This window comes from Lithobates pipiens, unplaced genomic scaffold (genome assembly GCF_037356315.1).
Source record: "Lithobates pipiens isolate NorthernLeopardFrog02 unplaced genomic scaffold, aLitPip1_a1.2 Scaffold_16, whole genome shotgun sequence".
NCBI lineage: Eukaryota > Metazoa > Chordata > Amphibia > Anura > Ranidae > Lithobates > Lithobates pipiens.
The window spans coordinates 229,207,596-229,279,684 of record NW_027507748.1 but is presented as its reverse complement, the minus strand read 5'-3'; the positions used below and the strand labels follow the sequence as shown (position 1 = coordinate 229,279,684).

Genomic DNA, 72,089 nt, shown 5'->3' with positions numbered 1-72,089 from the left:
CTTCCCACCAGGCGTCCTTCCAGGCTGTGGCTGGGCTCCTGTAGTTGTGGCAGGAGGAGGAGAAGGAGGGCGTTGGTCGAGCTTCTGGCGGCCACTTGCCACAGCCTCCCCCCAGCTGAGGTCTTCCTGTGTATGAAAATGGGACATAGTTTTAGTTTTTTAATCATCAATCACACCATTTTTAGCTCATGACTGTTGCAAATTGAATGTTACCAAATAGAACAGACTATCATTCTGAGCCCAGCATTTTTCATTCTCGTCCCAATCATTTTTGGTCACTACTGTCTATTGATATGTAAACCACTTTGTTAAATCACAACTTACTGATCAATAAGAACATCTAGTTAACATAGTTATCATCATTAAATGTACGACAAGAAATATGTTCAACAATGCAATACCTGTCTCAAGCTGGGCCCCACCACATGTTGCTGCCTGGAAGGCCCAGGTTGGACGTTGGAAGCCTCAGCTGGGGGTGAAGGAAGCCTTGAAGGAAGACTGGAGAGTGGTGGCCTGGGTTCCCCCTGGTCTACCAAAAAATGCAGCCTCTGGAAGTAAACCATTCTGGGGTAATAAATGGCATCTGGATCTCCTGATCTCAGGGACTCCAGGTGCTTCTTTCTCTCCCTGAGATATGTACTCTTCATGACACCAATTTTCCTCTTCACATAGGCCATGTCTGCCGTGGGGATCTGCACCGAAGAAAGAAGTTTCTCCAGCGCTGCGTTCCTCTTTCTTCGGTCGAGATAAAACGGGTTGTTGATCTGCCACAGGTAGGACAGCTCCCTGTACACTTCCAGGAATAGACCCATAAAATTTGGGTTTTGGCAGGGATCCATCTTGTCTGCAAGACACAACACAAGACAAACCCTAAAATACTAATAATGCCATGATAAACCCTCCTAATCTTGTCCCAACATCAGCCTAGATAGAAGCAGTCTAGTCTAGTGATGTACCAAGTTCCAAATTTTACCTTCGTTTGCACGATCGTCGCGTCAGCTCCTCCCTCTGTTCACAGATCGTACGGACGACACACGCGTGTTGCGTTTTATATACAGTGTGCATGCGTGAAACTCCTCCCGCCCCTGACGTTCTTTCTAGACTGTTCCCCGCCCCTTCACTTTTGGCACTGTGGGGAGAGCACATGCTGGAGAGAACGCAGGTGCGCAATCAGAGTTCTACTAACGAGGAGGAGGGTGAGGAAAGCCCGGAGCCTGAAACGTCCCGATCCAGGAAGAGAAGATTTAAGGCCTCAAATATGTATTTTGTAGAGATGTTGGAGATGGTGGACATATTGAACAGGACCAACTATGATGGGAAGTATGGACCTTACTCAAACCCAAATATCAGAAAGGCCAAGATCATGACTAAAGTTGTGAAGAGTCTTCAGAAGAATTTTGGGGTACGCCGATCCAAGGATCAACTGAGAAAACGCTGGTCAGACCTGAAACTGAGGGAGCATGATCAGTACAGAAGGATCAAGCATGTTCTTCAAAAAAGTAAGTAGTTGTCGTGTGTTCATATGATTATTCTTGCTTGCATACTGCTCCATGTGCTTTGATTTCATGTTGTGCAGTTTAAAATGGCCACTTTCAAGTTCATGGTTTCATTCGTTCGTAAGAAACATTTTTTCTGCAGGTAAGTATTCCAGCTTAACAAAGTGTCCACAATAATGTTCTCACCATTGAACTCGGCCAAAAAACACAATTGTACAACACTTCCAAGCAATGTTTCATATTCCTATTTCTGCCCTCTGTGTGCTAATTATTCCTTTTTACCATTCTCATAAGGGAGAGAAGACTCGGGAAGTCTGAGGACACCAGGGACCACACCTCTTCCAAAAAAAAGCAAAATTCCAAAACCAGAAGCAGAGGAGCAGGAGGAGGAGGAGGAAGGAGAGATTGTTGAAGTTGGAAAAATTGTCACCACAACAGATGAGTGTCGGAGAACACAGCTTCCGGTAAGCTCATCAATGTATGTCACCATATTTATAATACATGGTGTTTTTTTTTGCTTTGTTTTGTAGGTGATGTGGAAGAAGATTCCCGTTTTACCAGTGAAAGTGCCCAGATCCTGAATGGGGAGATAATGGGGTGCAATCGGGATTTAGAAAATATACAGCAAAACATCAATAATGTTAAAAATAAAATGAAGAACATCATTGATGTTTTGGGGAGAGTCTGAAACAGCCCAAACTAGCTAGGGTTTTATTTTTTGCTTTTAAACCACAACTTTTGTATTTTATAAAAATCCAAATTTGGAAGATGCACACAGTGTGTCAACATGCGCTATCTCCCATCATGGGGGATCAATGTATGTGTTTTGTGGAAAGTGGCTGAGATGAAGGGGTTGCAGCCCCAAAACATGTACATTGATCCCCCATGATGGGAGATAGCACATGTTGACACACTGTGTGCATCTTCCAAATTTGGCTTTTCCAGGGGTGACACCCCATGGGATGAAGGCAATATCAGCCCAGTTTGTACATACTCATGTCTGATATTGTCTTCACTTTTCAAAGTTGAACTTTGTAAGTTCCTGTGTTCTGCATGTTACGCTTTGATACATGCCTGTTTACACAAAAACACCAAGTAAAAAAAAAAATTACCTGAAATAATGTTTTTGATACACCCAATTTGTTGGTTTGTTGTAAAACCCTTTTCTAAACGCACATGTGAATGTGCTTTGATTAAAAAGTTAAATTATCAACAATGTGTGGCTTCCTTTTTCATTGCACAAAAGATGTATTTGGAGTAAAATTGTTGTTTTCGGTGACAATGGGTGTTATTTACTAAAGGTAACTCCACTTTGCACTCCAAGTGCAGTTTCAGGTGTACTTTTGCAGTGCACTGGTAGTGCATAGTGGATGTGCCTTTAGTAAATAACACCCACAGTGATGTGTTAATTTTCACAATCATGCCATTTTCCTGCCATGGTGCTGAAAATGAACAAGATTTTGGTCAGTAATGCACTACATACATTAGTTAACAAAAACAAGGTTTGTGTGTGTAGCAGACCCACAACATAATAAGATTATCTGAAGAAGAGACTGTCCCCTCATCTCGCTCAGAACTTGGGTTTGCACTGTTGTTGAAAAAGGCACAACAAGAAAAAACATAAATTTACCTAGGAGACACCTAAAACCAAGCCAAGCAGTAAATGAAAACAAAGATTGCAGTTTCTATGAAAAATGTATTCCCAAAAATGCCTCTCAGACATTGTCTGGCATATCAATGGCCCCCCTACCCACAAAGTAGTCCATGTATTGGGTTATGACCTCACGGGCACTTTGGGGGGGCAAGCCAGGACAAGCAGCTTCAAGGCCCGTTAGGTTCTCATTTTCCAGCAAGTCTGCTTCTTGGACAACTGAGACGGCATAGTTTGCAGAATGTCTTTTTAGGAAATTGTGCAGAACACAGCAGGCCAGCGCAATGTGATTGATTTTGTATTCCGCCATGTGGATAGGCGTTAAAAAAAGGCAGAACCGGCTGGCCAGTATTCCAAAGGTGTTCTCCACCACTCTTTGGGCTCTGGACAGGCGGAAATTAAAAATTCTCTGGTCCGGGGTGAGGGTCCTCATCGGGAAAGGCCGCATCAGATGGTTTGCCAGGGCAAATGCCTCATCCGTGACGAAGAGGAACGGGAGTCCTTCCTGATTCTTCTCTGGGGGTGGCAAGCCTGCTACTCTGGAGATGCCAGTAGAACTCCGTCTGTGAGAACACTCCACCATCTGACATCTGGCCATTTTTCCCCACGTCCACATACAAGAAGTCATAGGTCGCAGACACCACCGTCAACATCACGATACTATTAAACCCCTTGTAGTTAAAATAGTACGACCCCGAGTTGGGTGGTGGGACGATGCGGACGTGCTTCCCATCAATTGCACCTCCACAATTGGGAAAGTCCCAACGACTGGCAAAGTGGGAGGCCACAGTCTGCCATTCCTGTGGCGTTGAAGGACACTGTGGAGTGAAACAAGACCAAAAATTTGTAATTTTGCAAATCAACATTGCAAGCAGATTAGACATCAACATTTTTGGCCAAGATCAGTATAACATTTTGGGAACTGAGTATTTAAAGCCTAAAGTATAAGGTCCCCTTATCAGAGTCATCACCCCCCCATACCTCCCCCACCCCCCACCCCCCCCCCCATCTGATGGGCCCTTGCTAAAAAATGAGGGGGGGGGGATGTTTTGGACAGGTAACCCTCTCCACTTGATTGAGAGCTGAATGCCTAAATAATGTGTGATACTTTGGGAAGCCCCTCCTTACTTACACTATTGGCAGCCCACCGGACAGGTAATAAGTGTCATAATAACAAAAAGAAAACAAAATGGAAGCACATTTTGATATTCTGCTATTACATATCAAGATAATAATAGGGGAAAAAAAATAATAGCATTTGAGTGTATTGAGGCAGGCCCTTTCACTACATGCTTTGGCAAATTCGTCCATAAATGTGACCTTCAAAAAGGTAAATATAGTGTGTATTGGGTTTGGTAAAGTCAGCAGATAGAGGATTGCTAGCAGCTGAGCTAGCAGTTGGGGGGAGAGGGGTTCCTAATGAGTTTGGCACAACATAAAAAAAAAATGTCACTCTGCATGAATTGAAGCACACACATAACATTTGTAGACATTTTAGGGGAAAGCAATACTATGGAGCTGACAAAAGACATTGGTAAGTGACTAGACTATAGTTTTATGGACCAAGAAGAGCATGGTGGGGAAGTTAGTGAGGCAAATGTGCATGAGGACAAAGGGGCAGAGTATATGAATTAGAGCATTATGCAATGATGGTAATTAGGGAAGGATGAAAGAAATGCAAGACATTAGTAATCATGAAATACATAGAATGTAATGTTAAAGGAGAAAACTTACCTTCATATAGTCCTTCTGCAGGACCTGAATGATGGCAGAACAGGTCTCTGGAATAATGATCCCCAGAGCCTCGGGGGAGATGCCTGTAGAGAACTTGAGGTCCTGAAGGCTTCTCCCTGTAGCCAAGTAGCGCAACGTGGCGATGAGCCTCTGCTCCAGAGTGATGGCTTGCTGCATGCAGGTATCCTGCCTGCTGATATAAGGGGTCAGGAAAGCCAGTAGACAGTGAAAAACAGGGTCTGTCATCCGGAGATAATTCCTGAAATCATCAGGATAATTCTCGTGGATCTCGCGGAGCAAAGGCATGTGCGAGAACTGGTCACGCTGGCGCAACCAATTCTTGGTCCACAAACGCCTCCCCTCCCTGTTCATGGACTGGGCTTGTGTCAAAGTAAGAACCCCAACATGAAGCCCCTGCACAGCACAAACTCTACGACGAGTACGTAGACGAAACATGGTTTGAAAATGGTCGACTGGTCAGAATGGACAACAGAAAGCACCGATAAACAGCAATGCCTGAAAGAATGACCTGAATAGCAGAAGCAAGCAGACAATAAGCAATGTAAATCAAAGCGTACTATACCAAGATATAGTCCACAATGAGAAACAAATACTTACTGACTACACGCACTGATTATCACATAAGCAAAGACAAGCAGAAACTGAAGAGCAGTAGCGAACTGAATCACAAATCTGAAAAGCGCGAATCGTCTCTCACCAAACTTCTACTAAGACGCGATACACATGAGATCAGCAGAAGGAGCCCAAAGGGTGCCGGACGTGGTGCTTAACTTCCCTTTTCTAGGCCCGCCGTATGCGGCTTACGTCACTGCGTTCTTGGGTCCGACCGTGTATGCAACATCACTTCCGGACCTCGTCCGGAATTAATCCGTCGGAATAACTCGGAATAACGGATTTGGTTGTCAGAATCTCCGACCGTGTGTACAAGGGCTAAGACTCTTTACCCCCGTCTAGTGATTCTAGGCACTATTGTGCCATGGACATTCACTAAGAAACACCTCCATATTGTTATTCTTTCCTATCTCCCAAGACGCAATTTCTCTGTTGGAATATTGCCTACAACTTGGGAGTACTCCGTTGTTGCAACCAATGTTTATCGGACAAAGATATCGGACAACTGATTAAGAGATACAAACTATTTTTCCACTTTTTTTTTTCTCTCCTCTCCCCCTTCCACCTCCCTCGTCTCTCCTACAGGCTACCGTGATCTGCTGCTCACCTGCCAGTAAGTGACTACTTCCACACCATCCAAAGTGTCGTTGATCTGACAACGGAGTATACCTTCTATCAAGAAGTAACAAAGAGATCAGCGTTCACCAGGCTGCAGAAGAAATTACCGCCATCTTTTTAAACGTCAAGGACAAAGGTACTAAACTCCACTCCTACTGTCACTCTTATAACCACTATGACAATCAAAATTGTAACAGTCAAAGCCAAGGGACTTAATCACCTGGCGAAAAGGGCCTCTCTCTGGGCTTTGGCCAAACAGACTAAATGTGACATCATATGCACACAGGAAACACATTTCCAAGCTAGCAACCCACCCTCCTGTATTAATAAGAACTTTAGCACTGTTTACACAGCAGGGGAGGGCTGGCAGCCTTAGGCCAGGGGGGCAAGTCCAGTCAAGTGGCCCATAGAACCGGTGGTGGCAAAGTGAAGGATCGGGAAAACAGACTAAGGTTTTCCATGATCACAAAGGTGGGGGGGAGGGTCAGGGAGGACAATGTGGCCCTCCAGGGCCCATGGAGGACCTGTACCACCATGGCCTCCAGGAACTAAAGTGGCAACAAATCCTTGTACGAATCCCTCAGAGCTGAGGACCTGACCCCTCCCCGACCAACTAGTGAGGGACTACAAGTCCAAGCATTACCGCCTGAGATTTAAGGATTTTATCCCCCCAACTAGTGAAGGACTACAAGTCCCAGCATGAACCCCTGAGATCTAAGGATCTGTCCCCTTAGGTCCTGAGCTCTGAGGGGTTCATACTGGGACCTGTAGTCCTTCACTTTTGGGATGTTACAAACCCAAAAGTAAAGTCCCAACATGAACCCTGGCTGAGATTTAAGGATGTGATCTCCTCTGCTGCTAGCTCATTCTCCCATGACACACATGCGCCACATTACACATATGTTCTAATTCATTCACTGCTCCCGACCTCACCTCAGACAGTTTGACTCTGGAGAGGTGCTTCTGTCAGTCAGTCCCCATTCCCTTCCCTCAGGCAGGCTCTGAGGCACATGCCGCCTCACAGGAGAAGATGGAGGGAGGAGGTTGGCGGATAAAACACTAATGGGCGTGGAGGAGGCGGAAGAGCCTCCTCCACTCTGAATGCTAGTGCCTCAGCCTCACTTTCCTCCTGGGGACTGTGACATCACTGGTTGCTAGATGCCAGGCAATCCTAGCAACCGCTGCACACGATAGAGGCCAGCAGTGGAACAAACACATCCACATTTCCCTGCACAACGAGGGAGAGACCCTGCTCCACATTTCCCTGCACCTGATTAGAGCCATAGGCTCTAATATGCTTCAAAATAGGGTGGACTCAGAGCGCAGAGCATTGCACTTGGAGGCCACCCAGGTGTATTAGAAAAGCAAATAAATATTTGCTTTTTTAACACTGAACCGGCTCTCCACCAATCAGGATAGCGCAGGTCTAATTCCCATCACCTGATTGGCTGGAAGGTCTGGCGCTCCTATTGGACATCTAGCGGGAGGAAGCATGGAGGACACGGGAGCCACTGCCTGACCCACTGGCCATCCCACAGCTCACCCCCATCATCTGCTGTCTGACCCGCCATCAAGATGCGGTAAGTGCCAGTCAGACAGCGAGCGGGCAGGGGGTGTGCTGGTTAAATGCTGCTGGGGGGGGTCGCTGTGGCTGCATTTGATGGGCACAGTGTGGCTGCATTTGATGGGTACAGCGAGGCTGCATTTGATGGGCACAGTGTGGTTGCATTTGATGGGCACAGATTACTTTAAATATGTCCAAATATCTCACTGCTTAATGCAAACTCCCTATCTCCGCCTCAGCAACCCGATAGAAGCATGGCAATACCTGTCAAGCAGAAAAACGTCAGCCAAAGGTATTACACTTTTTTTACGCTATGCTATTTAGAAAAACTGCCCCCTATGTTAAAGTGGGAAAAGGACATGGGTACTTCATATTCTCCGCAACAATGGCAAAACGCACTGCGAGCTACTCACACAGCAACAAAATCTGCTAACCTCTGGGAACTTACATATAAGATGAACCTTAGGTGGTACATTACCCCAACACAGCTCCACACATACAACCCCAATGCAGAGCTCACCTGCTAGAAACATTGTGGTCTACCAGGAACCTTATATCACGTTCTGTGGGCCTGCCCTAAAATAGCTCTATTCTGGAAAGATAGATTTCATCTACCCTGTTTCCCCTAAAATAAGACCTAGCGTGATTGTCGGTGTTGGCTGCAATATAAGTCCTACCACCCAAATAAGCCCTACTCTGTTTCCTCAAAAATAAGCCCTACCCTGAAAAGAAGACCTACAAGGACTTTAACTAGGGCTTATTTGGGGGTTAGGGCTTTTATTGCAGCTATCACCGACAATCACACTAGGTCTTATTTTAGGGGAAACAGGGTAATAACAGAGGTTACACACATTACCACACCACCAACCTCAGAACTAGCACTCCTCAATGTTGGAATTGAGAACTACCCGCATAACCTCCGATGCATAGTCACACATATATGCCTAGCGGCAAGACTGACCATAGCCCGTAACTGGAAATCCTCAGATCAGCTTTCACATACTGAAGCTATACGAGTGACACACCTACACGGAATGTATGAACGCATGTATGCCTCAGCGGAATTCTCTCTGTCCAAAATAGCACACCAATGGGAAGCATGGTTGGATTGGTTCAATGAGACCAAACTCATATTTATTTGAACATTCACACTAAACCAGGAGAGACATATATAACCCCAGTCCACATGTCCGCCCCATCCACGCCCGACGCCCACCCCTCCCCTTATTTTTTTTTCTTCTTTCTTCCTCTTTTCTTCTTATCTCTATCAGTCTGCCTTCATCATAGTACCAATGTGCTCCATGTACAGTTTTTGTACCTAGCTATAGAACCTTCAGTTCAGCTGATTGTTGCCTATCTGTTACCGGTTGACCTGTTTTATAACGCCACACTAGTTTTGAGCTTTGTACTTAGTATACAGTACAATAAATCAGATCATCTCCCAAGGCAGATGATGTCCATATCAGAGGTTTTATTGATCTAGTAGACGTAGAAGTTCAGTTCAGAGGGGCAGCCCTTAACTCTATGGCACAGTGAGTTCACGGCTGGGGTGCCTGGCGTGAAGGAAACTCCCCTTAGCATTTGGTTCTTAAGGTTTACAAATTTGAGTTTCCACCTCCACAGGGCTGTAACATCACCATTGTAAATGTCAGACCGATGTTATTTTATAGCATATTATACTGTCACAGGTATATTTGTTCTACATTATACTGAATGTATTTTGAGTTTGTAAAAACCTAATAAAAATATTGAAACAAAAAATAAAACAGTAAATAAACACATCACACACTTTGAAAAGAGTTATTTATTAGAAAATGTTATAACAGGTACATTTATTGTCAATCACTTTATCTAGCAATGTAGATACTCTTCAATCACTATGAATGTCGCTGGTCAATAAAAAAACACTCTGAACCACCGACATAGCTCTTCCTGATGGAGATTCATGGAGATTCATGCTGAATGACAGATTTCTGGGCTAACAACTGATTTGTAAGAAAAGATGTGGGGGATGGTGGCTAATGTCTTTGACCAAATATGGCCATAAACATTTACCAAATATGCTCCAGATGCCAAAAAGTACAGTACTATAGGTAAACAGTACAGACAGGTGTTTTTTTTTTACAAGTAACCATCTCTCCATTGATGTATAATACAAAAATTTAAAAATTAAATAAAAAAATTAAAAAAACAGTGAGGAGGAGGACGTCTGACTTTATACAATAAATTATGACATTACTGCAACATTTAGCAGGTAAAATCTGGGTTTGCAAAAACATTATGTGCACAAAAATGTTGTGACTATTGGCAATATATTTAAATGAAGGTCGTCATGCCTGGAATTCAGCTGTAAGAGACAGAAGATGATATATTAATGTAAATTTAGGCAGCAGGAAGACAATTTGTCTGAACTAAATTTCAGCCTAGCCTTGCTCATTCAAACAGCACAGGCATGGGTATTACTACAAAAATTAAAATAAAGAATAAAAAATATTGCAGGGACAGTGTAAAAGTTGCCAGCAACAGGCCAGTTTTACCCAGTCCTCTGTTATCATAGAATAAAATCCAATATACCCTAAAAATACCAACCAAGGCCAACTTTTTAATAAAACCTTGCAGGTGAACAAATGTTTTCTATGGGTGGCATGACAGCTAAACACAACATCAAATCAGATCAAATCAGCAAATCAGCCACAAAATAAAAATAAAAATGAAGAAACCCAAGTAATAAAAAAATAAGACAGCAAGACAGTTTATTACCCAAAGAACTTGTAAATAAAGTACAGTTACCTAAATCACCCCACTATATCCCTATGCATTGTGTATACTTTTCCTGCAAAAACTTAAATTTCACCTCCAAATTTCATATCTTGGAATTAACCTCACTCCTGGAACCTCTCTTTTTGTGGCTAATTATGCCTCTTTTGTGGCTCCAGATTCATGATTTGCTTAATGATTGGTTCTCATATCCAATATTCTTTCTGGGTAGTGTCAGGGCTATTAAAATTAATATTTAGCCTAAGCTGTTATATCTTTTTAGAGCTTTACCAATTGCCAGATCAAAATATTTTGTTGATCAGTGATCAGCGTGATATAAGTAAATTCAAATGACAGGATAAACACCCTTAATTTTCTGAATATATCCTTTATAGATTACAGTCTGATGGCAGTCTAGGATTACCCAAAATATGGCTATATTTTGGTATTTTTTCAGTTAGCTGAATGGAACATTATTACCTGGGGGCTATATTTGAGGCAGGTGTGATAAGTCTATATAACCATCCTGGTGTTATGTGGTATTCATCCATTTCCAGTCATAATCTAGCCTCTCTTAATACCCTAGTTGCTCAGTTTCTATGTTTATGGCCTCTTTATAAAAATAAATTTGGCCTGGCATCACCCATTCCACCAGTGTCTTCTTTCTTGAGCCACCCCATTTTCTTATAGGCCTTTACTTCCCCCCGCAGATTTCTCCTGGTGGCATGTTAATTCTTTCATCACACTTTCTGCATTTCAATTGGGGAGGTTTATTTGCTTTGACTATTTGCGCATGCAGAAGAATAATCCAAGCCATTTTATCGCTAATTTGCTATTTGCTGTATTGCTATTTGCAAATTAGAGTTTTATACCACCCACTATGGTCTCTCTCCTACTTCACCAATTACATCTTTAAAAGGCTTTGCTGTGATTCTTCCAGAGGGAAGGGCCTGATATCTGATCTCTATCACTTGGTTGCGGGTACCCTGTTTTCTTATTTTCTCCTTTAAATGTCTAAATGGGAGACCAATTACTCTTCAATTTTCTTCTGAAGACTTGCACACTATGTAGGATAATTTACGCAAATGTAAAAAATCACTATTGGTCAGGGGGACTGCCTTTAAGTTACTTTCTAAATAGTATTAGGCTACTTTCACACTGAGGCTATTATGCTAAAAATAGCACCTGCCAAGCTCCCTGAAACAGCCACTCAAATCACTCCAATGTGAAAGGCCCAAGGGCTTTCACACTGGAGCAGTGCAGTTGCAGGACAGTGGAAACAGTCTTGTAAGTCACATCTTTGCAGCGCTATAGGAGCGTTGTATTCACTGCTCCTAAAGTGCCTCTTCCCATTGAAAACAGTGGGGCAGCGCTGCAGCGGCTCTTTGCGGGTGGTTTTAAACCTTTTTCGGCCGCTAGTGGGGGTTAAAGCTGCCCTGCTAGTGGCCAAATAGCGCCGATAAAATGACGGTAAATCGGCGCTAAATATAGCGCCACTTTACCGCCGCGGTCTACCCACCACAGTGTGAAAGTAGCCTTACACTCCCTCTAAACTTCATGTTTTTTACTCAGGAGTCTCAGACCTTTGCTTTCATGGTTGCTCATTTAATGGAACATTAAAACATATTTTTGGGATTGTGAGAAACTGTCCCTAGTATGGCGTAAAATGTATGCAGTAGCTTCTGCAATTTCAGGTCAGACCCCTAACCTAACAATGCCTATGTGCCTCTGGGTTTTGCAAATCAGGGGTTTTACGAAGGGACGAGAGACTTATTCGTACCATTTGTATAGCAACTTTATGGGCTATAGTTTAGCCTTGCAATGGAAGTCTCCCGTGGTCCCTTTGTCTTTGGTAATAGATAGGATTGATGCTATTATGATAATGGGAATGATTCTTTATACACTACAAGATAAAATGCACCTGTTTTCACGCAAGTGGGATGGTTGGACCACTCATCGCCATATACTCATAACTTGAATTTAGTTTTTTTCATTTTTTTTCACTGTCTCTGTACCTTATATTTTGGATTGCTAGATGTGAGTCTCTATGGCTCCTTTTTCTGATGCTACTATGCATTGCACAGCATTTTTTTTATTCTGATTGTGTTTGATTGTTTTTTTTCCCCCTTGTATATGGTCTTTGTATACAAATTACTGTTTTAATTCTCTTTCTGTATACATGGTCATATTGCTTTGTACTGGATTTGCACACTTTTCTAATAAACAGTTGGTAAAAAAAAAAATCACTGCCAGTATAGTTGCTCTGTTCCTCCCCTTTTTAAGTGAGGGACTACTTAAACAAAAGCCTCCTTATTGGGTGGCTCTACGTTGCCGGTTGATGTAACCGACATTAATTACACAATTTTTATTTACTTATTTTTTTAAATCAAATTTTTTTCTAAGGTGCGTGGTTATTCACTATTTGATTTAGGACCCCTTATTCTAAAGGAAGCTTTCACAATATGAGTCACCCCCCCACAGACAACCATACCCATTACCAAGGGGTGTGGGGATGAGGCCCTTGTCCCTATCAACTTCAGGAAAAAGTCCTTGGTCAAGGGGACATTCCTGGTAAGTCCCCCTCCCAACATTGAGGTAATGGGACCTGGGGGTGCTTGCTGCCCTTTCCTTTTCTGTGCAGCCAAGCTGCATGCCTGGATATGCATCTGGTATGGCTTTTTAGGGGGACCTCATGCCATTTTTGATTTTTGCATGCGGTCCCCCTTAAAATCCTAACCAAACCCTCACCAAGGATTAGAATTAATTATGGAATAATAGAATATTTCATTTTTGTTTTTGCCTGCAGTCCCCCCCCCCCCCCCCAAAAAAAAAAAAAATCCATGTGGATAAGGGTCTGGTAAGGATATTTTTACAAACAAAACAAAGGCAGGATGTCACTTGTGGTAGCAAATCCTACATGTGCATTACTTCACATGCAGGTTTAAAGCAACCCTGAAGGATGCTATTTTAAGGAATTGTGTATTTTTATTGTTGCCCTTTAAACTTTAGCAAGAGACCTACTCCTCATTGAAGGCTTTTTTTCCCTTTGTATTAGTACATGTCTCCCTATGGCATATGGCCCTCATAGACTTTAATGGGGTTTGGGCACTTTGTTTAGGGTTCGCAGATATTCGGCTGGATTTGTGCATTTTCACACATATTTAAACCAGGCCGGTTCTCCCATCACTAATACTGTCCAACCACCATATAATATTCATGGCAACGGTGTCTCAAACAATACACTTTAATTCTTATTACAAGATAAAATCTGCTTTGTTACTCCATCTTACATTGTGGCCTTGCCAAGCTCATACATACTGTCCAGCCATGGTATAATATTTGTAGATACTATCTCTTAAATATTAAAGCAGAACCCCAGTCAGAATTGTTTTTCATTACTATAAATATAATTTCTTACATTTCAGAAATTCATCCACATTTTAAACCTCTCCTACTAATAAATACCCTCTGGAAGCAGTCATAAGAAGGGCTCTGCCCCTCATTGACCACTTTTGTATGGTTCTGGCTTCTTTGAAGAAAAGGGTTTTCAGTGATTATCTAAAGCAAACAGAGTAGGAAATAGTCAGACAAATTGGGGTAGGGTGTTCCATATAATAGGAGAGGCTTGAGAAAAGTCCTGGAGGAAAGCATGGGAGGAATGACAAGGGAGCTAGAGAGCAGGAGTTCTTGGGAGGAATGAAGAGAATGATTTGGTTGGTATTTTAAGACAAAGTTAGTGATGTAGCTGGGGGAAGAGTTGTGGATGGTTTTGTAAGTTGTTGTTAGTATTTTGAATTTGAATTTGTTGGGTGAGTGAAAGCCACTGGAGGGATTGACAGAGAGGAGTAGCAGACACTGAATGGTTGGTAAGGTGGATGAGTCAGGCTGCAGGGGGGGGAAGCCTATGTAAAGGTAATCCTGTGAGGAGGGAGTTGCAGTAGTCGATGTGGGAGATGACCAAGGAGTGAACTAGGAGCTTTGTGGTGTCATTGGTTAGGAAGGGGCATATTCTGAAGATGAGCAGAGGTTGAGGTGGCAAGATTTGAAAAGTGATTGGATGTGGGGCCGAAACGATAGTTGAGAGTCCAGCATTACACTTAGAACCTTGGCATGTGGGGACGGGCTGCTAGTAGTTCTTAATGATCTTGACAGAGAAATCAGGGGAAGAGGCATGTGCGAGGGGAAGGGAAAATTAGGAGCTTGGTTTTGGCTATATTGAGATTGAGGAAGTGGTGTGACATCCAGGCTATGTCCGTTGATAAATTAGCAATACGTGAGGAGACTGAAGGAGTGAGTTGAGGGGTAGAGAGATAGATTTGGGTGTCATCAGCGTAGAAATGGTATTGAAAGCCACGGGAGGCTATCAGCTTACCCAAGGAGGAGGTGTACATGGAGAATAAGAGAGGTACAAGGACAGAACCTTGGGGGACCCCGACTAGAGTTGGGCAAACTGTTCATGCCAAACTTTTGATCAAGCAAAGATTTGGCCTGAACATCGTCTGTTTGCCCATTCGGCGAACACCCTAATTTGCAGGGTCATCAGCTGTCAAGGGGATTCCCCACTGACAGCTGAATTAAAAAAACATTGCAGCAATAAAAAAAGTGAAAAATTACATGTCCCCTCGGATTTTAAGGGGAACTCCATACCAACATTAAAAAAAAGGCACAGGGTCCCCCTCAAAATCCATACCAGACTCTTTTCAAAGCATGTAGGATGGGAAAGGGGGGATAAGCGAGCACCCCCTCCTCCTGAACCATACCGGACCACATGCCCTCAACATGGGAGGGTGGGTGCTTTGGGGCAGAGGGGGCTCTGCTCCCCCATCTTGTCCCCATATTGACAATGGTCTCATCCTCACAACCCAGGCTGGTGGTTGTGGGGGTAAGCGGGCAGGGGGCTTATCAGAATCTGGAGTCCCTCTTTAACAAGGGGGGCCCCAGATTCCAGCCCCCTCCCTATTTTAATGATTATGGGATTCACCAAAAAAGTGTAAAAATAAATAAAAACAGGAGACAGTTTTTGACAAAAAAAAAGCCCCCCCCCCCCCCGTCAACTAAGGCAAACAGCCAAATGCTTGACTTGCCTTTTGACAGTTCTTATATAGGTAAGGGGTGGAACCACCTGACAATGCCACCTGGTGGCACCGCCCCCTTGTGATGTCACTGACGAGTGCATGCTGCATCGGTGATGTCAGGTGGCCCCACCCTTACCTATATAAGAACTGTCAAAGTGAAGCCAGGCATTCGGTGGCAAGCCTTAGTTGACAGGGAATCATTTTTCTTCCTATTCTTTTTTGGGTCCAGCGGGCGTCATGATTGATGATGGATTTACATCGGGGGACAGTTTTTTTTTATTTAAAATAAATGAATTATCAAAAACTGCCTTTCATTTATTTTTACACTTTTTTGTTAAATGTGTAAGGGTACTATGTACCCCATACTCATTCACGTAAGGGGGGATTGGATTGGGGAACTGCCTTGCTGGCAATTTAAATGTGATATGACTATTTTTTTTTATATATAAATGTCAGTTTTGCTGCAGTAGGTTCTATCCATGGTACAGATGTGCCACTTTGCAAGAAGACTAAGGGGACCCCCCAGGCACTCTATTTAAAGGATTTTTTTCATTTTTATTGTTGCATTTTAAGCATCATTAAAATAATTACTCCTGTAAAAATAATATTTTTGTTAATATATAACCCTTCAAAATTAGGGCTTTTGATTTTTCAAGTTCGTGTCCCATACACTTTAATAGGGTTTGCCGTTTAGGTCAGAACTTTTTCTCTGTTCGGGAGTTCTGGTGCGAACCAAACAGAGGGGTGTTTGTTCCATCTCTAAAACTAACTGAGAAAGGGAGAGGAGAGTAGGAAGTAGAATTGTAAGTAATGCTAAAAGTGCAATTAGATAATTAGGATGAGAACCAGTGCAGAGTAGTCATGGAGGCCAAAGGTGTGGACTTTTTTGAGGAGGAGGGGGTGGTCTACTGTGTGAAAGGCAGCAGAAAGGTCCAGCAGTAGGTGTACATAAAAGTGTGCATTGGATTTAGCTGTTAGCAGATTGTTTGTGAGTTTTATGAGAGCAGTTTCCATGGAGTGTTGAGGGCGGAATCCAGACTGAAGGCGATCAAGAAGGTTATTCTCAGTGAAGTGGTCGGTCAGTCGGTTGTAGACCAGATGTTCAAGGAGTTTGAATAAAATAGAACATTGGCATTTTTTATGTACAGGTGTAATGGATGTACGGCAGTAAATGTAACTGTATCCAAGATTACAGCTTTGAACTGTTTATTTCAAAATAAAGCCTACCTTGTCTTATACCCTTAAATTTTAGCCTAGCCAATCTGCTTACATACCATCTAGCCACAAAACAATAATTGTGGCTAATTGTCTCTCAGATAATACACTCTAATTTTTATTCCAAAATGAAACCTGCCTGTTCTCCCCTTCTTTCAACATATACAGTGCCTTGAAAAAGTAGTCATACCTCTTGCAATTTTCCATATTTTGTCATGTTACAATCAAAAACATTTGTATTTATTTTTATATGTATTTTATTGGGATGTAATGGACCAACGCAAAATGGCACATAATTGTGAAGTGGAAGGAAAATGATAAAGGGTTTTCAAAATGTTTTACAAATAAATATATGAAAAGTGTGGCGTGCATTTGTATTCAGCCCCCCTGAGTCAATACTTTGTAGAACCACCTTTTGCTGCAATTACAGTTGCAAGTCTTTTTGAGTATGTAGACTTAACTAAAATCTAGTGGAACCAGTTGCCTTCAGAAGTCACCTAATCAGTAAACCTGTGTGTAATTTAATCTCAGTATATTCATCTAAAAATGGAAAGAGTATGGCACAACTGCAACTGATAACTCTGGAAGAGCTGCAGAGATTCACAGCTCAGGTGGGAGAATCTGTTCACAGGGCAACTATTAGTCGTGCACTCCACAAATCTGGCCTTTATGGAAGAGTAGCAAGAAGAAAGCCATTGTTGAAAGAAAGCCATAGGAAGTCATGTTTGCAGTTTGCGAGAAGCCATGTGGAGGACACAGCTAACATGTGGAAGAAGGTGCTCTGATCAGTGGGGGGCAAACTTGAACTTTCTGGCCTAAAAACAAAACGCTATGTGTGGAAGAAAACTAACACTGCACATCACCCTGAACACACCATACTCACCACGGTGGTGGCAGTATCATGTTTCAGGGACAGTATCAAATTTCAGCAGGGACAGGTAAGCTTGTCAGAGTTGATGGGAAGATGGCTAGAGCTAAATACAGGGCAATCTTAGAAGAAAACATGGTAAAGTCTGCAAAAGACATGAGGCTGAGGTGGAGGTACACCTTCCAGCAGGGCAATGACCCTAAACATATAGCCAGAGCTGCAATGAAATGGTTTAGATCAAAGCATATTCATGTGGTAGAATGGCACAGTCAAAGTCCAGACCTAAACCCAATTGAGAATCTGTGGCAAGACTTGAAAATTGCTATTCACAGACATTTTCCATCCAATCTGACAGAGCTTGAGGTATTCTGCAAAAAAAAAATTGGCAAAAATGTCACTCTCTAGGTCTACATACCCAAAAAGACTTGCAGCTGTAATTGCAGCAAAAGGTGGCCCTACAAGTATTGACTCTACAAATGCACGCTACACTTTTCATATATTTATTTTTAAAATGATTTGAAAACCATTTACCACCTTGTTCCTTCCACTTCACAATTATGTACCAACTTGTGTTGGTCTATTACAATAAATAAAATCCCAATAAAATACATTTACATTTTTGATTGTAACATGACAAAATGTGGAAAATTGCAAGGGATATGAATACTTTTTAAAGGCATTATATTGCAGCTTAACAAACCAAATGTCACTGCCAAAATGCTGTAACAAAAATTGCTGCCACTGTTATTTTTTTAAAGCTTAACTCCATATTTTAGTACTGCACACTTGCAATAGTTTGTTTAGGCCAAATTGGTCCAAACACATTACATTACACATGTAGTGGCTGTCAACACTATATGAAGTGTATGTAGCTTCCACTGCATACAGTGTACAGTGCTGTGCTCCAACAGCTGGATGGGGATTTCCCGTCCTGCTGCCAAAACAACTCAAACTTGGGCTGTGCTCGGTCATCACCCTGTGTGGTGCAGATTTGTTTTGATCCCTGGGTCCTTCCATGCCCCTCCCCCACCCCACTTCAGCTCTGATGGCATCTCCTCCTCTTCTACCAGCTCTTGCAAGAGATGTTTCAGGATGGAGTGCATGGGAAGGGGCAGTAAGTATGTCATTTACTAGCCCCTTCATTTTCTGAATGAACACAGTTAATGTCCATTCATCACTGAAGCATAGTAAACTGTGTATTTAGTATTTGTGAAGGAATAGGAAGCTGCTCAGCACAGAGCACTTCCCATTCATTCACTCTGCAGTCTGTCCTCGGTCTCTTTCTCTGTCTCAAAAGCGAGACATCAGTGGTCTATTTAGACCCCTGATATTTCACCAACGCCCCCCCCCCCCCAGCTCCTAAAAATAATATTGTAAAAAAATAAAAAAAATACATTTATAAAAATAAACCACTGTCCTACAGACACCAACATCTGCCCTACTGATATCATTCACTGTTCTACTGACAATATTCACCACATCCATGTTTTAATGCATTTTAAAATGTTTGTTTATAATTATTTATATGTATGTATTTATATGTATTTACTGTATGTGTGTGTATATATCAATGGTATAAACATCTAAACCTACAAAGAGCATATGATTGTTTTTACCAAAAATAAAATGATTGATCAGATTCTTATGCAAAAGTGAAGAACTTATCAGACATAGTTTTGACCATGATGTGCCAAAACTTGTCCTCTGATTCCTTTCCGATGCTTTTTCCTATTAGCCAGCAAAACAAACCATCATAGTGATGAGCCAATAGCAATTTTTAGAGGACAAGAAGTAGCAAGAGAGCCCCAGGTTTAGTCATAAGATAAATGTTTTGGTGTCTGCTACAGATATGTATATTTTTATATTATTATCCTAATAATAATAACTTCTTGCAACTAGTCATGCCTGCAAATGTGTTCCCTATAGGTTTTTATGGGACAGGTTTCCACACACTTCCTGGGTGTCTATGGGGTGCAACTGTGACACTGTACCCATTGGCTAGGGTATTTCCCTTGCCAAGATCAGAAGATTTCAGAAGGTTGCAGCTGTGAGATTAAGGTAAGTATATATCCGAGGCAAGGGAGGATGGGTAAAGTTACCAAGACAGCTACGATTGCTGTATTTTTTATGACATTACAATTATGCCTTAGGGCAAAAATATAATTACCAAAACACACAATGTTAAATAACCCTTCAGTGGACTTTCTTACACGTAACATGCTTCTGAGTAAAATATTCTACACTCACTGCAACAGATGCATATGTGGCTAACAATTTTACTAGGGCTAGTGAGCACCTCAAAAATGCAGCAGACATCTCAAAACATGAACGGGATCTACTGAAAAAACATGGTCTTATGCTTGTTCTGTAAACCAATTTACACATTGATTCTCTTTGTGGCACCTCTTACAAGCTAAAAAGAACTGTTTATTTTTTTGACAGCAATTACACTCAGATCACAAAGTATTATACTGTTCTATATGTTATATATAGAAGAACTAGTCAAGTCACAGCTGTACTGTCTGTCAGGTTGATGTGTTATCACAAGCAGCAATTGCTTTTTAGCAACTTTTGAAGGTTCACTTTGAAACTAGATGTAAGCTTTCATTAGAAGACGTGTTTAAAAAATGCAGAATCTCTGGCCTTCCTAATTAAGACACAAATAAAATAGTTAATAAAATAACCTCAGAACTCTTTCTTTTTAGAGAGCAATCATGGCACAATGAAAAATCCTCAGAGACCCAGAACCCAAGAGTGTAAAAATGAAGCTTTTTTATCTATAACTAGTACATTTACACGTTGGTATGTGCAGAACAGGCCTTGTATGGTGAAGAGAGGTTGTCAAGCGCATGACAATCATATAGCTGTTAACTGACCCTCTTCTGGAAGTAAATTCCTTTGTCCCTTTTTCCTCCTTAATTGAACCTTTTTTTTGGTCCAACGTACAGACCAATTATTCAAATTAATGTTTTAAAGTGGTTGTAAACCTCAGGCATGGAATATGAACAAAGCTTATGCCTCTATATAGTGTGTAGTTGTCTCAAAGTGTCATTTCTGTCTGTTGCTTTGTTCCTCTGCTATGGATCACTTCTACCAATGGTGACAGTGGAGGGACCCCCAGCATTAGGACAGCCTCAGCTCTGTTCCTGTGAGCTGTGTGAAGAGGGAAGTGTCTCATTCCTCTAATCAGCTCTCAATTCTCAGACCTCTCCTCACTGAGCTCTGCATAGTGGAACTTCAGCTCTCCACCCCCCTTTTCTGAGACTCTTAGTAAATCTTATAAATTCAGCACTTTGAACGGATGTAGAGAAGAGACGATTGCTGATAGGCAGATACAACTTATGTATGAGGATTGTCTGTGTATCACCTGATTAATGCTCTTTCACTGGGTATATGTAAGGTTTTACAACTACTTTAAGTAAGCAAAAGTGACATAACAAACACTCTTTTCCAACCTCTAATCTATTACTGTTGTAATTTTGAAAACAATTTTGTGTCCAGTTTTTACAACCGTAATTGACAACTGAGAAAATGAATGCATAGATGATTCTGATCTTAACCTCCTTGGCGGTATGATTCATTCTGGTTTTAGGTGCTGAAAGCGGTACAATTATTTTGCATGGAAATTTGGCGTTTTATATTGTAGTCTTGTAATTCTTAGGAATAACTATCTTAAATCTGTTCAAACCAGAGTCTATTAGACATCCCGGGTATGATAACGTTTATAATATAATAAAGAATAATAAAAATTATTCAATAATGTAATCAAATCCTAAAACACTGAAAAAGGGACACTTTTTGGTTGCTATGGACAATCTCCAAATTTCAAGCAGAAAAAACAGTATTTATAATATAAAAGTGCATGCAGGGCACTGCACAGACCACTAGGGACAAAGGGGGTGTGTAATTTTTTAATACAGTACTGTAATCTGTAAGATTACAGTACTGTGTGTGTTTTGTGTCTTTTCACTTTTTTAAATTTGGCGCCGATCTCCGCTCCTGTGCACCGTAACGTTGCAGGGAACGGAGCTCAGCGGCATTCGGCACTGTGAATCGAGCGGAGGACAGCTCGATCACACAGCGCGGAGGACATCGCTGGATCCAGGGGACAAGGTAAGTAACTCTCCCTGTGTCCTCCCTGCATCCAGCGATGCGATCCCAAGTCTGGCTCGGGGTTACCGCTCGTGTTAGTAAAATCCCAACCCGAGCCAGACTTGGGATTACCACTAGGAAGGTTAATTTTTTTTCTCAAATTTTATTGTTTACATAGAGAAAGTTACAATGAACATTGAACATACACATTGTACAGAGACATTATAGCCTATAACAGAGAACAGGTAGTCTTAAATTCCGTGTTACATTGTGTCCCCATAAACCAGGACGAGTTGTATGTAATTACTCAGACCTTTCATTTGTACCAGTTTCAAACCTGTTAGGACTGTCGGTTTGCAAGGGTACCTATGTCCTGTTGGTCTTGTCTAGTAAATAAGCTGTGATTAAGGGTTTAGTTGGCTTGAGGTAAGGTAAGGTGTGCAATTATGTGTAGCCCCTTGGGTATATTCAGGGGGTCTTTTCCACTGAGAAGGTTATCGTGTGGTTTACTCCTGATCTTAATTTTGAGTGTAATTTCTAACTTCCACACATATGTTTTTTCTTTGACGCAGGGTATACCACGGTCAAACCAGGACTAGAAAAGAATGAACACTGTCTGAGGTTGATTCTAGTATAAGGCAACCCTAGAAGCAGGTTTAATAGTTAAAAGTAAGTTCATACCGGCAATATGTGTATAACAATTTTTTATACCATAAAGGTAACTGGGGCTGTCTGCATGCATGTTTTAGGTCTGGTTGTAAAAATTCTAACAAAAATATAAAATAACCAAAATATGATCATTTGCATCAGTAGGTTAAGTTTCTAAATGCTATTTAAATGTTTATGTGGACAGAAATTGTCAAAATGAAGGTGTTCCTTTACATCTTTCCTTCAACAGCGGGGGTTACACATGATAAAAGGCTCAATTCACTATAGCTATAAGAAGCTATAACTTGCCATAATGATTATTATCTTTAGCAATGAGAGGCAAAGGTAGCTGAAGATGGGTGGAAAAAAGCAGTCATTATGGCAAATGACACATGCATTATAACTTAGTGAATTGAGACTAACGCGGCAAGTTTTATAATGTGTGCTCTGTATAAATGGTTCTAGATTTTTAGTAAGGCTCCCTTGTTAAGCATGAGTAGTATTAAAAATATGGGACATCATGCTTCCTTTTGTTATTAATCCTATATATTTAAAATAAAGGGCTGCTGAAATAATACTTTCAGGTAATACATTATCCCTCTTTTGTGTGATGGGAAAGAAGTTGATACCGTGTACAGGGCAAAACACCCTGAAAATCTCTGGGCTTAGTCTTTGCGTTCACTTCTGAACATCCCTGGCAAGATTACTAATAAAATTCCTTTTTTTTTTCAATATAAGTTAGATTAAACCTGTAATAAAAGAAATATGGGGACTACCATTGCTAACTCCTAAAAATATTTAGCCTCTGGCTAGTGTTCTGAGCCACTAGCTTTAAAGTAACACTAATCTCTGTTTTTTTATCCACTTAAGGACCGAGCCTCTTTATCAGACTCAGTGTTGACCGCAGGGCCCCCCCTTCCCCAAAGCACCCCTCAGGTTGAGGGCACGCGGCCTGGTACAGCTCAGGAGGGGGGGGGGGCGCTCGCTCGTCCCCACCCCCTTTCCTGACCGGCCGGGCTGCGTGCTCGGATAAGGGTCTGATATTGACTTTGGGGGGACCCCGCAACGTTTTTTTGGTGTAGGGCTTTCCCTTTAAGTCCATACCAGGTGACGGGGGCAGCAAGGTGTCAATCTCGCTGCCGAAGGAGGGGACATTGACTTCCTTCGCTAGTACCGTTTACCTGGAGCCATGTTCAAAATGAACAGACTTTCCTTCATGTGTGGGCAAGTCCGTTCATTTCAAAAGTCCGGTGGACTCCCGACATAGTCTGGCGGTTTGTCTGCCGCACCTAGTCCAGAAAGTCCAGTTGTGGGTGGGCAGGACCACTCCTTCGGAAAATCCGGTGGACCTCCACTTCAAAGTCTGGCGGGTTTTTGTCCACCGGACTAAGTCCACCGGATAGTCTGATCGTGTGTACGCGGCATTAGGGTGTGACATTATGTCAGCTGTGGGTCTAGACACCAGTGCTAATCTTTGTGTGATTGCTAAGAAAATATGTATACATATGTGCATCTACTTCCTTCTGTGGAAAAAACAAAATAGCCCCAGGACTTTAAACGAGGGGGGAGAGATTTAGCCACACGTTTATAAAAAATTGTAATAAAATCAATTTATTAATAACAAAATGCTGTATGACCACAGGGAAAAGCAATAATTGTGCGTTGCCCAGCATAGTGGCCAAGTCAATAGCATAGGTAAAAACAAATGTCAATTCATTACAGTTGATATTCATCCATTAAACAATAACAATGTTCGTTGTAAGTTACTAAACCAGTAAATATATATACATCATACAGAGTGGAAAAATTGGACGTATATGAGTTGAAACAATGCATAAACAATGATACACCCAACAGAAATACCCAGTAATATGAGCATATAAAGAGCATTGATGGTTCCCTATGCGTTTCGCCGATCTGTGTTTACTCTTCGGGGCAGATGCATAGTTTATATATCTGAAAAGTAATAGAGAAAGAGTGGTTGTATGTTAATAAATGAGAGAATGGGGGTAAGAGTGGTGGGCAAGAGAGGTCAAGACAAAGAAGACCTCATACTTACCCGAACCATTGGGCTGGGTCACCAACCGCTGGTGTCAGGATGTCGGCAATAAGCAAATCCAGCTTGGGGGCTGAGGGGACGCAGTGTATCAGAGCCGCAGCAAGGAGAAAATCGGGGTGAACAGCACGGACTGCATGAGGCATTTGATGAACTTCTGTGGGGACCATTAACCTCAAACTGCTGCATATGTGTAGAGTGACCTCACCACCTTCCTCAGTTCGAAGTAGGCCAAGCTGTCATCGGGTAAGTACTGTTTGCAATAGGATAATCGCAGCTAATGAAGTTGCCCTACCCTATCCTGCTGTGCACCACTCTGGTCTGCAGCTACCATTTGTTTAGGAGCTCAGACTGTTGACCGTCATTTGTCAGACATAAATAGACACTTCTTGCTATCTGAACTTTTCCGCCTCCCTCTACCCCCAATTTGCCCATGCACCCACTTAGAGACCCACTAACTACCAAGAGACAACCCATAGCCTGTCTACAGGCAGAGGGCTCTTGGTAGTTATTGTTTGGCATGCTAAGAAGACACACAGAAAAAAAGATATACTGTGTGTAGCACTAACCCCCGAAGGAGCTGCTGGTTAGATTTGGGCTTACCGTTACCTTCTTTTCTCCTCACTTCACGTCTAGGGGTATCCGTGGTAGATGGCCCAGTAACTCGAGAGACTGACAACAGATCCACTTGAATTGATTTTATTTGCAAAACGTAGACTATGAGCAGTCTCTTAAATTGGGATCAGAGGGTTGGAAAGGAAAGTTCAGGTACTCTTAGTGTCAAAGTCAAATGTTGAAGAACTTGCTTACTTTGACTGCATCCAGAGAATAGCCATTCGCAACTGGATGTTCACTCAAGTTGGACAGTCCTTCTCTCACAAGGCCCAGCAGCCAACAAGGTGCTTAACTAAGGAACACGTCTCTGCCACAGACATTGTTGTAGAACATACAAGAGATGTCTCTGCCACAGACGTTGTTGTAGAACATGTAGAAAAACGAAACTTGAAGAACACTCGTGGGATACTTGGATCTTTCAGCCAGCTTGGCGATATCCGCGAGACCGGATTCTCTTGGGTACTTCAGCCCTTCCAGGCTCTTACTAAGAAACCAACTCGTACGTGGTCTTCTTCTGAAGAGTCCTCCCCTGGAGTGCTTGAAGTCACTGGGTCTCTCCCAAACTGGAGACAGCACCCAACCACCTCAGAATCCTCCTTTAGTTTCCTTGCCTCGGGCTAGCCAGCCCCGAGACATCAAGATCGGGCGTATCCGCACCCCAGGCCATAGCATTCCTGGGGGCTGGTCAGTAGGACCAGGACCATGAAGTCAGTACATCCTTCTGGACCGTACCACGTGACGTCTGCATCTTAAATACCCTCTCCCAGAAAGCACAGCAAGAGCGCCACTCCCACTGGGCGGGCTCAGAGAGAGAGTAACTTACACACCCAACCAGACCATAGTCCCATACCTGCCTGAAGAGACAGTGCCCCCTGTGGTCAGGCGGAACATCTCATAGTCCAGTCAGACTGATGCTGAAGTCCAAATTTAGACAATTGTACCCAAACCAAACTGCAGTTTAGGTATAACCTTAACTTTGAAAAACGTGTAGCGCGTGCTCTTCAGTAGCCGCTGCTACATGTGTTTACAGGAGACATAGCTTTTGGATTCAGAAGCTAGAAAATTAGGAAGAGGTTGGGTGGGGTCAGGAGTTATAGTTTGATTCTTGGTTTGGTGTTACCAAATATAAGGTTCTACAATATGGCCGCATTGGTGAGAATAGCAATAGCTTGGTTTTTAAATAATAATGTTATCATTTTGGATTTAGAATCCCTAGTAACAGAGTAACAGAGAGAATTTCTTAATTTTTTATTACATGGAAAATGTATTCCCTGGGGGAATTGCAAGATCTCTTTTTTCAGATATACCTTAAAGGCATAGCACTTGTTTTGGTAGTATAAAAAAAAAATACATTTCAGAACTCATAGGACCTGTCTGTAAGGGGAACCCAAGGTTTACACCAGGAATACTTTGCAAAATATTTGATCATAGGGAAAGTTGGGATATTGTTCACTGATGGTATTTTCTGAATGATAAACTGGATCTTATCCCTTCTGAGAGTGCCTTAACAAGGAAAACAAAGCTGTATTTTGTAAAATCTCCCATATAAAATGATATTTGGAAAGTCAGCATTACAATAATATATTATATGATAACTTCCTTTGATCATCAAAAAGTTGTAGACCTTTATAATGTTATAGGTAGGTGTATTTGTCCTGAAATGAGGGAAATAGGGGTTATTAGAGGAGACCTTCACAAGTGTGCAAAAATTTATTCTGGGAACTGATCTTCGAGAAATACTGTATACTTGAACTAATCATTAGAGCTTACAGTATATCTCTACTGCAAAATGTGATAAGTGGAGGGAAGAAATCCTGGTGGCAATCTTGCTCATTTTATATTCTACAATGGTAGGGTTAAAAGGATGTGGAATAGAATTGCGGAATGATTAAGGGACTTTTTGAAGGGATGTATCAACTGTTGTGGCATCACTTATCATGGTTGACTATATACAATATTTCACAAAAGTAAGTACACCACTCATATTTTTTAAAATATTTTATTAAAACATTTTATGTGACAACACTGAAGAAATAACACTTTTCTACAATGTAAAGTAGTGAGTGTACAGCTTGTAAAAGAGTGGAAATTTTCTGTCCTCCCAAAATAACTCAACGCACAGCCATTAATGTCTAAACCGGTGGCAACAAAAATGAGTACATCCCTAAGTGAAAATGTCCAAATCGGACCCAAAGTGTCAATATTTTGTGTGGCCACCATTATTTTCCAGCACTACCTTAACCTTCATGGGCATGGGGTTCACCAGAGGTTCACAGGTTGCCACTGGAGTCTCCTTCCACTCCTCCATGACGACATCACGGAACTGGTGGATGTTAGAGACCTTGCGTTTGAGGATGCCCCACAGATGCTCAATAGGGTTTAGGTCTGGAGACATGCTGGGAAGGTCAAGCACCTTTACCCTCAGCTTCTTGAGAAAGGTAGTGGTCGTCTTGGAGGTGTGCTTGGGGGTCATTACCATATTTGAATACTGCTCTGCGGTCCACTCTCTGAAGGGAGGGAATCATGCTCTACTTCAGTATGTCATATTACATGTTGGGATCCATGGTTCCCTCAATGAACTGTAGCTCCCCAGTGCCATCAGCACTCATGCAGCCCCAGACCATGACATTTCCACCACCATGCTTGACTGTAGGCAAGACACACTTGTCTTTGTTCTCCTCACCAGGTTGCCGTCACACAGATGTGACACCATCTGATCCAAATAAGTTTATCTTGGGCTGATCAGACCAAAGGACATGGTTCCAGTAATCCATGTCCTTAGTCTGCTTGTCTTCAGAAAACTGTTTGCCGGCTTTCTTGTACATCATCTTTAGAAGAGGCTTCCTTCTGTGATGGCAGCCATGCAGACCAATCTGATGCAGTGTGCAGCGTATGGCCTGAGAACTGACAGGCTGACCCACCACCCCTTCAACCTCTGCAGCAATTCTGGCAGCACTCATACCTCTATTTCCCAAAGACAACCTCTGGAAATGATGCTGAGCACATGCACTCAACTTATTTGGTTAACCTAGGCGAGGCCTGTTCTGAGTGGAACCTGCTCTTTTAAACCACTGTATGGTCTTGGTCACCCTTATGCAGCTCAGTTTCAGGGTCTTGGCAATCTTCTTATAGCCTAGTCCAACTTTATGTAGAGCAACAATTATTTTTTTAGATCTTCAGAAAGTTCATTGCTATGAGGTACTATGTTGAACTTCCAGTGACCAGTATGAGAGAGTGAGAGTGATAACACCAAATTTAACACACCTGCTCCCCATTCACACCTGATACCTTGTAACACTAACGAGTCACATTACACCGGGGAGGGAAATTGGTCCCAATATGGACATTTTCACTTAGGGGTGTACTCACTTTTGTTGCCAGCAGTTTAGACATTAATGGCTGTGTTGAGTTATTTTAAGGGGACAGAAAATTTACACTGTTATACAAGCTGTACACTCACTACTTTACATTGTAGCAAAGTGTCATTTCTTCAGTGTTGTCACATGAAAATATATAATAAAATATTTACAAAAATGTGAGGGATGTACTCACTTTTGTGAGACACTATATGTAAATCACTTAATGGCGTGAGTGACACTTACGTAATGTGAGTGAGTGACGCTGAACTTATAATATTGAACATAGTGTTCTTGTTTTTTAATAAGGTAGGGAGGACCCTCACCATGCCAACATCCAAAATATATATATACAAGGATTGATTAAGTCAAAAAATTGGCAGACTTTGAGGGCACACAATGAGAGGGAAAATAAATAAAAAAGTATACATTTTATTACAGCATAATTAAAATCACAAAAAACAACACCCTGTATGGACACAGTTACCCAATGATGCAGTTACAGAGGGCTGGATCTAAGGTACAGAAATTGATTTCATAATATATCAAAGTAGAAGAAGAATTTCTAAACCAGTAATGCCTCCAAAAATTTGCTTGTCAATGCGTTTCACTAAAATATTGGCTTTCTCAGGACAAAAACTGCGTAGGTGCCGGTATATTTAAACACAAAAGAGTACATGTGTAAATATTTAGTGTAGTATATATCTGTATAAGTATAGCTATGACTGTTACAACATTTAGTGCATATACCTGCACTAAAGTACATATACAAAAAGACCAGTTACATACATTATAGACATAACAACATGTATGCTTGCCTGGTAAACTTGTGGCTCAGGGTATGGGGGAACCTCACATAACTAACAGACAACTGAAAAAAAATGAATTTCAAATTTTCATATGTGTGTGTATGATAGTAAGATACACACATATCATGTGGTCTATGATATGTATCACTAGATAAAACAGAGACATATGCATTATGGACTAGGGTGCCACTGTGAAAAAATAACCCAGATCAAAAAAACGGTTTATACTAGAATGGCTCTCACCTGATAAGCAACGTTCATATAGAAGCATATTAGAATATAAATCACACACAGTAGTAAATAGTCACAGATTCCCGCAGTTTTTTTACTAATATACTTTTTCTACAAAGTGTATTTATTTACTTTTTGAATTATATGTGTGAATGAGTAGCAAAGGCTACACATAGGGAGGGGAGCAGGCATCTAGGATTTGCTGGTTAAGGTCATTCACCAACTATGGTCATGACTTCACCTGGGATGCCTGCTGGTTTGTTCACAATTTGAAAATGCTGACAGGTAGGTGACTAGAAACTGTAATTTAGTGGAGATAAAACTGCCACGGATTCAGGCAGGTGGGCAAAAAGATTGGATCTGACCATTTAGTTTGCCTGTTTAGCAAACTGTGAACAGCTTGGGTTTGGATTCAAATAATGGTTGACAAGTGATGGACATTATAAATTCCATTTACTGTATGAAGAGTTGCACAATCATCCCGATCATCTTTAACTGGCCCCTGTTCAACCTTATTTTATTGATTGTGTTTTATTTTTGTAATAATAATAATAACAGTTTATAACATATATAGGAAAAGAGCAATATTTTTTTCTGTATGCCACTGAGTAATCACAACCTAGGGCTCTGTGTTGTGAAGAGTCACTATAGATCAGGGGTCTCCAAACTATGGCCCTTCAGTTGTTCAGGAACTTCAATTCCCATCATGTCTGGTCATGTCTGTGAATGTCAGAGTTTTACAATACCTCATGGGACTTCCGCAACAGATGGAGGGCTGGAGTTTGGAGATCAGATGATTAGAACAATTAATGTGAAAACACTGCCTAGCTAAATATATATGATCTGGAACATCCCTTTTACCATATAAATAATAAAAAAAAATTATTTTAATACAATTTAGTAATTTAGGAAGAAGGAAGAGGTTTAGTGAGTTTAGGAAAAATTGGTGACCATTTTGGCTATCTTTTGTGGCAACATTTTTTATGGGTATACTATAAAGACTGCCAACACTTTTTGGGATACAGAAGCAGTTGGCTTGATTTCCAAACAAGGACTCTAGAGAACATACAATTGTGCTAGACAAGTACATTGTGCACAGCCACACCATCCCAGGTATGATGAAGTTTCTTGCAGCACTACATTCCTAGACAGTGACCCATTCAGTACTTGCAATGACACTTGGCAAGTAGGTCTGGACAAAGCTGCATTCTGTGGCAGGGAAAAATCATCCTGCAACACATGAAGGAGTATATACACGTCTATTATAACAAATCATGTAAATTGGTTTACTGCTCTGGAGTTACCGATTGCATCCATAACTGGAATACAACTTAAAATGGCAGAATGGGTAAGATTTAAATGGCAGAAGGAGTAGTTCTGAAACATAATATAAGAATAACAATATAATAAAAAGTGGGATCCAATATATGAAGTTAAGTGAGCAAAATAAACATACAAGAGGACTTGACGTGATAAAAAAAAAATAGATTGTTATATTTATTCTTCCAGTGCCAAGGAATACAAAGATCCTTCTGCTTGTTCAGTGAGTGCACCCCTGAAATCGTGTATACTTTGGTGCCTGTGTGAAAGGATGACCATGTAGGAAGTGATCTTATCTGTATATATCCCAGTAACCCTGGAAGGCTTACAGTGAGGGTGTATTTGGCTGGCATTTGTTCCTGGAGGATTGTTAATCGAATATACGCATTTTTCTACCTAGCTTTCTTAGCTGGTCATTCTTTTCGTTTCAACTTATTGTCTGACTTTATGTGGAGTGATGCATTCACTTTTGGTTGCTATGTATCGGTAATTATAGCAAAGAAGTGCACAGAAGATCTGGTCATGTTGATATCTGTTACCATTTTTTCCTTTGCATGGACTTTCTATGCACAATGTTCTTGTCTAAAATTGTACTTGTTGCACATGTATGTAAGAGCACATATCACATTAGTTTTTTTAAATAATTGTATATGATTAAAGCACTACACTTTTTACGTTTTTTTACAATGTAGGAGTGTTGGGGACAGGGACAGAACATTGCCATCCTATAACAGGAAGTGGCTAAACAAGGACCTTCATAATAGGATCACCAGATATTATTTTAAAACAAGTGGTATATTTTAAAATATTAAAAATAACTTTTTAAAATCATATTGTTTGTTAAAGCTTATATGAAGAAACAAATGTAAGAAATCTAGGCGCTTTCATATTAACCAGGCTTCACTTCTTTTTCAGCCATCTCACTAATCAGAACAAATATTCAAAATCAAATGGCTCATTGAATAGCACTTTATATCAGAAAAGACTGCTGATAATACTATTCTTCATGCTCACAGTGCACATCCAACTTCCCTTGTCCAAAGTATCACTTATAGTCAATATCTACAAATTATAAAAAAATTCTCTGATGACAGAGACTTTTTAAAGGGAGTTTGACCTATTAAGGGACAGACTCCAACAGCAACAGTGAGGCTATAGCTACAGCATAAGGCACTGTGATACGTGTGCACTAATATACAATCTCAAACAGAAATCAAATGTAAGAGCTAACAATCATAAACTATTTGTGCTCAAATCATAATGAATTAAATTAGGGCAATATTAGTGAAAAAATCTAAATAACACAATTGATGTGCAAATATTTGTGACAATGTCCCTACAAGGCAGTGCTACAGCTCTCTTAATATAAAGAACCAGGTGCAGTGCCATAAGTAACACTTCAAAACATGGATGCGGAAATCACGATTCACGAAGCACCTATGACACTTTTGGTTCTGACAATGATTCATGCACCAAACTCCGGTAGATCTAAAATGCGCCACTTTTACATTGTGTCACATTAAATGCACCAATTGTAAAAGTGAAGCTAATTAAGACCAACTCTCTTTTAGCGTACAGAGAGAAAAACTTGTTCAAACAGATTTTGCGAAAGTGTGCTTTCTAAAATTGGCGCAGCATGAGCCAGATTCAAGTACAAGTTCTTGTCAGGTACAGAATATGGATTTGGCACATTCTTCACCACGTTAAGAATGCATGAGAGACACTTGAAGAAACTTTGTAGAAACCTTGCAAGAAGATCTAAATAAGTGAATGGGGTGAGCAACCACATGGCAAACTCGGTTTAATTTTGAAAAATGTAAAATATTCAATTTGGGTGCCAAAAATGTGAATGCAATTTACTGACTAGGGGGGAGAACCTCTGGGGAAATCTAGGATGGAAAATTACCTGGGGGTCCTAGTAGATGACAGACTCAGCAATGGCATGCAATACCAGGCTGCTGCAAACAAGACCAACAGAATATTGGCCTGCATTAAAAAGGAGATTATCTCCAGACAACAATATATCTCCCACTCTACAAGACTCTGGTCCGGCTGCACCTAGAGTATGCCATCCAGTTCTGGGTGCCAGTCCTCGGGAGAAATGTGTTGGAACTCAAGTGGGTCCAGAGAAGGGCAACAAAGCTAATAAAGGGACTAGAAGATCTCAGGTATGGGGAAAGACTGCAAGCATTGAACTTATTCTCTCTGGAGAAGAGACACTTGAGAGGGGATATGATTTCAATGTACAAATAACGTATTGGTGACCCCACAATAGGGAGAAATCTTTAAGACACCCGACCATTCACTAAAATTAGAACAGAAGCAGTTTAGCCTTAAACTGCATAGAGGGTTCTTTAGTGTAAGAGCGGTAAGAATGTGGAATTCTATTCCACAAGCAGTGGTTTCAGTGGGGAGCATAGATAATTTCAAACTATTAGATGGGCCTAAATGACCACAACATACAGGGGTATACAATGTACTATTAACATAAAAAAGCACACACAGGGTGGACTTGATGGACTTTTCAACCTCACCAACAATGTAACTATATATGTAACTATGCAACTTTCACAAAATCTGCCTGTAGCAGTCTCTGTGATTCCAGGTGGAATGTTGATAACAAGTGTCCCCAAGTGCAGCATACATTCTTACTCTAAACTAACGAAATCTAAGAACAGCTGGCTGACGCACAGCCCTGACAGACTATAGTATCCAGCAACACCAGGTTGAGCTTGTCAACACATTTTTGTAAAGTACTGTTAGTGCAGATTTTATTTTTTTTTTTTTTTTTTTTTATCTTTTATAGCCACAGTGTACTTAAAATAAAAACCACACACATAACAAGGTGAAGCAACAATAAGGGGATGCCCTTTTATTTGAGAAAAAGCACTCCAATCCATCTAACAAAGTGAAAACGGTCATCAAAGATCTATGCCAACACAGTCCACTATACAAATTACTTGATAAGTATTAGAGGCAGACCCCATAGTGGCACAATTTATTAATAAAACTCCAGAAATTGTTTTCAGATGGGGAACATTCACTAAAGGTAAACTGGTAAATAGTCAATACCTGATGAAACCAGTGTTGGGATCCGTGTTCTAGACCAGGTACTTAAAAAAGTTGTTACTGTTCTATATATACTGACAGTATTTGCAAGATCCACATTTGTTTTACTTTCTGGGGGATCCTGTGGGGAGTAGAAACTTTATAAACTGCAAAGCTAGGGGGATTATATATGTTATCGTGTGTAATTCATAAGTTTTCACTGCACACATATCCAAGAGGAAAAAGGCCCAGGTATGCATGAAGCATGAAGTACATACTGTATAGTCCAAAAGAAAAGGTAGCATTGTAAAGGACAACTGTAAAATGAAACAAAACAACATATGTCCTAAAACACCCTCTCATCAATATTGCCCACATGTGATGACATCATCAAGTGCAAAGCTAAAAGTTCCAGCTAAAAAATGGTGGGAAAATGTCCACATTGGAAGCACAGTAAAACAACAACAAATTAGTACATACAAAATGGACATATATGAATGATGGCGCCAAACCCAGGAAATAAGAGGACCAGAGACAAGTGTAAAATCACCAAATAAATGTGCTGAAAGTGAAAATAAACAGAACTGTGATACACTAAAAACAGAAAATGCCAACACCTATAGAAGAGTAGTCCCATGGGCAGCAGAAACATATATGGAAATGATATAGAGAAAAATCTCCACAGACCCGTGACAGGTATCTCCATAGGGGAGATGACTGGAGAAAGGAGAAGTATGTACCTAGGGCCAGATGGAAGGCTCCAGAGTGGACAGCATGCATCAATGTATAGACAATTTATGCAAATGTATGCTGATGACACAGTAAAGCACCATTAATATAACAGAAACAGTGTTGTATAGTGTGTGGGGGCAACAAAGCAATCGGTATTTAAAAGGACCACACACAGCATAATTGATACCACCAATGATCTCCATAAAGGACTGATGTCAGAAAAACAAGTATGATGGTGAAGTCTGCCAAAATGCATAGACCATAAATGATGGTAAAAATTGTCAAAATCCATAAATGGGGATATAAGAAGGGCTAAGAAAAGGAGAAGCCTTCAAAACCAGTATCAAGGTTAGCATGTTCACAAACCCCTAATGAGAGGACCACACGTATTCACAGTGTGGAATTTTGTTGTGATGGAACACAAGTTGGATCACAGGAAACAATTGTAACACAATTGTTCATTAAAGTGGTTGTAAAGGTAATAAAAAAAAATAACAAACATGTTATACTTGCCTCCACTGTGCAGCTCGTTTTGCACAGAGCGACCTCAAACCTGGTCTTCTGGGCTTCCTTAGTGTTTGTCTCAGCCCCCCCCCCCCCCTGCAAGGACTTCTCACATTCATGCGAGCTCCCTCGCATGGTGCGGAGTGCATGCGGGTGCGCTCCCATGATACAGCCAGTGACCATAGCCACTCACTGTATCACTCAGACCCGCCCTGGGCCACGTCATTGGATGAGATTGACAGCATCGTGAGCCAATGGCTGCACTGCTTTCAATCCATCCACTGTAACCAATCAACGGCCAGGCTGAGCAGGGAAGAGGATGTCGGGGGCGAGCGCAGGACTTTCGAGGTGTCAGGTAAGTAAAATGGGGGGGCTGGGGGGGGCGGCATTGTCAGATGTTTTTTCACCTTAATGCATAGAATGCATTAAGGTGAATTTTTTTTTACCTTTACAACCCCTTTAAGGCTTTTCAGTGCTGCTGCCACATTCACGTGGCAATAATAAGCAATGCCACCTCTGGTCAGTGGGGGAATGCGGTCAATTGCCATGCATTTGAGGGCAGGTAATAGATGATTGAGTTCAAGATAATGGCATGAAACCAGTTGTGTGGAGGATACTGAAGACAAGGCCTGTCGTATAGCTGATTGGTGATCATTGAAATGATCTCTAATTGGAGTGAAGGTTTTGCCATTATAATACAATTTGCATGGATGATGGAGTAGATAAATAATATATTTAGAAGTGCATGTAAGTCTATGTTTAATAAAAAATAAGGAGGGTGTAAAAAATACTCTCCAACAAGCATACTGTATGTCTACATGTACTACAGTCAGGATATCAGTAGCAGCCCAATTTCACTAGTGGCAGCTAAGAACTGGAAAAGAGTAGTCAGTCCAGACTAACAATCCTTTAAGATTTCTCCCTTGTGATAGCTGATAATTGCAGAGGGTGACTCATCTACTAATATGTTGCTGCCATTAGAAACAATAGGCCAATGGGCAGTCACATCATCCTTGGCCAACAGGCTACTATTGTAGTTCTAAGTGGGAAAAATACTCAATCTTGGGGGTTCTTATCCCTCAGTTGGTCAGAAACAGTAGCTGCAGTTGGAGCCTGCTGTTTATGCTTCAAGAGTACTTCCCTGGAGTACCTTCTTTCTGTAAAGCACTCAGGACTGAAACTAGGGTGGGGCAGGGGGGGGGGGGTAAAATGCCCTGGGAGATGCATCTAGAGGGCGCTGCCCCCACTCACACTGGGAACCACTGCTCTAAGGGTGTCACTACTGCCAGATCAACAGTAGTGGAAAGGCAGTGCCCACTGCATAGTTTGACAAACACCGAAAAATGAAATAGGGGAGACTGCACAGGTGCACTAGTGCTGAATCACTCTGCTCCACCCACAGGCCCCACGCTATGGAAAGGCATTCCAGAGCGACACTTTAGCAACTGTTTCTATGTTGTTAAGCAATAGTAGCTGCAGCGTCGCTCTAGAATGCTTTTCTATAGGACAGCTGGGCGGGGAGAGGAGGAGGGATTCAGTGCTAGTGCACCTGTGTGGTCTCCCTCCTATTTGATTCTCCAGTATTTGGATGCAGTGGTCGCTGTCTGTCCATTTCACTTGGACTGGCAGCAGTGACATTCTTGAGCAGAGGCACCACCGGCGGAGTACTGTTGGGGCCTCCCTCCTATTTATCCCTCTTAGTACTGCCCAGTGCCTAAACAGCTCATATATTTTCTGAGTAAGTCATCCCAACTGCAGTACAATTACATGAGAGAGCCTTCCTGGAACTGGAAGGCATTTATTAGGACAAGGAGAGGGGGTTTGTGTGCAGAAGGTCCTGAGCTAGGAAGTTGAGGTTTTTTATGACAAAGGATTGGGGGAACTGGGAAAGGGGCTGCAGAGGAGACCCTGGACTGGGGGGGTGCAGAGGAGGCCCTAGACTGGGGGGTGCAGTGGAGGCCCTGGGCTGATAGGGGGGGCAGAGGAGGCCCATGGCTGGGGGGGTGCAGAGGAGGCCCTGGACTGAGGGGCATGCAGAGGAGGCACTAAGCTAGGGGTAGTGTAGTGTAGGCCCTGGACTGGGGGTGCAGAGGAGGCTCATGACTGGGGGGTGCAGAAGAGACCCTGGACTGGGGGGTGCAGAGGAGGTGCTGGAGTGGGGGGGTGCAGAGGAGACCCTGGACTAGAAAAGGGTTGGTCTGTCAAAGACCCTGGATTAGGAGAGGAGGAGTGCAGAGGAGGTCCTGGACTAGGAAGGGAGTGTGGAGGAGGCCCTGGACTAGGAGGGGAGTGTGGAGGAGGCCCTGGACTAGGAGGGGAGTACACAGGAGGCCCTGGACTGGGAGGGGGTGCAGAAGAGGCCCTGGAGACTAGCAGGGGAGTGCAGAGAAGGCCTTGGACTAGAAGATGCAGAGTAGGCCCTGGACTAGTAGGGGGGGTAGTGCACAGAAAGCCCTTGACTAGGAAATGATGGCTGGTGTGGCAAAGGCTCCTGGATAGGGGGGAAACAAGGGACATACTGGAGTAGGTGAGGAGGTGTCTAGAGGCCCTGGGCTAGGACAGAAGGTGTCTGGAGGCCCTGGACTATGAGAGGGGGGTTGTGGAGGCCCTCTATACTAGGAAAGAGGGTGCCTGAAGGACCTGCCAGCTCCCAGGAGAAAGAGCCTGGATCTAGAGCCTGCCTGAGCGATGGAAGTTGACTTCCCAACACAAATGGGGACATTTATCAATTGTTGCAAGTAATGCCAAACAGGAGCACAGAGACCAGTTGTGTAATAGATGTATTGCTTGTTTGGCTGTACTTCTCCTGTGGATCACAGCAGTGCAGATTGTTGTGCATTCCTGTGACCCATTTTCAGCTGACAATAGGCTGTCGGCTGACGTCACAGAGCCGTTTCAGGCTGGGCAAAGATTGCAACTATATGGTCAGGATCCGCCCACATGTCTGGACCGGCACCCAGCTCAGCCTCTCAATGAGAGCCTGAGCCGGCCACTCAAGCCCCTTGCACAGTCCAGTGTTTCAGTGAGCGTGGGGGGGGGGGGGCAGATCAGAGAGCCAGTCACCAGCTCTCTTTTCAGGGAGCACTAAGATCTAAGTGGTCAGCGGTGTTTGATTACTCAATTCTCAGCCTTAGAGCCAGCAGAGGACAGATGCAGCATCCACCTAGGTATCTGCCCCACATAACAATTAGGCCTCATTCACATGGAGCATATGCGTCCATGCCCAGTGTGATGGCCATGTGTGGGGGATACATGGTGTTCTACGCATCCCTGTGCAGGCAGTCTAGTCAAAGTCAATCGGGACGCAGAAGCTACATAGACATAGTCAAATGTCAAAACTTGACATGCAGCCAGGAAGACATGCATGTATCCGAACGCGCAGTATATGCATTCGGATCTGTGCCCTCCTGGTGGATGCAGATGCAGCAAAAAGTGGCTCAGCATACAGGACCTGTCTCAGCGCTGGTCTAAATGAGCCCTTAGGGTAATTTATTAAAAGTAGAGCAGACAGAATCTGGAGCAGCTGTGCATGGCAACCAATCAGCTCATAGCTTTCATTTTCAAAGCTGAACAAGCTTAAGAAAGAAGCTTATTGGTTGCCATGTGCAGCTGTTCCAGATTCTAACTGCACCAGGTTATGCAAAATTAAATGCTTTGGATTTACAGACTGTAGGCTACATCCTCTCCAGGACTCAAATATTTCACACATTTTAAATAATTTGAGGAAGTACCTTTGCTCCTCACTTTTGGAAAAGCTATTTATAAATAAATAGGGGACATTGTTGTTTCATTATCTTTTAAAGATGTTTTTTTTTGTTTTGTTTTGTTTTTTATTGTGATGTTGTACTTATGATGTTGGACTTCTCATCCAACATCAGTGCCCGACCTCACAAATGCGCTTCGGGAAGAATGGTCAAACATTCCCATAGACACACTCCTAAACCTTGTGGGCAGCCTTCCCAGAAGAGTTGAAACTGATATTGCAGCTATGGGTGGGCCAATTCAATACTGAACCCTATGGACTAAGACTGGGATGCCATTAAAGGCTCAATAATTTTGACATAATTTAACTTGCTGTGCTTGATCTGGGTCTGTGGCACAGTTGAAGGTAGAGACATGCAACTATAATTTTCAGTAGGAAGGCACAGGAAGTATGTGTTTCTTTCATAACAAACTTCCTTTAATAATCTAGGGGCAAAGAAATCCAAGAAAGAAGTTGTATATGTGAAATACAGTAAGCCCTTGTACACAGGGTCGGACATTGCGACAACAAAATTCCTTTTTCCGACAGATTTTGTCCAAAACTGGTGTTGCATACACATGGTCGGACAAAAGTTGTCGGAAAATCCAATCGTTCGGAATGTGATGATGTTCGTTTGGTCTAACGGGACTACTTTGCGGCTAGTAGCCAATAGCTTGGTCTCGTAATTTGATCTGAGCATGCGTGGCACTTTGTCTGATCGGAATACTCTACAAATGATCGGACAAAGTCTGATCGGATCATGTTGTCTGAAAATGTTATATCCAGCTCTCAAACTTTGTTGGTCGGACATTCCGACAGAAAAAGTCCGATGTATCCCACACACAGTCGGATTATCCGACAACACGGTCCAATCGGAACTTTTCCGTCGAAATTTCCGACCGTGTGTACAGGGGCTAACACATGAGACTAAGGGAGTATATACTGTATGTTTAAAAAAAAATGTATCTGATGGAAAAAAAAAATTGATGAAACTGAAACAGAAAATAGTTTTAGGCCTTGTCTTGACAAAGTGATGGTAAGTAGGATAAGTTATTTGTTAAAGCGGAGGTCCACCCTAAAGTGGACCTCCGCTCATCGGAACCCTCCCCCCCTCCGGCGCCACAATTGGCACCTTTCAGGGGGGAGGGGGTGCAGATACCTGTACAGTACAGGTATTCTGCACCCACTTCCGGGATAGCTCTCTGCGGAAAGGGGCGTAGATTACGCCCCTTCCGCAAGTGCCCGCCCCTTTCCGCAAGTGCCCCGCTGCCTGCTGGGAAACACACAGATCCCAGAGGCAGCGGGGACCGTCCTTATTGCGCAGCGCGATTCGCGCATGCGCAGTAGGGAACCGGGAAATGAAGCCAAAAGGCTCCATTTCCTGATTCCCATACCCAAGATGGCGGTGGCAGCACCTTACAGACGATCTAGAGATCGGCTTCGGGTGCCGACATCGCGGGCGCGCTGGACAGGTAAGTGTCACTATTTTAAAAGTCAGCAGCTGCAGTATTTGTAGCTGCTGGCTTTAAAAAAAAAAAAAAAAAAACGCGGAGTCCCGGTGGACTCCCGCTTTAATAAAGTATTTTCACTCTTATCTGCTAGTTTTGAGAGAAGGTGTAAAAAAAAAAAAATGTATGCAATAGATGTTTAATAAATGTTTCTAATTAATTAACAGAGCTTATCCTATATACAGCTTTGGAATTTTGCCTCCACATTCTGAAATAGTTATTCTGCAATGTCTTCCTTTTTTTTTGCAATATTTCGTTTAGTCTTTCATGTACATTGTAATTATGTGTCCATTGTGATAATTAGGAGTTGTTGGCAAGCAGAAAGAGCTGATGCATAGATAGGGATAAGGAGCAAAGAGTGGGTGAAGAAAGGGATAATATAGGAAGTGAGCATTGATTTATGAAAGACAGATGTTGTCAAGCCTGGAAAATTTAATTTCTGATGAGTAAGAAAGCAGTAATTTTGAAAGGGGAGTAATTGTGGAGTAGCTAAAGCATTTGACATGGCTCTTTCCCATCGTCCAATGTGTAAATTAAGATCTACTGGTTTAAAAATACAACATGTAAATGGATAGAGAAATAGAACTGGAGAAACATCATAATAGCACTGAACATTCTCAAATAACCATCTGCACACTGTTATACACTCTAAATTCTTCTAGCAAAGTTTTGCCTAAAAACAGGGGTTGTTTTTCTGTGTATATTGCAATACGTGTGCAAGCTGGCCAACTGCATGAAAGTGATCTGGCCAGTCCCTACTCTAATGTATAAAATACTACACACTTACTTGTTCATAGCATAAGGGTTAGTTTACTAAAGGCAAATAGGCTGTACATTTTGCACTCATGTTCTCTTAGCGAATGTGGAGAAAACGCACATAATAAAATTATGTTTTTATTACACATAAGCGCATGGACTTCATGGTCATTCCTTGCAGAAAAATGTACATAAGAAGAAACATCCAATTATATCAGAGAAGTTGCCAACATCCCTAAAGTAGCCAAAAAGAAAAGGAATCATATGTGATTGATTTATGATATTTTTGTATGATTTTGCGATTTGTAATTTTCCAATTTTGTAATTTGCTTAATAAAATTCTATGTATTATAAATTCTGTTGCCTTTAAAGTCCCACACCATTGGGGGTTATTTCCTTTTCTTTTTTGCAGAAAATTGTTGGTTGATCAATTCACTTGGGATTGGTCAGATATTTTTTGCAGTGACTTCCAACTGTTTGGGTTTCCTTTTCTTTTACCAATAGCCATGTTAGGGGCAATTTATATTATATTATTTTAGATTAGAAGGGCCCTGGTCATTGGAAGCTTACAATGTGGATTACACACTATGGAAGTTATTTACTAAAGGAAAATCCACTTTGCACTGCAAGTGCACTTGGAAGTAAGGTCGCTGTAGATCCGATGGGGACATGCAAGGCAAATAAAAAACAGCATTTTAGCTTGCACATGATTGGATGATAAAATCAGCAGAGCTTCCACTCATTTCAGATCTACCCCTTAGATTTAGAGTGACTGGAGTTCCAAGTGCACTTGCAGTGCAAAGTGGATTTGCCTTTCGTAAATAATTCCCTCTATTTTTTTTTTTCGTTCAACCCAGCAGGCTGAATGAAAAAACATACAGATCATACTAACACAAGCAATGTTAGTGCAGTGATCTCCCCCACTAAACAATTGTGTTCTGTCGGGAGGACTACCTCCCAGCCATTGCCTGCAAGCCCTGATCAGATGCTGGTTTTCCAGCATGCCGTTTGACAGAAGCTGTTCATGAGACTGGCTTCTGTCAGACAGGAAGCTATGCACATGGGCCGAAAGATGGCTGGTTCCTGCGAAACTGACCGTTTTCAGCTGATTTCAGCCTAACGCTATATTGAATTCTGTTGTAACTGTAATTTCTTCTTTTATAAATATATGAATATAGCAATTTTATAAATATATTTTTTAAATTGCTTATGTCTAAATCTGTATAAATCTTGTATTATTATAATAGTTATAATATTATTATTACAGTGTACAAAATACAGTAATTTAATACATCAGATTTCAATTAGCTAGCATAGTTAGAATTGACGTGCACTAATAAAAGACAAATGGAAATGCTGTTACTGTATACTGTTCCTAGCATGGCCATACAGAGAGTGTGTGTGTGTGTTAAAATAAAAAGAAGAAAACAAATAAAGCTTGTACAGGCATACCCCACTTTTAAGTACACAATGGGGTTTATTTACTAAAGCGGGAAAGTGCAAAATCAGGCTCACTTCTTCAGAGAAACCAATGAGCTTCTAACCCCAACTTGTTCAATTACGTTTTCAAACTTGGAAGCTTTCTATGCAGAAGTGAGCCTGATTTTGCACTTTTCAACTTTAGTAAATAAACCCCATTGTGTACTGTGGGGTATGCCTGTAGTCTGCTTATATGATTCAAATGCTTTTATTCAAGTTGCATACAGTTTTAAAATACCTAATCTGGGTTAGTCAAAGTTTTCTGTAATGTTCTGTAAAAGCATTTATTGTATTTGAAGTCATAATTCATGGATTACATAAGGGGGCACAAAAACTGTAGAAATTTCATCAGCTATGAGACATGTTTAGTAAAATCCATTCAATCTGTGTGAAAAAATGTAACATTTCCAATGCACTTTAGACGCCTAAAAATGCATTCATGTATTAGATTGAGCGCATCCTGAAAGAATAATGACAGCTCCTTTTATCTGCATGCAGCAGTGTTCTGTGAGCCAACTTGTATTTATTTTTTATTGATATGGAAGAATAAAAGAGACATGTGACCTAGGAAAAAATCCCAAAAACTTGGTATCATTTTATTTCATCTCTTCGTTCCAAGAAAGCACAGTCCTGAAAATTCCAAAGGCCAGCTGCTACATTTGTGTGCTATGTAGTGCTTAGGTGTGGTCTTTGGGGAGTGAACCATCAACTCCCCCTCAGGTAAGCAACACCTAAAATCCACCCTTGTCAAACACCTGCCTGTTCTGATAGGTCACATCATGTTGTCTGTCAATATCACTTTAACTGACGTGACATACAAAAAGCCTTCAGCTTAAAATGGGCAGATCAGATGACTCCCTCTGCACAATGCTCACCTGGCAGTCTGCTTTTGTGTATTCCTGTCTTTCTGAATCTGTTACTACTTCCCTCCCTCCCTCCCTTTCTTACTCCTCAGCCAACAAATGCAGCTATATAGCTCTATTTTTTTTTTACATTTTTATGCTATGGCTATAATCTTTTTTTAAAGTAAAAAAAAACATATAACTTTATTTTTGGAGAGGTACTTTACTTTTTAATTCAGAATTATAGCAAGGTATTTTCTACTGTTAAATTTAACATATCGTCTAAGTTTATTTTTGTTAACCAGACAATATGCAACTAAAATCTTTTACGAGCATAATGCAACTTTTTCTGCTGCTTTTTGACATGTTTCACATACTGAAGATATTTAGAAACTTCCAAACATTAAGACAGTGCTTTACATTTTGTTCTTCTATCATTCCCTATTTCTTAATTTCTTTTATATGGCTAAAGAATGAAGATTTTATCACTGATGATTGATAATTGAAAGGTGAGTAGGACTTTTCTTTCACACTTTGTTTTAGATGATATAGATGAAGTAGAATGAAAGCAAGCTAAAAATACATTGGATAACCTTATAAGTAACACATTGGGGGTTATTTACTAAAGGAAAATCCACTTTGCACTGCAAGTGCACTTGGAAGTAAAGTCGCTGTAGATCTGAGGGGACATGCAAGGAAAATAAAAAACAGCATTTTAGCTTGCACATGATTGGATGATAAAATCAGCAGAGCTTCCACTTGTTTCAGATCTACCCCTTAGATTTAGAGCGACTGTACTTCTAAGTGCACTTTCAGTGTAAAGTGGATTTGCCTTTCGTAAATAACCCCCATTGCGACGTTTAAAAAGATACACATTTTTTTTCCTCTGTTTTCCTTTTCAAAAAGAAAAACAAAAAAAAAATTCATATGGATTTTTTTAAGATTAAGATTGGTTTTTGGACTTAAAGTGTAAATATAACTTATCCTACTAATGCTAGACTTTTGTATATTTAGATTTAGGACCTTTGCTTCCATAAAATGCAGCATTGCTCTTTTTTTTGTAAAAGGTCTACTTGCTTCTATAAACATGTAGGATTACAGATACATTATTTCTGTGCAAAATCAACCATCTTTTCTATGCTGACCCCAAAGAATGAGCTCTATTTAGAGAATACCAGGACCCTTCCCTTATGCACACCTATCTATGTATATATCTAAATATGTGTTCACATATAAATATGGTGGAGTTGATTTACTAAAGGAGTATAGGCTGTTTAGATAGGACATTTTCATTATACAAAGTGAATTTTTCACTTGGTCTAGTAAATAAGATAACAATTTTTATTGTTCTTGCACATAATTGGATATCTTTTGCTAATTTTATTTTCTAATTCAATCAAATTTTATTGTGAATTTTTATACAAACATAAAGTTCAGACATGAGCAAATTCAAGCGTAAATAGAAAGCATGGTCATTTCATCACACAAATTATTGGTACATTTTCACACTAACAAAGCATTAAAGGGGGAAAGAAAGAAAAAACAGACCAAAAAATAAATAAATATATATATCTATATATATATATATATATATATATATATATATATATTTTTTTTTTTTTTTTTCACTTAGTTTAATATCATTCACTAAACTAAGTGAACATTTACTTGTTCGTTCCACTCCTTAAGTAAATCATCCCCATTATTTTCTATAAGAAATTGGTTGCAAATATTTACTTGCTTTAATAAACCTGTGTTATGTAACTGTGATCGTCATCTAGATTATTTGCCTGACAAAAGGCTGGAGAAACTAGAATTAATATAATGTTAAGGAAATTAAAACATGGACTATTGCACAACTTGCAGTTAAAGTACTGAACCAAAGTTTGATTGAGTTTTATATTGTCAGGTAACTACTTAAAACAAATACCTCATCAAAGTTTCACTCTTTGTTTTGCAATGAGGTTCTGAAACAGGCATTCCTGTATAAAGGATATTTGACTAAATAAATGTAAACCTTTACTTGAAGTGCCATTGTTATGGTTGTGTTGATTTAGGCTGAAGTAGCTCACTATTGTATTGTATTGCCTGTGAATTGATAGGAAGCTATTGTGAAAGTGTATGCAATTTAAAACAAAGCAGACATAGATTTGCAATAGCCTTCAATCTCTAGCACATGGCAAATATATATCTCTAGATTATTTTGAGAGTGGTTATTTACCACTAACTTGCCTTGAAGTGTGCCTTATATAACCACAATCTATTTGACTACCAATTTATTTGCTTCATTAACCTAATGTCTCTTCTTATTTTTTATCTGTATAAACAAGCAATTTTTAATCTCATAGGCGGAACAAAGGTGCTAAGAATAAATATATTTATTCAGTGCTATGATAGGAGATTTTTTATTTTTTTTTGTTCAGCCACTGAAAGATTATGCAATGGCAACATAGGCAAATTCTAATCTCAGAGACTGACAGCGTCTCCTTGAAATAAGATCACTATTCTATATCACTATAGTTGCAATTATTAATAGCTGAGCAATGCCTTTTAATTTGCAATGCCTTTTAATTTCTTGTGTAGCAGCTCTCATGGAAACTAATGGGACATGAAGAAAGCAATCAAATGCAAAAAAAATAAAAATTATGTTGCATCACTGAGGAAAAGATTACCCATATAGCCCTTGTATTAAGGTCAATCTATCCAGTATATCTTCAGTTCAGAAGATCAATAGAAGTAAATAAAAAAAAAGTATGAGAATAAGAATCAGGTATAGATTTATGGAAACAAATTGCAATAGTAGATTTCTCACATAATGATAAGTGATAGTTAATTTAATATAAAGAGATGATATAAAGCAAGACAACATTTTACAGATCAGAATGTACAGCCATACATATATGTAAACATTTGACAACTAAATTATGGTAGATATGTATAACTCTTTAATTTATTGCAAAACCAAGTTGCATTATGCGACTGAATCTGTTTTTTTTTTTTTTCAAAGAATTATTGTGGGAATTCTTCCTGAGTCACATCACAGTTCCTACAAAGCTCTTTCAGGTGATTATTGCCTCTGGCTATTTTTTTTTTCCTTCTCAGACTACTTTAGGCCGACCACTGTTTGATCATGCAGTGGAAACTGTGTACTATGTGAAAGCTCGTCAAGACATGTCTTGAAGAAGGAAGCATTTCATATAGGCCTAGACTGCGTGGTGGAATTCAAAGCTCCAGGTGCATCTTATCCCATATATGGTGATTAAACAGCTCAAAACCACGACAAGCCCTGACAGAAAAAAGGGCAAGGCATTGAACAAAGTCTGAGTAATGCAAGCTATAGCCATCACATGCTACTAAGTTAACAAAACAAGTGAACAAGGTTCACATTTTCAGTGGCTTAACCAGGACTAAATATTCATTAGCTTAACATAATGTAATTATGTCTTATAATAATCAGATTAATTAACCATTGCTTGTTCTTAACACTATTGTACTTGACCTAAATTGAGTGTCCAATACCAACAGTGAATTCATATGTTTACACCTTTGGAACATCTTTAAAATGTACTTTTAAACAAGTAAATCTATATTTCTCCCAAATAGGGAAGGGAGAGGGGTGGTTGTATATTTATTACCCTAACAAAGTTGACCTTTTTATTAACTTAGATTTTTTGGCCTAATAACTCATTGGTAAATCACCTAATCTTTGACACATAAAGCACTTAAACTCAATGATCTTGGATGGGATAATTTTTTTGTAAAATCCAGTGAAGATTGAATGAACAAAAATGTTTACATTCTAGCTGTAAAATATATACAAATGGGACATATTGGCTGAAATGATTTACCAATTCCTCTGGTAATCTTTTTCTGCAGATAGATATATCTGGTAAATGTTTTTTTAATACAAGATGTAACATAGCACCGAAGGAAAAACAACCTAAAATATATCTGCTACTTTTTTTAAGAACAAACAACTGAAAACAATATATCACACTAAAATCATGCAATCATCACAAAGTATTGCAAAATTGATGTTTCTATTGTATTCACTCTTAATCAATCCATCTTTCAGGAAGATGTCAGATGTTTTTTAAAGTGTAACTCCGCTTTCGTGGGGGAAAAAAAAGAGCAAATAAAAAAAAATAATATAGCATACACAGTTACGTCTTAAGTCCTATTGTACTTGAATGTTATTAAAAATTACCTTTCCTTTTCAATCTGCAGTGCTGCAATTTTTTGTAAAATGATATGCAATATGGCTACCTGGAGGCATTGTGTTTCCTGCTTAAGTGATTGGATTACAAATTTTCCCAGAAGTCTGCAATTTGATTCAAATATGATTTTGAGCAATCCCTGCAATAAAAATACAATTTTTGATGAGATATTCTCAAAGGGAAATCATTTCTAAAGGAATACAGGCATTGCCACTTTCCTCATTAGAGCCCTGTAGGTGCAGCAGGTGATTGATAATTATAAAACCACAGATTCACTCTGTTCATGGACTCAGACAGCCAGATATTTCTTTAGAATAAAAAAAAAGTTAGGAATCTGCAATAAAGTTTGTTAGGATCCTTGCATTATACATAGATCACCCATAGGGGAATGTTTGTTTTCTCAACAAAAGTGCATTTACCCTTTAAACGATACATGCTTAAGATGATTGTAGCTGTATTGGTGCACTTGCAACTATATGACAGCTCACACAGCTTGCAACTTCAATGCTTGGTGATGCTTACAAAATATTTGTAGATTATTTATTATGCAGAGGAGAGAGGTGGAGCAGGAGCTGACATATCTTCAGTTAACCTTTCTGCCCTTATGACAGCAGAAAGGTAACCCATAGACATGAGGTTGTAAAAACTGGCTTTCATCTCAAGTGTATAAGTACCTATAGTACTGTATATGTACATATTAAATTGTTTATAAGGTTTGTGAAATCTAAAGATGTGAAGTGAAGTATTATGAGCACAGCATAATATTATGCCTTTGATTGCTTACATAACTGATTTAACCTTACAAATATTCACGTACTTTGAAATTTTTTTATATAGTGCTTAATTGTACATCTTGTTTTAGGTTCACAGCTGATGCTGCAATTGTTCCTACATTGTTAATTTTCAAGACCATCTCTGTTTTTTGTAATGCTTAAAATCTTCTAGTTTTAAGACAGGTACCAGCTTCGGGTCACTGATTTAAAGATGGATCCACGTGCCCTGCTGTCCTTCATTCCACCGGAGTCTGTCTCATACATAATCAGATTTCAGTGGGGTGAAGCACAGTAGGCATGTAGCAGTGTCAGCACAACCTACGATGGAGACCAAGCCATGACCTCTTGTGATTCACTAATATGGAACTTGTCAAAACTGATTATGTGCAAAAACATATAGAGATATTTAAACAAATTGCATTGATTGTTTTAATTATTATTAAACCCATTAAATATTCTACAGCTCCTCTAGATGTCTACTCTCCTTTATTCCATGGTCTTTTTTCATGATCACAGTGTGTTTTTTTTTTTTTTTTAGTGAATGACTGACGTCATGGAGTTGATTTACTAAAGGCAAATAGGCTGCTTACATTGCAAGGGAATTTTCTCTTTGTTTAGTGAATGAAGTGGAACTCTGCTGACTTCCTTCATCCAAGCACTCATCACGAGCAAGCAAAAATACAGTTTTTTTTTCCTTGCATGTGATTAGGGCTTAAGTGCAAGGAGAATATTCATCACTTTCACTAAGCCAAAGGAAAATTCACTTGTAAAGTAAAGATTCCTTTGCAAAGTAAACAGTTTCTTTCCTTTGTTTAAAAATAATAAAAAAATAATTTAAAAAAGTACAGGCATACCCCACTTTTAAGTACACAATGGGGTTTATTTACTAAAGCTAGAAAGTGTAAAATCAGGTTCACTTCTGCATAGAAACCAATGAGCTTCCAGGTTTTATTACCAATGCTTAATTGAACAATCTGGGGTTAAAAACTTATTGGATTCTATGCAGAAGTGAGCCTGATTTTGCACTTTCCAGCTTTAGTAAATAAACCCCATTGTGTACTTAAAAGTGGGGTATGCCTATAAATAAAACAACCCCTATGAATATGAAGGCAGCTAATTATAAGCTTTCAAATGATGTTTAGTCTAGATCCGTGGTTCTCAACTTCTGTCCTCAGGACCCACTAACAGGCCAGATTTGCAAGATAACTGAAATATATCAGGTGATATAATTTGCTGCTTAGCGATTTTCTAGTCTGCACCTCCCAAAGGTAATACGTAAAAACTGGCCTGTTAGTGGGTCCTGAGGACAGGAGTTGAAAACCACTGGTCTAGGTAGTCCGTGTAGATGCACATTTCCCTAGGACAGTGTTTCTCAACTCCTGCCCTCACGGCGCCTCAACAGGTCATGTGTTCAGGATTTCCCTCAGATGAAATGGCCATGGTAATTACTAAGGCAGTGAAACTGATCAAACCACCTGTGCAAAATAATAGAAGGCCTGAAAACATGACCTATTGGGGGCGGCATGAGGACTGGAGTTGAGAAACACTGCACTAGGAGACAAACAAGTGAACCCATTTTTTGCCTTTCAATAAAAGTATAGTGTTATGAAATAAAAAAGAGTTATAAGAGCAGCTATGAACATACTGTAACTAGAGCAGTATAAGGAAAATAATGGCAGACAATTAGAGTAAATGTTCTGATACATAAAGTACACCATTTTGCCTAACTGTATCATTGCATGTACTATTATCATTTGGAAAAAGAATGAATATTAAAGACAGAAACCGTGGCTGCAGTAATTTTTATACAGAATCAAGATATTTATAGGTGCATACAGATTACTGATTGTTCAAGGAAAAACTGATACAAATATATCTCAGTAAAATCAGTGCAGTTCTTAACAAATGACAACATTGTAGGTGGCACCCCCCCAAAGACTACAATCATTATTATTTCCAAGCAGCTGAGTAGAGTGGATAATGCTAATTAGTTGGGTTGTTAAAGACCTTACAACAGTTATATTCATTTGTATTAAACCACTCGTTGTTCTGAAGTGTGGGGGTAGGCAGTATGAATATATTTGTACAGAAGAAGCGCTCATGCAAATGATCATTTGTTCTTTGCACTTCCATTTGAAAACCCATCTCCATGATTGTTGTTTTTGCAAACCCCCTTTATTTAGAAATAGTCATTGCTAAGCACTTCTTCCCCCTTTCAGACTCCAGCGCCTAACTCTGTAGCTTAAAGCCCCATACATAAGAGAAGAATGTCGGGAGACAGTTATTAGTTAAAAAAAAAGGCAGACATTCTGCCCATGTGTATGTCGGTCTGTCCGATAGAAGCCGGTCTTTTGGTCGGCTTTTGTTGGACATGCATGCTGGAAAACCAGCCGGCCAACTATGATCATTGGCTTATAGCACTGATTGGAGTGCTCTGGTGGAGGGCCGTCCCCCTGTCAGATCACAACAACTCAGGGTGGGCGATTGCTGGACTAACCTTGCATGGTTAGTACAGTGGCTCTGACCGCTGGGTTGCATGAAATAAAAACTATAGTGTGTACCTGCTTAAGTATTCCAGCACTAATTCTCTTCTGCTTTGAATGGTGTCTAGCATCAAATAACACTCCTTGTTATCCAAAGTTGTCATGGAAACACCCCAGGGGTGCATTATCATGTCAGCCTAAGCTTACAGCACACTGCTGCATAGATTGGCCCTTATGTTATAATATGAGTGCTCTCCTTTGCAGTATTGAGGACCTCTCACCATCAGAGAAGAGGAGGGTGCCCCTCTCATCATGGAAATGCCTGGAAAAAAGGATATATGTTGGGAATAAAAAAATAAATAAAAATACTGTGGGTGAGGATTAAGAGTATGGGGTGGGGGGGGGGGGTCTAAACCTATGGTTGACTTTGTAAAAGGGAAAACTACCCTTTGTTTATCTCTATGTACCTAAAATAAACCTGGAACTTACTTTTATTCTCACAAAGCATATGTACTTCTCAAGCGGAGGCACAAAAAATAACCAAAATCACTTCTATGTATCCTTTAATACAATTTTCCTTCATTTCCTAGAACTTATCTTTACTAATGTCAATACTAAGTCCTAGCACTTGCAGCCTGTCCATTGAGAATGCCCTTTATCAACCACTGAGCCCTTCTTGTGGAACAATGATAGCATGTGGGTGGCCCTAAGGAACAAACTTAAAGCGGAAGTAAACACATCTATAAAACTGTTTAATTTCTGGCACATGACGGAAATGTAACACTCTCACTGGTGGTGCTCTCAACCAAACTGTCAAACCATCCAATGGCTGGTGTCATAACTGATCACATGTGCAGCATCATGGCAGTTGTAGATTAAACTAATTAGATTAGTTGTAGAGGCAAAGATGGCAGCTTCCTTGGCTGAAAATGATAGGGGGGTTTACTTACACTTCAAGCCTAAAGTCTGATTAGAGGGGATCATAGAAGATGTGTTTGACTAAAGCCCCACTATCAGATTTTCTGCAGATTTTTGTCTTCAGATTTACCAAAACCATGTAGTGCAAGGGCCTGTCTGATTGCATACAAATTGAAACTCCTAAGGTTTGACCTCATATTATAAGGTTTTGGTAAATCTGAAGACAAAAATCTGCCGAAAATCTGATAGTGTGTATGGGGCTTTATACTGTTGGATGCCTACTCTTAGGAAGAGGGTTACAAATTCTTTTTAAATAGAATTATTTTTAACTGTATAAAGACTGAAAATTGCCAGTGTCACATTTAGCGATATATGTTTATAAAGCCAAATGCATCAAAACACTCCCTTCATTGACTATGTACTAACAGCTCCTCTAGATCACCTTTATTTATATACTTACATTTGCTTTTTGGATGAGAACACACTATATTATTGCTTTAACTACTTCCCCCCTCCCTGGGCCTATACAGAATGATGGCTGGACAGTGGTTCCCTTATCCTGACTGGATGTCACACGACGTCTTTCAGGAAAACAGCCGGGGGGCAACTGTGGGGGCACACAGTGCGGCGATCGGTGGTGCAGCGTGTCAGTCTGACACACCACAACACCGTTCTCAGTACTGAGTCTTTGATAGAGACTCTTTACCATGTGATCAGCCATGTCCAATCACAGCTGATCACAGTGTAAACAGGAAGAGCCGTTTATCAGCTTTTTCTCACTCGTGTATGACAGACACGAGTAGAGGAGAGCTGATAATCAGCGCAGCCCCCCCCCTACAGATGCCCACACTGGACTACCAAGGATGCCTACAATGGATGGCCACCAGGTATGCCACCCTGAACCACTAGGGATGACACTCAGTGCCCATACAGATGCCAGTCAGTGCCCAGGCAGACGCCAATCAGTGCCCAGACAGAAGCCAATCAGTACCCATCAGCAATGCCTGTCAGTACCATCAATGATGCCCATCAGTGCCACCCATCAGTGTCCATCAGTGCCACCTATCAGCACCACTCATAAGTGCCCATCGGTGTAGTCTTTTAGTGCCTATCAGTGCCTATCAGTGCCCATCAGTGCCACCTACGTGCCGCCTATCAATGCCCATCAGTTTTGCATATCAGGGCAGCCTATCAGTGCCCATCATCAGTGCCCATCAGTGCCACCTTATCAGTGCCCATCAGCGCCGCCTCATCAGCGCCCACCAGTGAAGGAGAATATGTACTTATTTACAAAATGTTATATAAGAAACAAAGGAAAACTTTTTTTGTTTTCCAAATTTTCAGTCTTTTTTATTTATTTAGCAAAAAAAAATGCAGAGGTGATTAAATACCACCAAAAGAAAGCTCCATTAGTGGGGACAAAATTATAAAAACAATTAGTTTGGGTACAATGTAGCATGACCGCACAATTTTCATTTAAAAAGTGACAGTGCTGAAAACTGAAAATTGGCTTGGGCAGGAAAGGGGTAAGTGCCTGGTATTGAAGTGTTAACTACTTCCCACCCAGCCAATGTATACATACGGCCAGGTGGGAGCCTTCTACTTCTGACTGGACCTTCCTGAACATTCTTCAGAAGTAGAGGGATTGCGTGCGCGCGTGCCAGTGCAGCGGCATGATCCCGATGCGCTTGTGACACCCGGACAAGGCAGGAGGGCTCTGTGATTGGTCCTCCTGATCACATGATGTCCAATCATAGCTGTTATGTGATGTAAACAAACAGCCGATTGCTAGGCAATCAGCTCTCGTCTCCTCACATGGAAGTCTTCGCTGAGGAGAGAAGAGCAGATCACTGCAGTCGGCTGGTGATCAGTGAGTATGAGCTGTTTTTTACAGCTTTTTACTCACTGATCACCAGTCTAGTCTAAAACACAGTGAAAACACAATGTCCCCACACATGTCCCCAAAACACACATGTCCCCAAATAATAAAAACACATGTCCCCCACATATGTCCCACTAAATTCACATGTCCCAATAAATTTTCTGCACACATATGTCCGTGATCACACAAACCAATTATTATACACTTAATGGAATTTTTTTTACCAAAGACATGTAGAAGAATACATGTTGGCTTAAATTTATGACAAAACTCGATTTTTTTGATTTCTTTTAAAATAGAAAGAAGAAAATATTGGTTTTTTTTTCAAAATTTATGCTACTTTTTCTGCTTATATTGCAAAAAATAAACGGAATCGTGAATAAATGCCGCCAAAATAAAGCTCTATTTGTGCAAACAAAACTATGAAAATTTCATTTGGGTACAGCATAGCATGACCGCGCAATTGTCATTGAAAGTGCGAGAGCGCTGAAAGCTGAAAATTGGGCTGTGAAGGAAGGGGGCGAAAGTGCCCTGTATTGTAGTGGTTAAATAAGCAGCTAGTACAGCTGATGTTAAAGGCTGTCATTTTCAGTATAATTCAATGCAATATGGCAACCTGGAAGCATTCTGTACACTGTTGGTGTCCAGAACACCCCCAGAAGTGTAATTTCCTGTTTGGGTGAAGAATTCTACATTAGATACAAGCCAGATTTTAGGCACCTGCTGCAATAAAATGCATTCTGGGGGACATACTCCCAAAAGGTTAATGCCCTCTAAAGGGATGCAAACACTGCAACTTTTCTGATCAGAACCTTGAAAGTGCATCAGCTGAATAAAATGAATTGAGCATTCCCATTCAGTATTACTGTGCTTAGGATATTGTCTAAGAAATGTATTGCTTCCGAGCAGAAACAGAAAGCAATCTGCTACAAAGTTTGTTATCCCCACAGTATATAGTACATTGGTTACCCATAGGAAATCACTTTTTTCTCAACAAAAGTGGAATTAATGTTTAAATTATTCACCATATAGTGGGATACTTACTGCCAGGGATACAGCCACTTTGGTTCTGACTGAGCTGCAAGCATAGTGCATTGGCCACAACAGGAAAATGATGTAATCATACGTTTAAAGCCAAATAACATTTTTAGTTTAAATGAGTTAAATACATTCCCGATGCATTTAAACTACAGCTCCCAATCAGGAGAGAGCACAAGCTTAGTGGATTGCCTGTCAGACCTCTGAAGAAAGACCACTACTTTGACAGAGAGACCAAGGGAATGCTGACAGGGTAAATCCATATATCACTTTAGCCTCGTACACATGATCGGATTTTCCGACGGGAATTGTGTGATGAAAATCCGACCGTTTGTTTGCTCCATTGGACAATTGTTGTCAGATTTTCCACAGACAAATGTTGGATAGCAGGCTTTAAAATTTTCCGTGGACAAATGTTGTCAGATTTTCCGAGCGTGTGTACACATGTCCGTCGGACAAAAGTCCAAAGTACAAACATGCATGCTCAGAAGCAAGGTTATAAATTAGCGTTCGTAATGGAGAATTGACATTCGTGACGTGGCAAATTATGAAATCTCGAAATGCAGAGCACATTCTCATCTTCTTTAATGGAAAAATAATGATGCTGCTTTGCTGGTGATACTGATGGAGTTATTGCAAACACATTTTCAAATGCTTTTTTTTCTAGTGATATCAATAACAATATTATTATGCTTTTTTTTGGCAAGTTACCACAACACCATTATCCCGTAGTTTTTAGGATCAAAAATACAACTATGTTAGTGTCCCTTGTCAATTTTACATTGTATTTTTTTAAATGTATCTGCCTACTCCCAAACTGCCATTTGAAGTAAAACACATAGCCAAATATTATTCTCCACAATTTTTTTATTGTGCATTAAAAAAAGAAAACAAATAAAATTAGACATGCTATCTGCCAATAGAACTTAACCACAAAGTGCATTCTATGCATCCAAAAATATAGAAAATACACCAAATCAAATCATTATTATTCAACCAAAAAGTAAAATAAAAGCCTCATGCATGTGTCCTGCTTCTTAATATAGGGGGTCAGCAATGCCAAGAGTTGGTGAAAGCAGGGATTCGTCATCCGGAGATAATTCTGAAAATCATCTGTATTATTCTCCTGGAGCTCCTGCAGCAAAGACATATGACATAATTGGTCACAATTAATAAAACAACCAATTTTTAGTCCAATAACTTCTCCTCCTTCTGTTCCTGGACTGGACTTGGGTCAAAGCAATAACTCCAAGGCCAATAATAAATAACACGTTATCGCCTCTGATTCTGCAACATGTCTGTTTGACGAACGGCCGTTCAGAAACAAACTGAAAAGCACAAAATAAAAAGTGCAAATTGAAAAGCGCAAATTAAAAAAGCACAAAATGAAAAGCGTGAGTCAACACTCACCAAACTTCTACTAACAAGAAATTAGCAGAAGGAGTTCAAAGGGTTCCGCTAAAGAGCTGAAAAACCACATAGTACATCACTACGTTTGTGTTTGTTGGCCGACAATTCCTTGCTGTTTGTATGCCAGACAAAATCCAGGCATGCGCCTTCGGACAAAAGTCCGCCGTTTTGTCTGCGGAAAATACAATAGTGTGTACGAGGCTTAAGTGAAAAGCATATCAAGATAGGTTGTGCAATACATGACTTATATCCACATCATCCACAATTTAGGAATTCATTTCAAAATACATTAGGTAATAAGGCCGCCCTTTAAATGTTGGGGATTTCCAACTATTAAATAGTTTCAATAATGGGATAACATGTAAAGGGTGCACAGAGAATGGGGTGGCTCAATTTATTTTAATACTTTGAAAGTATGGGATAGCTGTCACTCACAAAGCCATCATGAGTGTGAGGGGCCAGAAGAAAGCACAGGAATCAAAGAACAAGAGAAAAAAAAGCAAGCAGGCTTATCTAGTAGGTATAGGTGTTTGTTCCTTGTCTGTATCCCCTTTCTGTGTCCTATAAAGAGAGGTAAGGACTAAACAACGTATTTAGAGATTTTAATAGGCATGTGTTATATTTTTATAGAATAAGTGTTATTCCTGCGTGAATGTAAAGTTTGTCCAGTAGTTCTATTTATCCCTCAATATCTTTTCTTTCTGCTTCAAAAAAAACAATAGGATTACCCATCTGGTAGAGCTAGAAATTAGATAGAAGGGGGCGTGGCCAAGGTGGCGACCTAGGAGGAAGCAAGATTTAGAGCTCTGCTGGCAATCCGATTTTTATCCTATTTCCTGACCAACTCTGGGCTTCCAATATTGGCTAGCTGGAGGCGAATGTCTTCCAGAGCAAGACACAGGGGTAAGAGGCTCCATTTCCCTCCGAGCGCCGAAGAATCCGGCTCGCAAGAGGACCTGCGCGCGGCGACCCCCCCTGCGGCGTCTGTCTCACACGGCCTCGCAGACTGAGATGGAGAGCTCGGCGGGCGAGACGCAGCTTGGATTCCAGGAGGTGATGGCGGCGATCGCTACCTGCCAGGCGGCTCTCACTAACAAGATCGAGGCAGTGCAGCTGGATGTCGGGCTCATCAGGCAGGACTTGGACAAGCTGCGGACCCGAGTGACGGAGGTAGAACATAGGACTGGTCTGACAGAGGATTCAGTGGCGGAACATACAGCCTCTATCCGCTCCCTCCAAACTAGGGTGCGCGCCCTTGAATATAAAGTGGACGACGCCGAGAATAGGAATAGGAGGAATAACCTCCGCCTGGTGGGTCTGCCAGAAGGTGTGAAGGGGAAAAACCCGACGGTGTTCGTGGAGGAGTTGTTGCGATCCCTGATGCCGGATGCGCAATTCTCCCCCTACTATACTGTGGAGCGGGCGCACCGGGTTCCACCTGTTCCGGGGCCGCCCGGAGCCCACCCTCGGACATTGATCTTCCGCATGCTGAACTTTAGAGACCGGGATGAAGCATTGCGGGCTGCCAGGCGGGCGGGAGAACTGCTCTTTCAGAATGCCAAGCTTCTCTTCTTCCCTGACTACTCTCTGGAGACGCAGAAACTACGCCGTGCTTTCGACCAGGTGAAGGCAGGTTTGCGGGCCAGAAATATTAAATATAGTATCCTGTTTCCTGCTAAGTTGAGAGTCCAGGATGGTGAGTCGGTGCAATTTTTCACTTCGCCTCGGGATGCTGCTGCCTGGCTGGAGACTTTGCCTCCTCGGGGGTGAAGGGAAAACGCTCTCTACCTGTTTTTTGTTCTCATAGCTCCTCTGGATGGGTTTTTTCTCCACCCCCTTTTTTTATTTTTTTATTTTTTTATTTCCTCAGCATACCTTAAAAACTTTTCTTTTTTACTCCCCCTCTGCTAAAGTGCCTGTTTTTTCCCCCGTCTGACAATGGGCCCACGGTTGGTGTTTTTGTTTTTTTGTTTTGTTGGCTGTTGGACAGTATTGGCCACCACTGCACCAGGGGGTTTTTTGGGGGGGGGGTTTCTTCTATTATGGCTGCGCTGCCCTGCCGGACTTGTTCTTATTTCCTCCTCTCTTCCCCTGGATGGGGGTGGTGTGCCCCCCCCCTCCATCCCCCTCCTCTGATGTGCCCCCGAGGAACTGATGGACGTCACAGAGGAATTGACTTTTCTGGCTGGGTCACGTTTGGGTGTGTTGGTGGGGGTGGGGGAGGGGGGGTCATCCTGAGGGGTGACCGGAGTCCTGGACAATTGGCAGTGGACCTCGCCCTGGTGCGGTGTGGATTTGCGCTGACTTCCGTGGTTGGTCGCCTTGGTACTGGTGTGGGGAGCGCGGGACTACAAACAGGGTGACTGGGGGGGGGGGTGGTGGGGGGGAATTTATATGTTCTCTTATATATTTGAGTGTTCTTCTGGAGGAGGGAGGATTTATTTGTGCTCTATTACAACTACGTTGAGTGCCCCTGAGTGTGCTCAGGTGATTATTGACCTGTTAGCTATCCAGCATCTCTATTGTCTCGTAGGGTGATGTTCTCTGCTGACAGCTACTGTCCCCTTGTTAGTCCTCTTTGTTAAGTGTTTCTAGTTGGGTATGGGATCCAATGCATCGCCAGTTTTAGGGGGGTGCGGGGTGGGGGGGTTTCAGTTTCAATTTCAGTTTCTGCAGTTGCAGACGGTGGGGTTTGGTTTCAGAGTTCTTTTGTTTGTGGGAGTTGCTAATGTACTGCAAGGAGCGAGCTGCCCTGCAGGGGTATACATGTACGCATGGATGGTCTTGCTATATTTTACCATGGTGGGGTGTGGTGCGGTCTCTGGGGTCTGGTGGGTGGGTGGGATGGGGCCTGGTGGCCTTCTGTTGTGCGGCATGGCTAGTGTTTCTATTGTATCTTGGAACGTGAGGGGGATGAATTCTGCGATTAAGAGATCTTTGGTGTTTAAATGTTTGCAGAAGTATGCCCCCCACGTATGTATACTCCAAGAAACGCATATGGTGGGCCAGCGGATCCTGGGCCTTCGGAGGGCGTGGGTAGGCACACATTACCACTCTACCTACTCGAGCTATGCCAGGGGGGTCAGTATACTGATCCGGAGATCACTCCCATCCCAGGTTTTGGATGTCCGTACTGATCCTGGGGGACGTTATGTGATTTTGCATATGTCCATTTGCGGACAGAGCCTGGTTCTGGTGGGCCTGTATCTCCCCCCCGGCTGACTCGACCATTCTCTACGATATTATGCGGATAGTGCTGGGGTATTCTACACAAGAGGTTATTGTATTCGGGGACTTTACTCCTAGGGATGATCTTGATAGGCTACACCCGGGATGTAGGCCCTCTTCGGACTTGCGGCAGTGGGCTACCACGTTTGCATTAACTGATGTGTGGCGGCATTATCGCCCCATGATCGGGAGTATACCTGTCACTCGGCTTCCCACAGGGCCCTCTCCCGCATTGACCTGGTTTATGCTTCTTCTGGGGCGCTTGGGTGGACGCAGGAGGTTCGACATTTACCTAGGGGCGTTTGTGACCATTCCCCGCTGTGCCTGGTTGTATCTCTAGACCGACCTACCGGCATGCGACTGTGGCGATTATCGGGGTTCTGGGCGACGGATGACAGGTTGAAAGATTCCATGACTGAGGCACTCTGTCAGTATTGGATTAGTCAGGGGGAGTCGGCACTTGTGCCGAATACCTGGGATGCCTTCAAGGCCTGGACGAGGGGGGCTTTCATTTCCCAAATTTTCCACACGCAGAGAGAGGCTGAGCGGGCCCTGCGGGAGCGGGAGGAGGGGGCTGGGAGGCACGAGGCGGCCTACATTCTGGACCCCAGTGATTCTAACTACAGAACTTGGCAGGGAGCATTGAGGGAACTTTCGCTGTATAACGTGGAGCAGACAAAAAAATCTATGCTGCACGCTAGACAACGGATATTTGAATTTGGCGATAGAAACGGGCGGTTGCTTGCTTGGTTGGCGAAGGGGCAGGCTGGGTCCACACACATAGCTCACATTCGCAACGCTAGTGGCGAACTGCTGTCTTCTCCTGCGGATATTAACCTGCGGTTTATGGAATACTTTAGGGGAGTATATGCCTCTCGCGCCAGGTTTGGTGCAGAGGAGTTGGGGAACTACTTGAGGCAGATCCCTTTCCCTGTGTTGTCTCATACGGGCAGGGATATGTTAGATAGTGACATTACGTTGGAGGAGGTGCAGGCTGCGATTGGGGCTCTTCAGTCGGGCAAGACTCCAGGAATGGATGGGCTGCCCTCTGAATTTTATGTACAAAATGTGGAGCTCCTGGCACCTAAACTCACTGCGTTGTTCTCTGGACTTGGGGCAGCTGGGGCCCTCCCTGAATCTATGGAGGAAGCAGTCATTGTTCTTATTCCCAAGCCAGGTAAGGACCCGCAGGAGTGCTCCTCATATAGGCCCATCTCGCTGCTCAACGTGGATGCCAAGATTCTAGCGAAAGTGTTAGCCACTCGACTAGCGTCGGTTATTACCACGTTGATTCATGCCGATCAGACTGGCTTCATGCCTGGTAAAAGTACGGACATTAACATACGTCGTCTGTTTCTCAACTTGTCTATCACTCATGCCAATAGTGGTTCTAGGGTTGTGATGTCTCTTGACGCAGAAAAGGCGTTTGACTCTGTGCAGTGGGGATACCTCTGGGAAGTACTCCGTTGTTTTGGGTTTGGCCCTGGGTTTCTGCGTTGGGTGCAACTGCTTTATCAGGCACCCAGTGCTAGGGTGCGCACTAATGATAGAGTGTCGGATCTGTTCCCACTCCACAGAGGCACGCGCCAGGGTTGTCCCTTGTCTCCTGGGCTGTTTGCCTTGGCAATAGAGCCCTTGGCGATTTTGATCAGGGAGTCCCCGGGTGTTCAGGGGCTTGTGGTGGGTGGAGTGGAAGAGAAGATTTCACTTTATGCGGATGATGCTCTACTCTATTTGAGTGATGCTGGTCCCTCGTTAGCAGCTGCTCTGCAAATATTTGACCACTTTGGAGCCCACTCGGGTATCCGCATCAACTGGTCTAAATCTATTCTACTCCCTTTGGATGGTGGGGACGGTGGTGGCCCGACCTCTGGACCGTTGGAATGGGTGTCCACTTTTAAATATTTGAGAGTGATGGTGTCCAGGGACCCTGCTCACTACTTTCGCCTCAATGTAAGCCCCCTGCTCCGCTTCATTAGGGACCGGTTCCGCTCATGGTCTGCACTGCCACTGAATCTGTTGGGACGCGTCAGCATCTTTAAGATGATGGTGCTGCCCAAACTCAACTACATTTTTAGGAATAGTCCGGTGTGGGTTCCGGCCTCTTTTTTTAAGGAGTTGGATGGTTACCTTACCTCCTTTTTGTGGAATGGCGCGACCCCACGTTTGGCCAAGGCCACGATGCGCCTCCCTACACATTTGGGGGGACTTGCCCTTCCTGACGTGTGGGTTTATTATTGGGCTGCAATGTTAGTTACAGCTTATTGGTGGCTGGAGGGGAGTCCCTCTAATGCCGCGGTGTGTCTGGAGATGGCCCGGGTGGGCGGGAGACGGGACCTTCAGGAATTGGTGTATCGGGGAGTGAGGGCCTATCCGGATCTCCCGACCCCGATGAAAGCTACATTAAAGGCGTGGGTTGTGGCTAGGCATAGGTTTTCGGGTGACGAACGGTGGTCCCCTGCTCAGCCACTTTGGGATAATCCTACCCTACATCATTTTCGTACGATTCCGGACTGTCGGGTGTGGGATAGATATGGGATAAGGACCCTTCGGGACATTATGCCTACTGGTACACTACTGACATACGCACAACTGGCTGAATGGCATGGTCTCCCTGGGTGGATGTACTTTCGGTACATACAACTGCGTCACGCGGCTAGGGCCCAATTCCCGTTTCCCCCATGATCCAACTGGACCCAGTAGAGGACCTCCTGTCTGATAGGGCCTTGCGGAAGCCCCTCTCGGCGCTGTATAATACCCTATTGCCGAAAGACATTCCCAGAATGGATAGGCTATGGGAAGAGTGGCGAAGTGACATCCCGACACTAACTAGGGAGGATTGGGAGGAATGTTTAAATTATGGTCCCAGGGTAATGATAGCAGCGGGAGATAAGCTGATTCAGATAAAATTTCTTCATAGAGTGTATTTTACCCCGGTCAGGCTGTCAAAAATGTACGCTGGCAGAGACCCGCACTGCCCCCGCTGTAGAATGCATCTCGGCACATTTCTTCATATGTTCTGGGAATGCCCTGCACTGTCAACCTTTTGGGAGGGGATCTTCAAGCATATGAATGTCCGTATGGATCTATCAGTCTCCAGAACTTCTGGGAATACAGGAGGATGCCTAGAGACCGCACCATAGTAGGATACTCATTTCTGTACTTTTTTTCTATGCTAAAAGGGAGATCCTATTGAGATGGACATCTCCAGTTCCGCCTAGGGTGTCTGCATGGGAGGATAGAGTAAATACTGTGTTACCCATTTACAAGCTAACATATATGAGTAGGGGGTGCCCTTGGAAGTTTGACAAGGTGTGGTCCCGCTGGACTGGATTCGCCCCTGGATAGTAGTCCAGGAGGGAGAGATTTTTATTTTTTATCCTGTTTCCTCCCCTTCCCTCTCCCCATACTTTCTCGTTTCCCTCACTGTTTTTCCTTGCTTCTCCCTTTTTATCTCCTCCCCCCTTCCCCCCCCCCCTCTTCTTCCCCCTCCCCCCCTTCTCCCCTTCTTGTTCCCCCCCTCTCCCCCCTTCCCTTCCCTCCCCCTTCCTTTCCCCCCTGGTGGGCTGTATCACTGCGACTGGTATCCTAGAGCTTACTCGTTTCCATGTTTCACTATGGTTACTACAATGACCTTGTACTTTGTCACCTGTATACCTTGTATGTAGATTCTGTATTTTGCTATGGTTCAATAAAGCACTCCTGATTCTTAAAAAAAAGAAAGAAATTAGATAGAAATTAATTAGGTAATTAGGTACCTTAATTAGGTAGAAATTAAGAAGGGTTATTGCCTCTTTATGTATTTACTAATGCTTGTTCTTTCCTATGCCTCTGAAGCCTGATTTACTTTGAGGTCATGGGCGTCCGCAAATAAGGGCAAGGTGGGGCAGTTTCCCCCCCCTACCCTGGAATCATTAGGTGTTGTTGGCTACTTGGCTGTGTCACCTGGCTGTGTGTTGTGTTTAATGTCCGCCGCGGCCGCAATCGTGGCCACCACTGACTTTTTTCCTACATCTGTCACTGTTTTTCTGCTGGCTGCTCTCTGCTGTTTTCACTGTCCAGTGTACACCGCTTTGCAGGTCAGCCTTTCCACTCCTCCTCTTCATTGATTGGCTGCCTGTGTAGTGTAGGTGTGTCACTCTCACTCACATCGTGTTGTTGTGGATCCGACCACTCAAGCTGCCGACGAGCCGTATGATATGCTTGCCTGACACTGGCAGTCTGTGAGCCGCTCAGCCCAGTTACTGTGTATTCTGCTACCTGCTGTGCTGTGCCTGTGCATGCCTAGGCAACAAGAACAGCAAGAAACCACAGGTAACATCAGTTAGCATGATCCCAGTGCTCTCCACTCCCCCCGTTCACCCCCCCCCCCCCAGTGCTCTCCACTCCCCCCAGTGCTCTCCCCCTGTTCTCCCCCCCACAGTGCTCTCCACTCCCCCCAAGTGCTCGCCACTCCCCCCAGTGCTCTCCCCCTTGTCCCCCCCCCCAGTGCTCTCCTCCAACACACTCTCCTGCCCGCCCCCACAGTTGCAGACTGGAACATGGGGCACAGGAGGGGCTGCAATGATGGGCACAGTGAGACTGAATTCACGGTACAGTAAAGCTGCATTTGATGGACACAGTAAGGCTGCATTTGATGGACACAATGAGGCTGCATTGGTTGGCACAGTGAGGCTGCATTGGTAGGCACAGTGAGGCTGCATTTGATGGGCACTGGTGAGGCTGCATTGAACTCTTGCATCAAGTCTGCAGTCTCTGACCATCTCCTGTAGCATGTCTGCAGTCTCTGAGGGAGTCTGGAGAGGAGTCAAGAGTGGGAGCACTGCCGGGATGGGGGCCATGGGAGAAGTCAGACTTGTGTGGACTGTGGACAGGAGACTGTAGGATAAAACCAGAGCCACCAAGCTGGAGCTGACTGACTGAGCCCTGCACAGTGCACCTGAGAGGAGGTCAGTGAAAGCACCGCCAGGTCAGTCGGGGGCGGGGAGTGACTGATGTAAGGGGGGAGTGAACATGATAATGTAAGGGTCACTGATATAAAGGGTTCCCTCCTTATATTAGTAACCCACCCCCCTTACCTTAGAGTATTCTTTCTGCAGAAGGTGGTCCCCCCACGTTCTGAGTTTCTGGGGTCCCCCTTGATGATTGATCACTTACCACTATTAACTGGAATTTGAATATATATATATATATATATATATATATATATATATATATATATATATATATATATGTGTGTATATATAAAAAACCCTATGTGATTTAATATCTATATCTAATACTCTCTTCATCAAATGTGCTTTAAAATTTATGGTTTTCCCTTTCATGAACAAGAAAATAATGACGTTATGCTGTTGGGCTGGTATAATAATGCTGTGAGGCTGGTATGAAATTTTTTCCAGGGCTGGTTTTTGAAAGCATGGGCATCCGCAAGGTTACTCAGGTCACTGCGTACCATGCCCATATAGCCTAGAGAATGTACATATTTTTACATTGCAATACATCTGTTTTTGCCATATTTTTATCTTGATGAAAACAGCCTATACAGTAACAGTATGAGATCAAAATATGGCCACAACTGATGTATTGCAATGTAAAAAGATATACATTCTTTAGGCTATATGGGCATGGTACACAGCCGCCAGAGTAAATTCCAATACTAAGTGAAGATGAATTATCTGTTATATAACACATATGTATTACCAGTGGAAAGATTTTCATGAGATTGTCGAAAAGGGGCGGAGCATGAGTGGCCTTAAAATGGTGCCCCCCCCTTGGAAAAAGTTCTGCGGACGCCCATGTTTGAGGTTGCTTTACAATGAAGATGAAAACAATAAAAACCTGGTAGACATTGTAACCTCTTCCCAAGCTATGCAAAACCAAATAAGTTCAAGTTGGTGAAGATAAAAATAGGAAGACAGTGCTTCGACTAAAAGAGTGTCTGCTACTGCTATAAAAATGATTATTGGTATTATCCGATATCCTGGCAATCACGCAATCCAATACCCCGATTATTCAACCCTGGCGGATCTAGTTTCCACCAGATAGCTGCTATAGTTGGCTGGCCTTTGTGGCCGATTCCTGACCATGGAATATTGCCGCGATTGTTCGTACAAGCATCTGTAGTCTCAAATTGGATGAAATTGTAGATGCATGCAATGCCTTTGAAGAAGCAGGAATCTGCGAAACATGTCTACCCTTCTGCATATCCAAGCATCTTGCTATTTCTTTTATCTAGTATTACCTATGGTTTACGTACAATGATGATTGTGTGTGTTTTTTACGCTATTATGTGATAATAAATTGAATACTTTTTTGAACAAAATTTCATCAATTGCGTGTTTACCTTGGTAACAGACGTTGATGTCTCCATTAGAGATCCTACTCTCTTACTCAAAGCACTGTCTTCCTCCTATTTTTATCTTCACTCATTACAAGGGATTTGTTTCTGGAAACAGTCCAACAATACTTTCTCCTATATAGATTAAGTTGATGCTTGTTCATATTTGCCTAGTAAAAATCTGAGAGTCTTAAAAAAAACAAAAAACAAATACAGAAAGCACACAAAGAACTGAAACAAACTTACTAGCAAATTTAATATTGCTTGTAGACATTTGTTTGTGACTTTTGTGTATAGCTGCATTATGCTGAAAAAAAACTGAAGCGCAAGCATTATTATGGTAAATATAATAACTATGTATAATGTAGGCTTGGCAGAGAGAAGGTAGAGCACTTAAGGGCTAATTAAAAAATAAGCTGATGCCAGCAGTTGTTCAGCTTACTCTTAAGAATTGTATAAATGAAGTGTAATAAAATAAATGAATAAAACTAAACAAGGAATTAAAGATCCAGCATTTTTAGAAAGCAATTTTACTACTTAATTATAAATGACAACACAAGTTACTTTTTCTGAAGATATTTTAAAGAGATATGCACCAATGTTTTCAAGACATTAATAAGTGGTACTTAAAGGCTAAATTCACCTTTTAGGCTGGGTTCAAACCTTTATGCGATTTGGATATGGGTTTCCCCGCATCCAATTCACATGACAGGAGATTGTGACCATCTCTCTATGGAGCCAGGTTCATATATATCCATTGTGGCTGCGGAGCGGCTCAGTTTCAGGACCAAATTCAGGCAAAAATTCAGCCCTGATTCGTCCCTGAAATGGAGAACAGGGACGCACCAAACCCCTGCTGCAAGCCGCATCCGTCGGAGGTGTGAACCCAGTCTCAAAAAAAATAAATATATATATATATATATATATATATATATATTTTTTTTTTTTTTTTACTGGAGCCTGCAGGGCATTGGACCTGTGATAAGCAGATGGTGGGTGCAATGTCAGGGTTTGCAATCTCTAGCTTTGTGCCCATATCCCCATATGGTCTTTCTGTTACAAAGCAGAGGAATAACGAATGAACTAGGAGCTTGCTGAGCAGCTTGTTCACAGCCTATTTAAAATTACAAGTAAGTCTGCTGTGGTGGTAGATGGTACTTGTATTTTTTTTTGATTAATAATGTGACCCCCCACAGCCTCACTGTTTTTAAAAAATGACAGCGGTCATGGGGAGAAGATCACTCGCCCACTGTCACAAAGAGGGCATCTCTGTCAGCCGGAGGCAGTTGCATAGGAGCATGTTACATGTTTCATCCTAAATATGTGTATAAAATGTAACATGCTCCTCAAGGCAAACTTATCCTTTAAATGACCATTAAGAAAATTTTATTTTATTTAGATCATTAGGCTGACTATAAATCAAAATCATTATCTATAATATATACCTTTATACCTTTTACAAAGCCCAATTTGTCCACTTTATTAAGTGTGGGAGAAACTATTGGCTAACCTATAAGATTTTAGGTCAGAATTCACAAGGAATATATGCCTGAGGCTGGGTTCACACTGCCATCTTGATTGGCTCACAGCAAGGGTTTAGTGCAGTGGTTCTTAACCTGGGTTTGATCGAACACCAGGGGTTCGGTGAGTCAGTCTTGTGGGTTCGGCGGAAGTCAAGACACACATCCGATTCATATGATTTGTGATGACACGCCCCGCTCGTCCATCATTGGCTGCAGGTGATAACGCCACATCACTAGGCGGCCTATCTGTGCTGCAGGGAATTTGGTGTGCCCAGTAGTCGAATTGTAACTGTCGTGATGGTACGTCGTGTGATTTCTTTCTTAATATTTTAATCCCTTCATACTAACTATGTCAAGCAAAAAAAGAAAGTGGTTGGACGAATATGTACAATATGGATTCACATGTATAACGAAACGTGATGGGAGTCAGCGTCCTAACTGCATGATTTGCAATGCCAAGTTGAGCAATTCTAGTCTAGCACCAGCAAAACTAAGAGAACACTTCCTTAAGCTGCATGGAAATCACAAGAATACAACGCTCGCTGAATTCAAGGTGAAGAGAGCTAGATTCGATGAAAAGGCTACTCTGCCTGTTCTCGGCTTTGTACCCATCAACAAACTGATCCTCACAGCATTGTAGGAAGTTGCTTACCTGATCGCAAAGCAGGGCAAACCACACACAATTGCTGAAACACTCATAAAACCAGCTGTGCTAACGATGGCGAATATCATGCTGGGAAAAGCGGCTGAAGTTAAGTAATCCCAAATTCCTCTTTCAAATGACAGCAGCAGAATAGAGGACATGGGCAAAGACATCTTGGCTCAAGTAGTTGCAGATCTGATTTCAAGTCCGGCAAAATTCAGCCTTCAACTCGACGAGAGCACAGACGTTTCCAATCTAAGCCAGCTTGCAGTATTCGTGCGCTATGTGAAAGATGACGTGATAAAGGAAGATTTTTTATTTTGTAAGCCTCTTACAACAACAACTAAGGCAGCCGCTGAGAAGAAACTTGTGGATGACTTCTTCAAAGACAACAATCTTTTGTGGGATATGGTTTCTGCAGTTTGTTCGGACAGAGCTCCAGCCATGCTGGGAAGAAAGTCTGGTTTTGGTGCTCTAGTGAAAGCCGATGCACCACACATCATTGTTACGCATTGTATTTTGCACAGGCATGCGTTGGCAACAAAAACTTTGCCTTTAAAACTGGCAGAAGTATTAAAAATTGTAGTGGAATGTGTGAACTATGTGCGAAATAGTGCTCTGAGGCACCGCATCTTCAGGGAGCTGTGTAAAGAAATGAGATCTGAATTCGAGGTACTTCTGTACCATTCTAACGTTCGGTGGTTTTCCCGGGGACAGGTGCTGAATCGTGTTTTTGCCGTGCGTGTGGAATTAGCCCTGTTTTTGCAAGAGCACCAACATTGTCATGCAGATTGCTTCAAAAATTCTGAGTTCATTCTCATTTTTGCGTACATGGCTGATATCTTCGCAGCTCTCAATAGTCTCAATCAACAGATGCAGGGCGGTGGAGTCCACATCATCGAAGCGGAAGAAAACCTGAAGGCTTTTCAAAAAAGCTACCGTTATGGAAACGACGAATAGAGAACGATAACTTTGCAAACTTTCCCTTACTAGACGACTGTGTAAGTAAGATCGAAGATGTATCTGGAATCAGAGACATTTCTGTACCCGCAGAACTGAAGCAAGCAATTGCCACGCACTTAGATTCGCTTGCAAAGTCTCTCAACGGATACTTTCCTACAAGAGAGTCATATCCAGCATGGGTGAGACAGCCGTTCACGTTTAGTGTTGAGACAACAGATGTCAATGATGAATACCTTGATGAAATCATTGAAATTCAGCAAAGCCAGGTTCAACAGCAACTCTTCAGGACAACAACGCTCTCAAAGTTTTGGTGTCAACAAATGGTAATGTACCCTGTTATTGCTAAGAAAGCTCTGAAGATTTTCATACCCTTTGTTACAACATATCTTTGCGAGCAATCCTTTTCGAGGATGCTGGACATAAAAACGAAGAAAAGGAACAGACTTTGTTGCAAAAATGACATGAGAGTGGCACTTGCCAAGGTAAAGCCACGCATTTCTGAACTAGTCTCTGAAAGGCAACAGCAGAAGTCGCACTGATTTGCAGTAAATATGCATTATTATGGTTTTGTTTTTGTGTGAAAATCGTGTTTTAATATTTTGATGGTTTCGTTCTTTGTTCTTAATGGTCTTATTCATTTTGTGCACCTATGTATAAAAATATACCTAAGTATAAATATATACCTATGTTTTGAAGTTGAATAAATCATATTTTATTTTTCAAATTAAGTAGGGTTCGGTGAATGCGCATATGAAACTGGTGGGGGTCAGTACCTCCAACAAGGTTAAGAACCACTGGTTTAGTGTATCCCTGTTCACTGTTTCAGGTCCAATTTTTGTCTGAATTTTTGCCTCAATTCAGACCTGAAACAACCCAGAAGATGCACAGGACTCCTGTGCAATTCGCTCCGCAGCCATCCCAGAGCTGTGTGAACCGGCTCCATTGAGAGTAAAGTGGTTGTAAGGGGAGAATGTCTTTATCGTAATGCATTAAGATAAAAAGCCTTCTGTGTTCAGCAGCCCCCCTCAGCCCAACCAATACATACCTGAATGCTATCTTGATCCAGTGATGTGGCACATGAGACTTGGCTGTCCGGGACTCTTCCTCCTCATTGGCTGAGATGGCAGTGAAGTTCCATTGACTCCCGCTGCTGTCAAGCAAAGTCAGTGAGCTAATGAGGAGAGAGAGGGGTCGGGGGAGGGCCATAGCTCCATGTCCGAATGCACACAGGGAGCTGCGGCTTGGCTAGGGTGCCCCCATAGCAAGCTTCTTGTTGTGGGGGCACTCAACAGGAGAGAGGGGCCAGAAACATCAAAGAGGGACCTAAGAAGTGCAGGATCTGGACTGCTCTGCAAATCCACTGCACAGAGCAGGTATGTATAACATGTTTGTTATTTTCAACAAAAAAAAATTGACTTTGGTATCACTTGAAGTTTTGAGAGCAGTTAAGCTCCTTCATTGAAAAAGAGGAAAGGGTTGGGACTTTAAATGAGGTGCGTTACCACTGGAGGATAGTGAGTATCACATATGAATCAGATGAAGACTCATGCACACAAAAGAAAAAGGTGATGATAGTAAGAACAAGTATTTTTATTAAATAGCCTTGATGGTGAGTAGTAAAATATTAATATACATCATGATAGTATGATAGAACCATGCCACAGTAACATGGGGATGTGGGATAAAAAGCTGATGACGTGAGGGGTCACAGTTACAATATATGTACTCAATGGAAAAAAAAAAAATACATCACAAATCAAAATGCATGACTGTAATGAAAATATTATATCCTATAGTGCTCAGCGTGTTTCGTGGGATTCCACTTCCTCAGGAGCAGGTGCAATCAGCATATCCACAGAGAATGTAAAAGACAACAATGTAATTGGATAATAAACAGAAAATACAAACATTTAAAGAAACCAAATTAAATTAGTATTCTTCATCACTAGGGATGAGCCAAACACCCCCGGTTCGGTTTGCACCAGAACATACCGAACAGACAAAAAATTCAGCAGAACACAAGAACACCATTAAAGTCTGTAGGACACGAACATGAATAATCAAAAGTGCTAATTTTAAAGGCTTATATGCAAGTTATTGTCATAAAAAGTGTTTGGGGACCTGGGTCCTGCCCCAGGGGACATGTATCAATACAAATAGTTTTCTTTTTAAATGCCCGTTTTTTTCAGGAGCAGTGATTTAAATATCATGCCTGGGGGTGTATTTTCCCATGTTTAGAACAACAAAATTACATTTCTAAAGGAAAAACTATCATTTAAAACTGATCGCTGCTGTAACGAAAAAAATAGCGTAGGGATCCGCCCAAAATCCATACCAGACCATTCCAGACTTTCCCATGGATTCTCTGTGTCATCAGAGGGGTCGGGGTCACCTGTTTATGTAACCGTCTGACACCATGGGGAAGCCATGGGAAAGTCACCGGCTGGCCCCGCCCTCAGTTATATAAGAACTGTAATCACAGAAGAAGCGTCACACTGCGGGAGACTCCCATAGAGAAGGATCAGTGACAGATTTTTTTTTCTTTTTCGGTCTGTCGATGGAGCGATATAAGAAGATGAATAGACATTGTGGGACATTTTTATTTTTTTAATTTTTTAATAAAGGACTCAAGGACTCAAGCTGTGTTTTTAACATTTTGACACTTTTTTGGTGAAATCGTAGGGGTATATTTGTACCTCGTTACCATTTCACACGGGGGGCAGGATTTGGGGTCCCCTTGTTAAAGGGGGCTTACAGATTGCAATAAGCCCCCCACCCACAGACTCCCACAACCACCAGGTAAGGGTAGTGGGGATGAGGCCCTTGTTCCCATCAACATGGGGACAAGGTGCTTTGGGGGTTTACCCCAAAGCACCCTTCCCATGTTGAGGGCATGTGGCCTGGTACGGTTCAGGAGGGGGGCACTCTCTCGTCCCTCCTCGTTTCCTGCGGTCTGACAGATTGTGTGCTCAGATAAGGGTCTGGTATGGATTTTAGGGGAGGCCCCTACGCCTTTTTTCTTAATTTTGGTGCAGAGTTCCCCTTAAAATCAATACCAGACCCTTTAGGTCTGGTATGGATTTTGGGGGATCCCTACACATTTTGTTTTTACATTTTGGTTCAGGGTTCCCCTTAATATTTATACCAGACCTAAAGGGCCTGGTAATGGACTGGGGGGATCCCATGCTATTTTTTCGACAATTCATTACAACCAAGATCAGTTTTAAATGACAATTTTTCCTTTAGAAAACACGGGAAAAATGTGCCACTTTATAGGCATACTATAGAGACCCCCAAGCAAGATATTTAAAGGAATATTTCA

At 41.8% G+C, this 72,089-nt stretch overlaps 1 long non-coding RNA gene across 1 annotated transcript; it reads left to right on the top strand.

The window, feature by feature from the left end:
* Nucleotides 1-43,371: 43,371 nt before the first annotated feature.
* On the top strand, nucleotides 43,372-48,810 carry LOC143982450 (uncharacterized). Its single transcript, XR_013274455.1, has 2 exons — nucleotides 43,372-43,858; nucleotides 46,357-48,810. It is a non-coding gene; the product is annotated as an uncharacterized LOC143982450 (long non-coding RNA).
* Nucleotides 48,811-72,089: the final 23,279 nt, after the last annotated feature.